Source organism: Adiantum capillus-veneris, chromosome 21 (genome assembly GCF_014529385.1).
Source record: "Adiantum capillus-veneris isolate H3 chromosome 21, ASM1452938v2, whole genome shotgun sequence".
Lineage (NCBI taxonomy): Eukaryota > Viridiplantae > Streptophyta > Polypodiopsida > Polypodiales > Pteridaceae > Adiantum > Adiantum capillus-veneris.
The window spans coordinates 93,846,920-93,919,008 of record NC_140951.1 but is presented as its reverse complement, the minus strand read 5'-3'; the positions used below and the strand labels follow the sequence as shown (position 1 = coordinate 93,919,008).

General features: G+C 41.9%; 1 protein-coding gene across 2 annotated transcripts; it reads right to left on the bottom strand.

Moving 5' to 3' along the window:
- Window positions 1–23,029: 23,029 nt before the first annotated feature.
- On the bottom strand, window positions 23,030–43,352 carry LOC147431374 (uncharacterized). 2 transcript variants are annotated; one of them, XM_086493981.1, is made up of 4 exons: window positions 43,115–43,352; window positions 41,210–41,324; window positions 24,535–25,293; window positions 23,030–23,884 (listed from the first exon to the last, which is right to left on the bottom strand). In XM_086493981.1, exons 3-4 carry the CDS (start codon window positions 25,249–25,251, stop codon window positions 23,483–23,485), a joined length of 1,119 nt encoding a protein of 372 aa, XP_086350107.1. In that variant the 5' UTR covers window positions 25,252–25,293; window positions 41,210–41,324; window positions 43,115–43,352; the 3' UTR covers window positions 23,030–23,482. The 2 variants fall into 2 exon arrangements, with proteins under 2 accessions (XP_086350107.1, XP_086350106.1); XM_086493980.1 differs by lacking the exon at window positions 41,210–41,324 and having other exon boundaries at window positions 43,115–43,351.
- Between the last annotated feature and the right edge of the window lie 28,737 nt (window positions 43,353–72,089).

The following is a 72,089-nucleotide window of genomic DNA, read 5'->3' as shown; positions in this document are numbered from 1 at the left end:
TGTATATACTAGTTGTAGGCTAGCCTTCTTGCCACTTATCGGCACACAGCCTTTAGTGGGAGAATGTTAAGTAAAGGCGGTGTGCCTCACCGTCCTTTGCCTGTGTCTGTCAACCAGTGTTTGGCCACCCACATTTATCTCCTTATTCTTTATACATACAAATAATAAGGAGCTCTCACTCATTCTCCCACTGTGCTCATACAATGAGATTTGAGAGCTCCACCCCACATTCATGTGTCGTGCTCTCTCTCTCCCTCTCTCCCTCTCTCCTCTCTCCATCTTTGTTGCACACACGCACGCCTTCCATCCATTCCTTCACACTTTTTTGTGGTCTTGTTTACAAAGTTGACCTTGTGCGGAATGGAAAATATGTTCTCCACGATGCCACTCTCCCAGAGGGCATCCTTTAGGAGTTGAAAAATAGGTTTGTAGGCTTTGGTATTGATCCCACCTTCATCACAGCTTGTCACACCTCATCTTCACTAACCACATTTTCCAATTTGTGCATAAGTTCCTTGGTGGCTACATCCCTAATGTGCTTCCCCCCAAGTGATTGTAAGATAGAAATCACATCATAGGAATTGAGACAACTAGTGAAAAGGTTGACTTGATCATCTTGGCTTGCTCCACCGCATGCCTCCTCTTGGAGAAGTTTCTAGAAACCAACAAGATAGATATTAGCGATGGATAGTGTGAATTATAAATGTATAGTGCAAGTGAAGAAAAAATCACCTTGTGACTATCACTTGTTGTTTGTGTGTTCCACCCGTATGTGCAAGTGTTTCAATGGATGAAAACGTATGCTTGCATTCCCTTGTACCAAAGGGTGTTTCTTTAAAATATGTGATGGTGTTGGGACGTTTCATAATATGGGCATCCTTTTCCTGCATTTGTTGTTGGAGAGTTTTAGCCTCCCTCTCCAAAGAGGTAATAATTTCTTGTAATGCCATTGTTTTGAGCTAAGAGCTTGACATTCGTACATCCTTGAATACAAAGAAGCACATGCACCCATAGACAACCACTTGCAATAGCCTAACAAGCCTTCTTCTCCGCTCCCAAGATATTGAAGAAACGTCAAAAGGCTAATAAAAGATGGATGGAAATGTCTTATAGGATTTTAAGGGTACAAATGGCCATCCACCCAAATGTCGACATTCGTCTCACTAGCGGTGTAATGTTTTTGTTGATGATCTCTACTCACCCTCACATGTGGCCTTCGGTGCAAACTCTGTGGGCAAGCAAATATGTACGCTTTTGGTGTACGAAGTACGTGGTGGCGGAGGCACACAATTTGTAATGTCCGTGAGTACCGTGGTACCTGATGCATGAGGAAGCAAAGAATGAAAAGAGAGAGGGGGAAAGGGAGATGGGAGGAGAGAAGGGGGCAAGGTGGGAGAGGGAGAGAGAGAAGAGGAGGAAGAGAGAAGGGGTCAGGGAGGGAGAGAAGAGGGAGAGAGGAGAGAGGAGAGGGAGGGAGGAGGGAGGAGGAGGAGAGAACAAAGGTTTTTCTTTTTAGGGGGAGGGGAGATTTTTGAAAATTTGGACTTTTAGAGCTTGTAGGTCAAAAAAAACTTCAAAAAATGGTTTTTTTTATATGCATATGTGTTGGGGGGGGTTTTAAGTCAAAATTAAGTAAAAATGACTTGTTTGAAAAAAGTCAACTTTTGGCCCTTAGTTATGCACGTTTTTGCTGATGTGGCCTTTACTCCCTTCACTTTCAAAAGCTTGAGAGAGAAAGTAACCTCCTAAGTCCACATCCTACATGTGCCTAAAAAAAAGGCTAGAAAAGCCTATTCAAAACTAGCTTCCTAAATGCCCTTGTCCCCTTAACCCTACACAACATTAGCTTTAATCCCTAAAAATTAAGATTCCTTACAAGGCCCATGCAAAGTCCATATTTTTGCTAATGGGACATTTTTTATGTCCTCTTAGGTTACCAACCTAGTGTTAATGTCGTCAACCAATTTCCAATTGCAACAGCTGGCATTCCAAAAATCTTTAAGTGTAGAGGATCCTTTCTTCTTGAGCTTTATGGATGTCTCCACCTAACCTTGTTCTAGAGAAAAAATTTCCATCCTTGGGCCCCATGGTGACCAATGAAGAGACGAGATTTTATAGTATCAAATGATTTTGTCCAAGTGAAGGATGGAAGCTGCTTCACAACATCGGTTTACCAATTTCCCTATGAAGCCTCCCATGACCAAGCTTGCCCCTTGAGGAGGAAGTAGTTTGTTTTTCACGCTCAGGTGAGACCAGTAGCCTCTTTTGGACTTCACCTTGGCTTCAAGAACCATTTCTCTTGCCATGATGGCCCAATTCTCATTTGATCCGACCAGCTTGCAAAAGAGTTTTGTGCACAGTGCCTTGCTAATTATGTGGATGATCAGGTCCAAGGCTCCCAAGCCCCCCTATACTATGGGCTTATCAAAATCCCCTTGCCATGGAGCTAGGCAACATTACAAACCTCCCATCCACAGCAAGATTGTCAAGTTCAAAAACGGTTTCTCTACATGTTTGGTTGCCAAAGGACTTCACACCCTCAAAGCATCATTACTTGCAAACTGCACAACAACACCGTGCTGCAGGTCACACCAATGTGGACCTTTGGGTGCATGGTTGCCTCTACCCTAATGATCCATCCATCAATGTGTACCCAATATTCAATAGCCTTGCTTCATTCTTGCAATATGTAGGTACAGGGGAGCAAGGTCTTCTTGGATACTACAATCAATTGTCGACTATTGGAGCTGATAGTGCACAATGGTCTTTGCATCAATGTCAACTTATTTCCCATACCACTAGTGGATTCCGCAATAGAAAAATAAGGGTTATAGCTATAAGGTACATTTTGCTACGCTCCAATCTGTTTTTTTGTGGTAATGTGTCTGTCCATTCTTGTAGGAATTTTGTAAATATGTTTTTGTTCATTCTTGTAGTAATTTTATCCAAGAGCTGTGTGGTGGCCACAGCCAAGATCATCACATCCATTTGTTAAGTTTGTGCCTCAAGAAATCGAATGTCGTAGACCTTTTACGAGCACCAAATGCAGAACATTTAAACAATGTTGTCACAAAGGAGGTGATGCAAAATTTTTCAAATCTTGTGAGCAATGTTGATGTACAGAAGGCTTGTGATGAAGTTGGAATTAGTACTAAGGGTTACATTGCCTTATATGGTCTCCTTAAGGATGCTTTAAGGGAAAGAGGAATTACTGACAATGTTTTTCCTATACCACTTAAGGTCAATCTTGCTAAGAAGGCTTCAAACAAAGACATGTACTTTTGAATAGGAGGCTATTTGCACATAGAGGAGATAATGCCTTCATCCATCTTTACCAAGCGGTCCAAAGGAGTTAAGGAATGTAGCAATGCAAGCGTGGGTGCAAACAGGGTGAACAAGGGATTTCCTTACTCAATGTCAAATAATATTTTTGTTGATTTGAGAAGGCTTCAAATGGCAATGATACATTTTTATGGTGTACCACCTAATGGTGAGGCTATAGTAATGCACTCTTTTTTTTTCAATTATGGTTTTCCTTTATGTTATTTTGGACATTTTTCAGTGCTAGGCTCAAAGTTGGTGTTTGTGCTCAAGCTAGACGAGTGTCAGATTGTGAACAAAGATTAGAAAGGATAAGTATTAGTCTCATGAACAAGGCATTATTTCATACGAAACGTACAGCAATGAACAAGGATTGTGCACCGTCTTTTAGTGTGCAGTCAGAGAGAGAAATTTGGTGGCTTGGTGCTATTGAGGTTCCCAAGGAGACCCATGGAGTGCTTGCTTGGATTTTTAAACACATTCCATGGATAACAGATGTCATTAAGGCACAGCTAGCTGAGGAAAAAATCCAAGTAGATGGCATAGGGGAGTTTGAAGTTGATTGGCACTTAGGTGGCGATTTGAAAACAATCAAGTGCATTCTAGGGTGCAAACAAGGGGCAGGATCTCTGTATCCTTGTCCATTTTGCATTAAGGGCTATAAGGGGAATGCACGTAAGATCGCAATGGTCGACAAAATAGAGCAAGATGACAATTTACACGTGTGTGGAAGCATTCGGTTCTGCGACGTCCTATGTTGGAGGAGCCCAATTGTGCCGCAAAAGACAATGAATGGAACCCTATAATTAACTTCCCTCTCAAAAATGCGCATTTTTGCACACTTCATGCTTTTATGTGCATCTTTGATCATTTATTAAAGCTTCATATTGATTATTCCTTTACAATGAAGCGTGCGGAGAGGTCGTTTGATGCTATCTCAAAAGTGGAAGGGCTCTTAAATTCAATAGGTTGTCATGAGATCAACACCTCCATTGTTGCACAGAAGAACAATGCAAGCGCTCAGGAAGTGGCCCAACCAGTGTCCATGAGTGGACTAAAGGCAAGAAATTTTTTGAAGAGGGTTCGGTCCAAGGAAAGGGGTGCTGCTTTCGGAACATCAACATTTGAAGGTGGATGGGAGTTGTGGAAGGATCTCTGCAAGTATACAACGGGCAATGATAGCAATGCAAGCATTGTGCTTAGCCGACAACATGTTTAGGTGGTATTCGACAAGATGATGAAGATACTACGACTTGCAAGCACAACCAGTGAGCAACGACAAGAATTCCAAAATTTGGTGGTGGAGCTCAAAAAGGCAGTCCTCATTGCATGGGGTGAATCGAACATTACACCTTCAAATAGTTTATTCCTAGCCATCTTGATTGCTGGTAGCAGGATTCATTAAGTAGATCTTTGATATGTCTTTTATCACCTTCTTTTTTCCCCTTTCTCAATTATTTGAGTTGAAGACTTGCTGGGTAGCTCTCTCTCTCTCTCTCTCTCTCTCTCTCTCTCTCTCTCTCTCTCTCTCTCTCTCTCTCTCTCTCTCTCTCTCTCTCTCTCTCTCTTGTAATGAGCACATGGCGTGCTTTTAGCCGACTAGTTGCGAATGATTCATCTTTCACATGACTTCTAATATCTCCTTGCTCATCAACCAATGACAATGTCCCAAATTTCTACCAACTTGCTACCTACTGTTGCACCATGCTATCAAACCCTTGGCTTGCTCGTAAGCACGCTTCTCATGACTCACAATTGGTTGGAGCAAGATCTTAGATAGGTTTTGGTTGGTGACACACTTTGAGTTCATTTTTGGAGGGTTGCGACGTTGCCAAGGAAAGGCTCTCTCTCTCTCTCTCTCTCTCTCTCTCTCTCTCTCTCTCTCTCTCTCTCTCTCTCTCTCTCTCTCTCTCTCACACACACACACACACACACACACACACACACACACAGTCACTCACTCACACATAGACACACATGATGACAGTGATAGAGACACACACAGAGTGTGCATGCATAACACACACACACATGTAAGCTACCAGGTGCACACTTTTAACTACTACAGTTTGCACATTGTTGAAAAAGGCTGGATTCACATGTTCTATGGGGTCTCTCTCTCTCTCTCTCTCTCTCTCTCTCTCTCTCTCTCTCTCTCTCTCTCTCTCTCTCTCTCTCTCTCTCTCTCTCTCACACACACACACACACACACACACACACACACACAAACAATGGTTAACAATAGCTTGTTAGGCACACAATTTTGACTATTGTATGTTGTTGGGAAGGATGGAGCTGCTTAGAATCTGGTCTGTTTCATGCATATGAAGGCTCTTTGATGTGTCTATGGCAAAGGAGGACGACCCAGTAAGGACTCCACGTCTCTTTTTTGTCGCTCATCCAATGGGCCATGCAAATCAGCCACAAGGTGACGCATGAAGGCCTTCTCCTTCCTCTAATTTTTCAAGCTCCATTATAAAAATTATAGATAATGGAATATTGAATAATAGCAAAAGACTATTGTGGACTCGAGTGCTTGAGAAAAACCTAGGTTTAGTATAATCTCACCTATATTTAATGCACCTTGGAGGCCCCTGCCATGTGACATAGGAAAGGGCTTGGAGGGGGTGGAGGTCAAGGCAAAGAAAGAAAGAGAGTGGATTGGGAACCAAGAAAAGAGGACCCCTCTATGTGTGTATGTGTGTGTGTCCATAGGATGGGCCATACACTTGTACGATTTAATTTGAAGGTTAGGACATCCACAACAATTGGAGAAAAATACCTAGATTTATTATAATGCCACCAACAAATTTTGAGATTTACCTCTAATTTTGAAATTATATTTTTTTAACAACACTCACTCAAGAGAGTGAGTTGTAGTGAATTAGAAACATAAAAAATACAACATCACATGCTCCAAAAGAGCCATGGGGCTCATGGGAAATTTGCGACAGGGTGATGGCTTCTTCTCTTGCTAGGTGGGGCTTCGCTAGGAGAAAAAGACTCTGTTTGAGGGATTGGGGTTGTAATAAAATCTAATATCTAACCAACCCAAATGATTTTCTCATATTAAATTGATCATTTAATGTGGGAGAATAAACGAGAACAAGGGTTAGAATATAGACATGTGCTTATAGATCTATCTCACCATGGGGCCAATGGTAAAGGGGTCCAAAATATAGATGGTCTTTCAAAGAGGAAGGCTAGCCAATGGAGCTTAAAAGACCTTAGGGTTAGCTTCATTGAAGACCTCCAAAGGTTAGTGTTAAAAGTCCTTTGACCCTAGGTAAGCTAGGGTTGAGCTTGAGGTGCTTGTCGTGCTTGCTGACTAAGATGCTTGAGGTGCTTGTTGTGCTTTTTGACTCGAGAGCTTGTGGTGCTTGTGAGAACACCACCCAAGATTGAGGTGCTTTGTCATGATTTTTGACTAAGGTGCTTGAGGGTAAGGTGTGCAAAAGTCAAATCCCATCCCTACAAGAGAGGGGGCAAGCCCTAAATCTAGGGGGATGAGAGAGAACACACACACACTCACACAAGGCAAGCTTGGTACAAAGAAAGCATATAGGACACTTGTAAAGTTCCTCCTCATGTTGCCCTCATGGTGTGCCTAAAGCCTATTGGTTCGCCTCCCAAGGAGTCCAGTGATAGTTTAGAAGATTTAATTAATTGTTTTTGCATTTATCAAGTCCTCTCTCTCAAAGGGGAAAGGGGGACACTTGTCCCAAGACTACCCTTGTTGCTTGTAATGCATCCTGCATGTGATTGGCTAGTCTTGCAGGGGTCCAATGAGCTTCAAGCTTGAGCTACAAGGGGGGGTCGACCAAAGCAAGAAGGGGGCTAGCTTGGGAGGTATACTCTCCCACACACACTCGCACACTCTCATTGTGTGAAGTGCAAAGTGCAAGAGCTCCATCTCCTTCTCCAAGCAAGTAGAGAACACCAACACTCTTGGCTATGGAATGCAAATCCAACCAAGAGCCATGATTCAATGCTTAAGCTTTCCATCTTCATTACTATGCTATTATGTATGCTAGCAAAAAGAGTGATGATAAATGAGGAACTATTTCTTTCTCGTATGGAGTGTTTCTTCTGCCTCTTCCCTACCCTCATTCCCCGCGCTAGCTCTCTCCACCTTTGAAGGTGTTTGAGGCCTTGTGATTAAGGCTTGGGATAGTTAATGATTTCTACAAGTTTATGTTATGCTTGTGATGTGAAGCTTTCCGTCTTCATTGCATTACCTAGGTCACAAGGAAAACAAAGATTGTATTTTACCAAGTCTGTCTTAATGAGAAAATCTATAATACAAATGCCTATTGGAGGGGGGACCGTGGAGGGGGGACCGGCTCCACATAAATCCGGTCCTCAACTGTTGTTATGTTCTCTAAACTCTCTCTCTTGCAAAAATATTGTTCATTCCAAGTTAACTAAATACTATGTTATATTGCTACCATCAATTAAGTTCACCCTCTATGCTCACAAAATATTCTCACAATAGTGCTTTCTTTAATTTCCTACTTTCGCTACTCTCAAAGTTCATAGGCCATTTACATTACAAGGGTAGCCTCGGGGGAAGGCCCTTGCAATTCTACCCATGTTCATCAGCACACTTCATATCCCCCCCCCATCTTTGGCTTTTTGGGAGTGGCCACACTCCCTATCCCTCCCTTAGAGGGAAGTTTAGAGGTTTGTGGACCGATGGCATCGGATTGGTTGGAGAAGGACCAGTGGCAGACACCCGAGCTTCTCCCTAGTGGCATGGCCCAACGTGGCTTGGGAGGATGGTATGCTAGACTTGTGGTTGGTGCTTGACTTGCCAAAAACAATCTATTCTGATTTGGTGCGATGGTGCTTTTCCTTATGGTGATGGAGAACTGTGGGCTTCGTCCTCATGCGGCTTAGTCTTTTGGGCTTCTAGTTTCAAATGCTTTCTTGGAGGAGGGCGAGCTAGTGGTAGCAACTAGTATTCTCGTGGTGGTTGGGGGATTTTGTCCAGGTTTCCTCTGCTCTTGGACGTTGTTGTTGTTTCTCTCTGGTAGCATTGGTGTGGTGGATCCCCTATTAGCCATGAACCTATGGTTTCTTTATGTTTTGTTTTTGGTTTTGGTCTGCATCTTGAGGGAAACCTTGGTTTAGAGTGGCAGCTTGAGTTGGGTTGGTGGCATCCTTGTGATGGTCAATCTGGGTTCATGGTGGTTGATCTTTGTATGGCTTGTGTCTCTGTTAGTATTGTGTGTGATTCTAGTCTCTGTTGGGATTGTGTGGGATCCCTAGCTCGTGTTGAGCAAGGATGTTACTATAAATTTTTTGGTTTTAATATAATCACCCACCTATGTTACCATACATATGTGGTAAGTCCAACGAGCTCTCCAACTTGCCCTAAACAATGGGTTGCTGCTCTACTGTCTTGAAATAGGCTTTAGATGACAATAGTCTCTATCTTGTAGCTTCAAAGGAGGAGCATTCTAGAGTGGGTGAACGTGCATATTGAGGCGATGGCAAAATTGGGCATGGCAATCACGAGGTTCCTATGAGCAAGCTTTAAAAAATTTAAAAACATGAAAGAGAAAACATGAACATAAGGCTCTTTCATTCATATTCTTCACGCTTGGCATACATGAGATGTTTGAGATTATGGCCTTGGAGGTGTGTTGCCTCTTTTGACCTTGATCTTGAATTTTCAAACATTCAAGGGGATTCTTGTGCCTTCCAAGTTGAGGTACCCCATCTTTGGAAATAGAAAGGCTGAAATGAATGGCAAATGTGGTTTATTGTTGAACACACAAAAAGTGTCTAATTAGCTATGGATGTGGTCTATTGAAATACATTGACGACAAGGTATGCCCAAAAAGTTAGGTCTATGAGGCAGTTGACATCAATGAATGGATAGTGAGGGTGTCTTTCTTGAGAGCAAGGACATCCTCTTCTTGACTCTACTGAGTGTTGAGTGCTTCTACCAACTTGCATAGGGTAAATAAGCTCTAGGTTGTTCATCATATGAAAAGTTAGGGCCCATATCTAAATGCATATCTACCAACTTGCATAGGGTAAATAAGCTCTAGGTTGTTCATCATATGAAAAGTTAGGGCCCATATCTAAATACATTCGCCTATGCTTGCACCTTGAAAACATGCAATTAAGAGGGGTGAACAATGAACATATGCATAGCAAGTTGTTTATGAGCTTCTTGTTAGGAATGTGGTATATTGACAAGGGCACAAAGAGGGATATTTTTAGCCTATATGCAAAGTGAGGATTTCCCTCTAGATGATCTCTTCTGTGGCATGTCACCTCTTGAAGTGCACCTATTGCACAATATGTTCCAACAGGGACATGCAAAAAATTATTTCCTCTGATGCAATGTGAAGGTGTCTTCCAGCATGCAATGACTTGTGCTTTGTGTGGAACTCTAATAGCCATCAAGGTACTGAAAGCCAATGACTAGAAGCTATCAAGGCTCCTGCCATTAAAAGTTATTCCTCCATTAAGATTGCTTTTTCAAAATGCCAAAAAACACAAAAAGCTAAAAATAATGTAAAAAGCAACAAGAAAAAAAAACTTCTAAAATTGAACCAAGGGTTTCCCTTGTCCATCAGAACAAGAAAGTGGATTCACTTTTCATTAAACAGCACCAAAAATCACAAAAAGCTATAAATAGTGTGAAACCCATCTGAAAAGCATATTTTTACAAATTTGAATCATAGCATTCTTGGAACTTGTAGATTAAGGATCCACAAAAAGCATGAAAAAACTATTTCTTTTAAAAACATTTTTTTTCCAAAACTAAACCAAACATCCGTCTGACCTACTGGAACATGAAAACAACCTTGCTTTTCATTTTAAAACTTTAAAACACTACTAAACAAGCATTCTGAACTAAAATGTCCGAAGTGGATATTGAAATCTATTTTTCTTATTTTTAAAAGAGACCTAAAAATTGGAGATCTTACATTTGCACAAATAACTCCCTTTTGTTCCTCAAAGCCTGTCCCCAGATGGTTAGAGAGGCTCTAGAGATTGTGCAAACGTTCATTTTGGCCTCATGGTCAAAATGAAATGTAGAAAAATCAAGATTGATTTCTTTGTCAGAAAATGACTCTTTCAATCCATAAGGGTGCACTAGAGAGGTCGTGTCAAAAGGTAAGATGTTTAGACACCTTGGTCACGCTCCATTGGGGGTTGGGGTTACACATAAGCAAAGATTCCAACGAGTCTTGGACAAGGTCAAGAGCAAGATATGAAGATGGGAGTATGTGATGCTCCCCTTTCAAAGCAGGGTGAAGGTGATTAATCTGTTTATGATCCCATACATAGCCTTCACTAGCCCAATTCTCAAGATAGCTAAGTGCCATTGGAAGGAGTTCCTGAAATTAGTTAAACGATTGCTACACCAAAGATGCGACGCCTTGGCAATGGGCATGGTGGGAATCTATTATGTGAGAGTTGTGGAGCAAGGAGGTTTGGGGATTATCAACCATGTTACCCATGCAAAGGCCCAATGTTCCGAATTTCTTACATCAATCTCTAAGGACCATGCATGGGCTAGGATGAAGGGTCATGCTTGGGAAGGCTAAACTCTTCTTATGGTGGTTAGTGCAAAGGCCTAGAGATGCACAACAAGCTCGTCACCCCTTTGTGGTCCAACCTTGAACTGGGAGGAATAACGGGGGGCTAGTACAAAAGTGTAATAGAACATTAGAGGCATTGGAATGGGGACAGTTAACTAGATACTTCCAAAATTCCATCACTCATTGGTCCTCTTGGCTCTCTAAATCCAGTAATAAACCATTGAACCCTCTTTGGAGGCAAACTGCTAGAAAGATGAATAACAAAGGTCTAAGCCATCTAGCCCATTTCTAGGATTGTAAGAACAAGAAATGGAAAGATATTGATCAATCGACTTCTCAATTCAATCTTAGTGGGATAAAAAATTTGTTGATAATCAAAGTTAGTGAAGAATATTTGGACCCCACAATGGCCCATGGAAATGAAGTTCTTGCTAAATGATATGAAAGGTTTTACTGAGGGCTCTATAGACAAGGGTGAAAATTCACGCCAGAGGGAATCGTCCCAGATAGATGTAGTGGCTACAAAAATGTCTTGTGAGGATCTTCCCTACCTCTTCAAACATTGTCCGGCTATCAGTGGCCTAGCAGGAAAAATATGCAAGTGGGTCCAAAGGACATGAAGGATAGGTTTATTCAAGAATGACCTACTCCTTGGAGGGATGAGGGTGAAAATCCAAGCACTCCTAGTTTGCACGCAAGTTGTCAAGTTTTGTTATTTTTAGAAAATTTGGAAGGCCAAGAACCGTAGGGTGTTTTGAGAAGGCACTAGTAACTACTAGCTTAACTGAAATAGTACTTGAGAGCAAGAAAATTATTGTCTCCATTGGTAAAACAAAGACCCTGGATGAATGGCATTGGGCCATCAGTGCAATGTTGACAGGATAGAACCAACCTGTAAAGGGATGGTTGGTTGCCTCTTTGAGAAGCCCAATTGCTATCAAATGTAATCCGCTTTCCTTCAAGGCTCATTATTACAAGATTGAGGTTCCTTTGTACATTATTTTGGTGAATACAATGCATACACTCACTATTGTGAATTTGTGTGTGTGTGTGTGGGGGGGGGGGGGGGGGGGGGGATTGAGGAGTTTAGGTCATTGGGGAATGCTCTTGATATTCAATTTAGGGATTCCCTCATTGTGGATAGTTTCTCTACCGCAATCTCTTTTCATGCAACAGATTTTCATGTATATTTTCCAAAGATCCATGGGAGATAATATATTGGTATATAATAAATTCCTTAATGTCAAGGAAAAACTAATGGAGTTTATTATGAAAATAGAGCAAGTCCCATTTGATATATTTTTTATTACTAAAATTTCTTGTTGATTGTTGCATATGTTTTAAATTGCTAGAGGTAATTGTTCTCCCTCTAGCACAATTTCTCTGTGCTTGGAACCTCCTCTTTCAAGCTTAGCGATTGATATTTCATTGATGCTAAATGAAATGTATATATGAGCTATTTGCCTTTTTTGGAGATAGATAGATAGATAGAATGATTTATTATCCATGGAGGTCAGATATGACCTATGGGACCGAGAAACAACACAGTACAAAAGGTTCCGTCTAATGAAGGGGTTCTCAGATACATCTCAGCTAAGGACTGAGGTTCCAGCAAGGGTGAACAAAAAGGGTGAAACAAAAGAGAAGATAGGATAAGCAAACCCTAAAACTTAGCTAAGGAGAGATAGGTGAGGGGGGATCCATTTTGGGAGTTTGAAACTCCTAGATAATGGCTCTACCTCCTCGATAGACTGTCTATTTTTTTGTCGTGCATGCTTCTCGCACCTTTTGTAGCTCTACCTTCTTCTGTTTGAGTTGGGTGGGTGTGAGGTCTCTGCAAACCAAATTTTAGTGTCCTTGAGAAGCCTTGATTTCTCAAGGATTTTGATTTGGTCCCCCTTGGTTTTGAAAGTAAGGATCTCATGGTTAGTGCGATGTTTGTGTGTAAGGGAGGAAATTGTTGCTGGGTCCCACTGTATCATGTGGGTTGTTGCTGGGTCCCACTGTATCATGTGGGTTGTTGATTGGATGCGGGCAAAGAACTCATGGAAATTGAGGTCTCCCTCCCCTTTCCAATCGCTTGGGAGCCCACCAATGTGAACATTGAGGGTGATATCCTCTTTTCGTTGTTGTTTGTGTAGCGTGGATGCCACATGATCTTCTATCTTGTGGAGGATGACCTCTTGCACTTGATTTTTGACCGCCTTTGTGAGGGTGGTCTCTACTTCTTTGTTTGTTTTGTTGAGCTTGGTTTCCAATTGTTCCATTTCTTTCTTCTTGTAGTTCTCCACTGTGGTAAGTCGGCTCTCGATAGCGATGAGCCTTTGTTTTAGTTCATCATTCTTCTTGCGGAGTCTTTCGACTTCATTTTCAAGGTGGATGGTGTTGTCCATTTTAGGGGGTGTTTCCAATGACCCCAGCAAAGGTGGGCTTGCTTCAAGATGAGGCCCAAGTGGCCATGGTTTCTTTTTGCAGCAGACAGGCATGGCCTTTCTATCAAGGAACTAATTCATGGGATATCCTAAATCTGCTAAGAGATCCTCACAGTAGGTAATCTCTTTTTTTAAAAACCAAAGAAGATCTAGTATGACTACCTTCTTTTGGTGTTGGGAACATTTCTCTTCTTTGCATGGGAAGATATGATTGTTTAAGATCTAGATCTGAATCAGATTCCACCTTGAAAGGATTTTTTGTTTACTTTGATCCAACGGTGAATAAGATTCCAACTTGAGAGGATTTTTTGTTTATTTTATAGCATCGATTGTATCCTATAGACATGGTATTTTTAGGGGTATGACCCAGCTAATGACAAAATCACTCCAACATATGCATCCCGCTTGGGACACTCAATCAAAGCATATTCAAAAATGAAAGTAAACCAAATCAAATGCTTACTATGAGTGGAAAATACATTATACTTACCCGGAGGTCAAGTGCAATTTTCAAACCTGAAAGGTACGTTACCAAAATTCTACCCTCAAAAGGCCTAATGTTTCTTTGACCTATTAAACACTAAATTAGAGATTACTAAAAATAAACCAATATTTAATTGATGACCTTGGGTGTTTCCCTGGCAATCTGAACCCCTTGGTTAGGTTTTGCAAAGAAGGTAGTCGAGACCAGCATAGGCCACTGTGCTACCAGTAATGATTGTAAGCACATAGGAATGTGAATGTATCTACTACCCCTTGGAAAATTAAAAACTTCTTTCCTTAAAAGTACAACTGTGAAGAGGTTAATCAGTGACCATCAACACTTATGGATCTTTCATCCACTTCGCTCTTCATACACATGACCAAGGTCATGTAGGAGAGAGAATATTGGGAAAGTAGTGTACTAGATATTATTTTTTCAACTTGTGACTTTCTCTCTTAACTATTCATTATGATATAGTCAAGGGTTCATGCCCTATTGAAATAGTTATAGGCCTACATGGTAGGTTTTCATTTGGCACATGTTGTTAGTCTCACAAGGTGTGCAAAATGGTCTAGGAACTCATGGAGTTCGTTTTAGCCAATGTGGAGCAATGTTCATGAGGGCCCCTTTCGCTTATGTCGTTGGTGTTTACAATTATCTCCACACCCATCAAGTACCTCGTACTTGATGGGTGTCATATTTCTTGGCATCCCTATATGAGACATATTCTACATGAGGAGCATATAAGTCTCTAGGACTGACATTGGCACATGTTTCTCTACTTATGTGTCGTGAAAGAGTCCCTAGGTGCTAGTCATATCCGTTTATTAGACCATTTTGAGAACACGGTATCAAGAAAAACTTCAGTGAGGGACGAGAAAATGTCAGAAACCAAGCAAGACTTGTTAAGGCTGCAAGTACTATTAAACAATATAACAGATAATTGTTTATGCATATAGCAAGGCTATATTTTGTTATTGAAAATGTTTTATTTTTGGTACCTAGATATGATTAATTTTCACATTCTATTATGGTTCAAATGTTTTAGCAAGGGTCTCAGGTAATTGCACTGAGAAGTATTTAGTTTCCTTTCATGGAGCTATTTATACATTTTTCATGTTTTAGCAAGGCTCTCAGGCACTAGGAAGTATGTAGTTTCCTTTCATGGAGCTATTTCTACATTTTATTCCCTCATTTTTCATGTGTACTATGAGCATAGCATTCACCATAAGCATTGTCAACTATAATCATGAAGATGCAGATTCGGATAAGTTTTTGCTAAATGCACGCACACTAGGTGTTATGGGCCCTAGTGTTTAGCAAAGGTATATTTGGAGTGGCATGCAAATTCATGAAATTGATAGCATTTTGCACCAAAAGTGCACTATCTCTATGAGAGATTTATTGTGGGTCTATCAGCCACCATACAAGGCGATGGCTCGGTATGGGTGCTTGTAGATAAGTTGTCTAAACTTTGTAAAGTTTATTCATCTCACTATTCAATCGCTTATATAGATTACTCAGCATTATTGGGAGTAATTGTGACCCACATTTACCATTCATTTCTAGAAAACATTTGTTAAATGGTTGGGAGGCAACAACTCAATCTAAATGTTGCCAATTGATTGGGAGGTTAGGGTGGATGGTGGCATGCAGAGGCCATGGCGAAAGACAAAGCGAGCAGTAGAGATTTGATAAGGCAACACTGTGATATTTCTTGATTAAAAAGTTACATATACAGAGTAAACCTTGTCGAATCTCTCTCTCTCTCTCTCTCTCTCTCTCTCTCTCTCTCTCTCTCTCTCTCTCTCTCTCTCTCTCTCTCTCTTTCAATCTTTGCTACTCTCTTTCTCTCTCACCATTGCCTCTGCATGCCACCATCCACCCTAACCTCCCCATCAACTTGTATCAGAGCTTGCGTTTTGATAGGCATTGCATGCGGGGAGCTTCAGGTGTTGCATCTCAAGATGTTGTGGCGTTCCTAGGCGGGTCAGGTGGGTCTTTTGTAGCATACCTAAATGCTATATGCAGTGCCTTAGATATCGTGACACTCTGTGTGCACCAAGCAGCCACCAAGGTTTGCTCAACGTCGCCTCCGTGGAGATGTTCCCACGGGTTGATATCATTGAACCAAACTTGGGCTTGGAACTCAACAACCCCCCCCCCCCCCCCCCCCCCCCCCCCCCCCCCCACCACCACCCCCCTTCAAGCCCAAACCATTGACTATGAGTTCAATCACCTAAAACTGTGAATAGAAGTTCCCCCCCTTGACAACATAGGTGTGTATGTGCACTTCCCTCAAACAACTATTAGTGTGAGACAAACCAGAACTCAAAACCAAACATAAAAGGGCGGTTTCACCAACCACTGATGTGTGGCTAAGTCTATAACACTATCTACGAGAACCATCGGTGCTTCACCATCTTCATCACTTTCACCCATGTTGATCTGTCATTTATTCTTCTTAAAACACTTATCCAAAGGATGATTGGTCTTTCCACAGTGGATGCAAGGATTTTTGCTGAAATAGTCCTTGGTTTGATGATTGTTGCGACCACATACCGCACAAGGTCAAGTGTTGGTAGTAGGTCTGGTTGAAGTTGCAATCCTGGTTGAATTTGCAGTTGAAGTGCAACCATGCGCTACATATGCAATAGGTATAACAGAACTATCACGTTGTACTCATTTCTCTTCTTCCTGCAATGAATGAAAAATACCATCCAAAGAAGGCAACGGATCCTTCTCCTTTAAAATAGTGACAATTTGACAAAATTCTACAGGTAGGCTGTTAAATAAAACAGCTATAAGATCTTCATTTGGCACAGGGGCTTCATCATAAATCAGCTCTGAGTACGGATGCTTTTCAATCTAAGCTGCAATATTCTCGTCATCATGCATAGAAAGTGAATACTTCTCATTCTAAGGCTCATTTTGGAGTATTTGGCTTTAGGACCAAACACTTTCTCTAGTTCCATCCAAGCAGCGTTTGCAAATTGCATGTCATCCAGATAATGAATAAATCATCTTCAAGAGATGTCCGAATAATACCTAATGCTTGCTCGTCCTTGCATTGTTGCTCGGCAGATAGCGTTCTCGTAACAACTGCGGATGTGCTTGCTTCGGCTATTGATAGAGGCTTGACTACGGTCCAAAAATTCTTTCACATCAGATATCCCTTCACTTTGATTTTCCAGGTGTGGAAGCCGGATCCGTTGAATTTATCCACTTTCAATGCCATGCTTGATAAAATTTTTGCTATGATTAGTGTCATTGAAGTTGAAAAATGATGTCGAATACTTGTTGCTCGCTAAAACTATTATCGTCGATAAGTTTCAAACTTGATTCGTCCTTCGAAGAGTCGGCAATAGTTGAAAACGATCAAAAAAATTAGTTTAATAGCCCATTGGCAGCAGCTTAATCTCTGCACAAGCTTTTTAATAAGGTGCAGATTTCAAGCTTTTTAATAAGCTGCAGATTTCACCCTCGCTGGCTTCAAGCCTTGGCAGGCAGCGTTCCAAAATGCTACAAGTGTTGTAGCTAGAATTTTAGAACGCAATGCACTCCGCCTTGGTGTGCAAAAGTTTTCGTAGCGTTTCAAAACGCTTATTGCACTCCTAGGCTTGGCCTGCACCCTGTTGATGGCGCACCCTGTTGCGCCATCAACTGCGATCAAGCTTGTCAAATCTCTCTCTCTCTCTCTCTCTCTCTCTCTCTCTCTCTCTCTCTCTCTCTCTCTCTCTCTCTCTCTCTCTCTCTCTCTCTCTCTCTCTCTCTCTCTCTCTCTCTCTCTCTCTCTCTCTCTCTCTCATTCAATCTCTCATGCTCGTTTTATCTCTCACCATGGCCTCTGCATGCCACCATCCACCCTAACCTCCCCATCAACTGGTATCAGAGCTTGCATTTTGATAGGCGCTGCACGTGGGGAGCTTTAGGTGTTGCATCTCAAGACGTTGTGGCATTCCTAGGTGGGCAAGAGCACCAGGTGGGTCGAGCGGGTCTTCTATAGCATATCAAAATGCTATATGCAGTGCCTTAGAGATTGTGACGCTTTGTGTGCACCAAGTGGCCACCAAGCGTTGCTCAACGTCGCCTCCTGAGACATGTTCCCACGGGCTGATACCACTGAACCAAACTTGGGCGTAGAACTCAACACCAATCATCCAAAGATGGATGGGCAGCTTGCTAGTGTTAATGTAGTGCTAGAGGATGTGTTAAGATCATACATTAGCAAGAAGCAATCAGATTGAAAAGATCACCTCTTTAGTTTGGAGTTTGATTATCATGATGCAAAGCATGTTGTGACTAGGTTTTGTCCCTTCATTTTTATGTCAGGTTCTCAACCTCAATCGCCAGTTACGGTGGGGTTCCTACTAATGATAAATGGCAACAAGTCAAGGACTTAATATATGCTAATGAGGAATGGAAGCAAGCAAAGGACTCAATATATGCAGATGAAATATGTCAGCAAGTCACTTTCATAGAAAGTTGAAAAGAGATGTTCTTACATATTCCAACACCTTCAGAAATTGTGAAAACTAGTTTTTCATTTAGTCACCTCGTCGGTGTGGTAACTCATTTAAAATACTCAAGTGAGTTATAAATAGAGTCTATACATTAGGATATGAGCCGGTTACACAAATGGTTGCAAAGTGTGGAAAATCAATGTGTTCTTCTTGATTTCATTGAACCTCCTATTGAACCATGCATCGGTCAAAGGGACATGGGCCCGTGAGTGGTGCCACTATGGAAAACATTAGTGTTCTCACAAAGATATCACCATTTTTTTAGGATGAAAACACTTCTCCAAGGGGGTATTAATGTCAAGCCAAGGGCCAAAAGCCAAGGGCCAGGATGCACATGTGGTTAAAGGGTCTATATATAGCTAGGGCAAGGGGCCAATATATAGGATGATTGGGTGGTTATGAGCATGTGGTTACCTAGTTCTTATAGGTTATGGGACTTTGTATGCAAGCCTCAAGCAACAAGCACACAAAGATGATATAGACGCCCTTTTTCAAAGGTATAGTGCTTGCATTTGATATTTTGTGTCATAGGTAGGTAAGGGCCCTGATAGTGGGACACATCCTAGTAGAAGGACATTCTTCAGGTAGACATGGATGTTGGATTGCTTATGCAAGCCTCTAGCAACAAGTACAAAGAGCTTATACAATGCCCTTTTCAAGCGTGCAATGCTTGTATTTGATGATTTTTTGTACATGTAGGTAATGGTCTTGATGGTGGGACATGTCCTATTAGAAGGACATTCTTTAAGAATATATAACTATCAGACTGCTTATGCAAGCCCCAAGCAACAAGGACATATAGTTGACAATGGCGTAGTCCTTTGTGTTTGATAATCTTTTGCATTGGTAGGTAAGGGCCCTAATAGTGGGACAGGTCCCATTAGGAGGACATTCTTTGAGTAGACATGTTTGTAGGACTACTTATGCAAGCCTCAAGAAACAAGCACACATGGTCGATACTGACTCCCTTTTTCAAAGATATACTACTTTTGTTTTATGTTTTTTTGCACAAGTATGTAAGGGCCGTGATATTGATGATAGGTCCCAATAGAAGGACATTCTTTAAGTAGACACGATTGTCTGGCTTCTTATGCATGTCTCAAGCAATAAGCACATAGAGTTGATACATACGTCCTTTTTCAAAGTTGAAGTGCTTGTCTTTGATGATTTTTTATACAAGTCTAATGTGTCACATGTGCTTAAAGGCCCTGAACTACCACTAGCATGGGTTGCATCCACTTTTTAAATAAAGATACCCTTAAAAAAAGGGGGATGCTTATTACGGGGGTGAGCTTTTGTGAGAGTCATGGAAAGGTAAGAGGAAATCAAAGAAAAGCTTGCTTGGTAGCTTGCTCCAAAACCTCACCCGATTACCATCCCTCCAAAGGAGGTGGCTTTTCAATGATGTCCTCCACGGCCTCTAGTGGTGCTATTATTTTCCCTCAAAAGCATTCACATTATTGGAATTCTCTACCTTGATGTATCTAGTGCGCTTCGGATCTATGTAAATGTTTCCTTGTTTGTTGGTCCGCATTTCTTTTTCAAATATTACGTCATGGTTATCTATGCTCCCCGCATACTCTTGATTAGGGTCTAGATATATATGAGCTCCATGCCCACAATGACAATGATTTTTTATACACTCTAGTATTTATGTGCTCAATTTGAAGCACTTTTGGTTTGCCAAAATTCTAGTTTTTTGAGTATCACACACTCTAACTCTAGTTTCCATGTTCAAACTTGATTTGATTATCCTTATCAAACTTCACAAGCACACTCTACTTGGCATGTACATACACAAAATGCAAAGTTTTGACCTAATGTTAAGAATCACGGTTCATAACTTTTGCTTAGCTTTGGCTCAAATTTGTGTCACTTGTTTTTCATTGCTTTATAATCCCACTAGTCACCTCAAATGTCGATTTGGTTGTTGTTTTGTTCAGTTTTCAAGTACTTCCAACAATAGTGCATTTTTCTGCCCAATTTGTGGCTTTGGGTCCCATTTTGTGGTCCAAAATGTACTCCAACTTCATACACACTATAGACAAACAATGCATACAACTAGCTTGCAATACCAAAATATATTGTTATACACAACTGATAATAATTGTTGCAATTTTGGAGTTTTGAGATTCTGTTTGTGGAAAAGTGTCCAGGATGACTTGATGTTGTCTCTAGAAGGATTTAAGTGATGAGATTTACTTACTCTTCTCTTTGAAAAGTTGAACATGGCACAAGATGGGGGGGGGGGGGGGGGGGGGGGGGAGAACATAAATCAATCCTCAGTTGAATGAATATCCAAAACTCACAGACAAGCATACAACGTTGGTTCAAATCAAACCTACATACACTAAAGAGGTTCTTAGTAAGTATCCAAATCACTCCAACAAAGCCAGCAAAACAAATCACTAACTATATGCTAAAATAAAAAGAAAAGTCAATTACTCTAAAGTGATCTAGAGGAAGCTTTGTATAATGAATTTAAGTATGTGGTTCTCTCTAATCTAAGTTGTCTTGTCCTTTGCAACATTGCAAAACATTATGGGTTCGCCAACCTACCTCTATCTTAGTAGAGTATTAGTGAGAACCTCGAACGTATTTGTCAATCCAAAGAATGTAATTGATCCGACTAGTGCGTGGAGGAGGCTACACGAGATTGTCTCAAGTCCTTGAAAAACCGAGTCACAGCTTTCTCAAATCAAATCCAATTTCAAATGAGCATTAATCCCCAAAAATTAATCTTCTAGCAATCATAAGACAAATATGTGCGATTCACTAAGCTAAAGTGCTCCAATCGGAACCAAACTTACCACAAAGGTAGACAAGACTTAATAAAACCTATGTCTGGTTTCAAATCCACGATAGATGGTTGGATTAAAAGACGATTCTTAATCATTTTAGCAAATTGGTTTTTAAGAATGATGTACTCAATAACTCTGTAATGGGGAGCTCTATTCTCTCATGTGCTTAATACTCAAAATAGACTCATAAAACACATGATAGGAACAAAAATAGCAAGAAGAGGGACATGCCCAAATCTTGAAAATACCACGAAACTTATGTTGTATCCTAGAGCTTTAACTTGGAAGCACAATGCCATTCTCAGAATGGAAAACAAACTTCATGCAAAGAAGCTACAAGCAATTAAAGTAAGAGGGTAGAAAAAAATAAACCATTTGCGTCCTCAATTCATTATCCAGAAATATTACATCAATTTTACAAAATGTAGTCTTTATATTTGTGCCAAAAGGTCCCACTAGTCATACTTGACCTTCGATGGCGATAGTTCTCTCTCTCTCTCTCTCTCTCTCTCTCTCTCTCTCTCTCTCTCTCTCTCTCATAATATGTCTTGAGTTCAACTCTCCTCGTCATCCTTATCCCTTCCAAATATTAGCCATGTTACATGGTCGGGCAACAGCCGCAATATGCATCACCATGGCCACCTAATTGATGCTCCAGGTGTTGGGAACGACGGAGAGAACTCGTAGCAACCAGCTAGGAACTTCCTCCTCAGGAGACCCACCCCAAGAGGAGGATACTTGAGCCCCAAGAGGAGGATGCACTCGAGTGTCCAAGGGCAAGAGACCTAGCAACGTGAACACCAAGTGAGCACAAGGTGTCCCTCTAGGGTTTGACCCAACGGAGGATTTGAACTCACAACCCGTAGGTTGACAGGCCAAAGCCTTACCGTTAGACCAACCCTTTGAGGACATGTCGGATAGCCCTTTAAGGTCTCTTGGGATAGTTTCCGACGACATTTAAATCCTCTTCTTCTTCTACTACTACTCTCTCAAACTAAGAGTAGGACAATATCCAAGATGCCTCTTTGTTCTTCTAACTTCCTCTCCTTCTCTACCCTCTATTTGGCTAGAATTGTGTCTAATCTGTGGTAGACTAAAACTTGTTTTGCTTAATGAGGCAAAACAATGGAGAGCTATAATGCATTCAATCTTTATGTATGTTTCTGTAGGGGAAAAGGCCATTAGGAAAAAGTGGGTACATAAGCTGGGCAAGGCTTGTTGCAAAAAGTAATGCTCACAAAAGGGGCACTGCCCTCGCCTAGTCAAAGAGCATTCTGTGGATTGAGAAATGCACCATGTGCTCGAGAAAATTCTTGCAGGGCCTCGGGCCTAGAGGCACTCTGTTGCAATGGATTCAGGAGGGTTTATGCTACCGAAGGCCAACCTAAAGGACAGCTAACTTGGCATATGTTTCAGATAAGTTTCCTAGGCCAACAGATTGGCGGTTGAGATACGAGTCGAGTTCAAGGTTCCATTGAGGCCTATGGAGCCCGTCGCATATTGTCACCACATCTTTCTCATCATCTTTGAGATTTGTTCACATTGTATTGTATATACTTCATGGACTCTTGATATCGAGTGAGTTGGCACATTCTTAGAGAATCTTCCAATATCCACAAAGCATTGCATTGTATATAATTCATGGACTTACGATATCGAGTGAGTTGGCGCATTGTTTGAGAATCTTCCAATATCCACAAAGCATTGTATTGTATATAATTCATGGACTCTTGATATCGAGTGAGTTGGCACATTGTTGGAGAATCTTCCAATATCCACAAAGCACTTACATGCATTGTTTTATAGATGAGACCCATAATGTTGACTTCAACGCCAATCAGAACTCACATGGTAAGCCTGAAGAATTCCCTTAAAGCCATGCTGCTCCTTGCAAAGCGAGATAAAAGGCTTTAAAAATAGTAGTAAAATTCCAGTCAGAAGCAGCAACATGTACCATACGGCAATCAATGAACTGTTACAGAGCATTAAGCCATTTACATCGCATATAAAAATTCAAGCCAGAGACAAATATTACACTTGGTGGCCCTTGAGAGGTAATATTTAGGACTGTCTACCATGGCATTTGAACAGAGTTGATAAACAAAAATAACTATCTCCCACCACAAAATTACTGTGGCAAGGTAATCAAATCAAAGCACCTAGGTGTGCAGCAGCAAAAGCCCACTATCCCATCAAAATAAAGGCTTGAACCCTTGGATGGAGCATCTGCACGAATGCTGCCAATTTTTTGCAGTAGATATCATTGGATACAACATAATGACTGGATCAGTCCCTTCAGCAACATAATGACTGGATCGGTCCCACACAAACTTACGACCTCATCTAAACCCTGTCCTCATGGCCTCACGTAGATCCTGTCCTTGCCAGCAGGATTGGGGACTGGAATAACTCGAACTGTGATCTCTTGACCCACAGAAAAAAGCCGCTCCAGCAGCGGAATCCCACCAGAGCACCCTAGGTGTGATGCAGCCAAAAGCCCCTCTCTCCCATTGGGTAGCGTCACAATGTAGCCAAGGTGAATGATTTCTTTGATGACTGCTTGCACTGTGCCGGGGTGACCCTTCTGGTATATCGTTGTGTAATCAAGCTGAAAAGTCCTCTGCTCTTCTTCAAGCTCTTGTTGGCGCCTCTGCATCATAGCCTCCCTTCTATATTGCTTCATACGCATCTTCGCCTCAAGATTGTATGGCCGTCTCCTCACAGTAGAGGTCATCTGATAGGGATCAGAATATGTGTCCTGAAACTCAGTACAACAGACAGAATCAGCAACATGAGCAAGATCCCACCTGGATGGTCACGAGCCTCTTAGCAAATGTCATATGATTATATGGCCTGCTAAAACATAACGTAAGTATCTCATCTTGACCCACATATGAAAATGAGAGGCATTTTAGAGAGTAACAGAAGTATAAGTTCATTTCTTAGTATCTAGTGTAGGCTCTTCATATATCCTCATCTTGCTAGCTTCTGGCAAATGAAACCTCATTCTCTGTAAGCACTAGAATATACACTAGACAAAAAGTTCAACCGAACCAAACAACCCAATGATGATGCACAACGAACATGACAACCTTACAGCCAAAAGAGTAATTGTCACAGTAAACACGACCTAAGAAAACTTTACAAGGTGAGCAAGTCCCAACTGTGCACAATAGCCATCAAAGAAGATAACTGAGCAAAACAATCAGTATAAGAGAACAAAAAGTGCAAATAAGTACCCAACACGCACAAGAAAAAGCGATGCTCAAAAATGACAGTCATAGTTTTTGCAATCCTTGTCCCACTACACATCATAAAGTGAACCTGAAAATAAGCAGCTATGCAAAAGAACCAGAAAGAGTTGTGAGCAAGATTTCCACTAAAGAGTAAAGGACATTGTTAACTTACACTGAAGGTCCTTGTAGGCTGGGGTGGCGGCGACGGCGGCGGTGGGGGCTGCTGTTGCTGCAGTGGCTGCTGCGGTCCTCCTTGGTTATATTGTGGCGGTGGGGGCTGCTGCTGCCGTATCCCTTGGTTATATTGTGGCGGTGGGGGTGGCTGCTGTGGTATCCCTTGGTTGTATTGTGGGGGTGGGGGTGGGGGTGGCTGCTGTGGTATCCCTTGGTTGTATTGTGGGGGTGGGGGTGGGGGCGGATGCTGAGGTATCCCTTGGTTATATTGTGGTGGTGGGGGCGGCTGCTGCGGTATCCCTTGGTTGTATTGTGGCGATGGGGGTGACTGCTGTGGTATCCCTTGGTTGTATTGTGGAGGTGGGGGCGGTTGCTGCCATATCCCTTGGTTATATTGTGGAGGTGGGGGCGGCTGCTGCTGTATCCCTTGGTTATATTGTGGCGGCCCAGGCTGCTGCTGCAGCGGCTGCTGTGATGTCCCTTGGTTATATTGTGGTGGTGGAAAACGCTGCTGAGGTCGTGGCTGCTGTGGTATCCCTTGGTCATATTGTACAGAGCCAGACTCGTTATTGAACATTGTACAAAATGTTCTACCCTTCTTTTGCACATTATGCAGCATTGTCTGTTGAGGTGGCCACTTCTTGGAACTTGCATCAAAAGTAAGCTTCATACTCTCACTAGCAAGAGAAGAACAAGTAAGAGATGAAGGCAACATCTTGAATGTGAAGGTCTCCAGATTGTCCACTCTTCCAATGGCCTACATTAAAAATAGCCTCCTTGAGATACCAGTGCAAAAAACTCTCTCCAAACTTCAACAATGGCCAGCAAAGCCTGCTCACTAAATCAGACGCAGAGCAGATATTCGTACGGCATTTTTTTTTAAGCTTCATAAGGTGAGAAAGGTTTGTATTTACAAACGACAAGGGCTACGATGCTTGCACAAACACAATTCAAATTGTGATTAAATATCAGCCCTCCAGGAAATAAGAAAAAAACCTCGTACACATAAACTGGAGACAGGACATAGGTAAAATGAACGAGAGAAACCTTGCTCAAATGAAGTGCATCAATTTAATACAAAACTCAACCATATAGGACATAAAAAAGGGACTTGAAACAGAAGTACAAACTGTACACATTTTCCCCTACAGAATCAATTAAATTCAACATCACATAAATGAGACAAAAGAGAGATTTAAAATCCCTAACATAAACTGTAAACTAAAATCACATCTACAACATAAAGAATTTGCAGTGAAGCATTACACAATAGACCAACACAATCTTCACAATTTGGCTCAATGCGACATTGCTTCACTACTTGTCCAACAAAAGATCATCACAGTATCATGCATAGCTTGACAAAAGCTATGACATTCATACTCACTTCATTAAATACCAAGGGGGGAAGCAGATTTGAGTGTGTTCCTAATAAGAACTTCCTTCATGAAACCAATCACCTGTCACACTCCAGAGGTCTGACTGATAGAACTCTCATGCGAAAAATGCTCTCAAGTTTCCTTTTTTATACGACACGGTGTCAACTCTACATAGGAGGCAAAATATAATTGACCACCGTCTAGAAACCTATACATATAAGCGTTGTTGCTGGAAGTCCTTGATGTGTCCTCTTCACACAATACTGTCCCTTCTAAGATGACTAAAGTAGTGGAATATTTTTCTATTGAAAAGAAAAGTTCAAAATAAGAGAGAAATGTCATCTTGCTCAACCAAGAGTGAAGTTTTTGGGGCATATGATCTCAGAGAATGGGATTGAAGCGGATCCTGACAAAGTGAAGGCTTTGGTGCTCCTCCCATCACCTAAAGATACAAAGAAACTTTCTACTTTTATTCAAAAGGTGAAGTATATGGCAAGGTTCATTCTTTGTCCTCTCAACTTCTTTATCCTCTACAACAAGTAGCAACTCGGTACAGAATTGGATCCTCGTCATTTCACGTAAAGCCTGAAACCGGCCTGATTGCTACTTATTGTCAACCTCTTACCAATACAGAACAACAGTTACATATTTAGAACGACTTTTCTTGTACTAGGAGGTGGCGCTGAGGTTCTGTCGACCGTTGGTGCACGCGTCGGCTCCTCTGGTCTATCAGTGCATTTGGGACAACTAGAATGATTATGCCATGTTTGAAAGCATCCAAAGCATCGGCCTTCTTGTGGTAAGGTGTCTCGTTGTTGAGGCGTCAAACGAGGCCTTTGCAGTTGATTTTCACGAGACTCCGAGGATTTGTTCGTTGTTGCCGAGAGTTGTGGTTAGTGGCCAGAGATTCTTCTGTGGTAAACTCTAGCTTTCCCTACATCAGTTTGTAGCCGACCGCGGCATGGTCCATAAGTTCTTGCATGGTGGAGACTTGCTTGGATAGACAATATTCCTGCAATGGTGATGGTAGTCCAATGGTGTATCGCTCGCATTGGGCCTCCAAGGGAACAGATCTAAAGAAGGACACCGGAAGGTACACGTCGAGAAACCTTTGGTTATATTCGTCCATGGTTTCGGTGGCAAGCATTTTCGAGTTGCCCCACTCTGCCAAAATTCGGACTTCAAACATAGAAGTCATGTAACTACGTGCAAAAACTGTCTTGAAAGCTTGCCATGTCCTTGAAGCATGCGGTTGTGTTGCGATTGAACTCCACCATTGCATAGCATTATCTTTAAGAAATCCCACTGCTCAAGAAATCTTGGATTCTTCTGTATAGTTCCCTAAAGCATAGATGTTGTCGAATTGCTGTAGGAACTACAATGCTTTCTTGCGATCTCACCCCAAAAAAAGTGAAAAATTTGACTGTCACACCGCCATCTTTGAAATCTTTGGGTTGGTTAGGCGCATATCCCGGATATGGATAATAAGGGTATCCATATGTGGGCTCCAACCATTGTAGCCTAGTGGCGGTGGTGGTGGTGGAGGTGGGGTAATGGCGGTGGCAAAGGCGGTTGCACTGGATTAGGGTCAAATGGCTGTACCATATTCCTGAAAACTCCCCTGACAGAAAAGACGACTGAGAAGTTTGCCAGTTGGAAGCTCTTGTACTTTCTAATGCCGGAGGAGGAGGTACCACTTGGGGCATCAAAGGGGGTAACATGTAGTTCAAAAATTATTGAAAACTTTGCAGCATCGAAAGATTCTGCTGAGGATGCCGCGAAAGAATGTCGTGGAGTTTGTTGTGCAGAAACTGCAAATATTTTGTTAAGTCCGTGAATTCCAAGTCTTGGGTTCTTCATGGCTTATGCCCTGTAAGACAAAGCGATGAAGACGGGAGCACGCCCGATGCGCGATGAAGTAAGGGTGGGAGTGGCTAATAAGTCCGGGGTCAAAGCACGAAGATACCTCAAATAAAATTCCAATACCTCTATCTGCTCTTTTGTAGGACCGGTATGCTTTTAGAAAAGCACACCTGAAGCTATGATACCACTATCACAAGACGGACACCACGTGCCAATAGAAAAGAACAGACTGAACAGACTTTTAGCACTTCAATAAAAACAAAACTGAGAGAGAGAGAGAGAGAGAGACGACACGCGACACGGAGTGGCGGAATTCCACCCCAGAGAGTATTGGCCCCAAACCTTGGCAGCCCTTTCGGTATTTCTTTATATTGCATCAACTCAATACAAGCTAGTACTCCAGACTCTGCACCTTCTCCATGAAGCATGCCCGAGAATGAGCCCATGGCCTCATATTTAAAAGCCCTAGGCCCCAAAAGCAGTTTACATAAAAAGCCTTCAAAACTCAAAAGCTTTTGGTCCAAAAGTAATGCCAAAAGCTGCCAACGCGTTCTGCGGAATTCAGTACAACTGCCACGTCAGTAGTAAGCGCAAAACACGAAGCATCCCTATAGTTGCCACGTCATCAAGTTTTGTGTGTGTGTGGGTTTTGCTTTATTTTAATCCTTTGTCACTTGGGGCCCCATCGGACGGGGTCCCCATAAGTTGGTACGACTTAGTCCTTTTTTACTTGTTCTTCTTAGGGTCTAGGCCTCTTGGCCGACATCTGTAAGTTGGCTCCATTCTTTAGGGCTTTGACACGTCAGCAGTTTGACATCTCCCCTTCTTGAAAGAGAGTAATCGTCCGCGATTACAGCATATCTGCAAAACAACTCAAGTTACCTCAATAATTTCCAAGGGTCATTCCGAGGGACAATCAGTTTGCTCTTTTTGTTAAGGAGTTAGCTTCTCCTTTTGGTTCTTTTGATGAAGGAGTTGGCTTCTCCTTTCGTCCAGATCGAAACTCTTGATATTCCGGCGTAGTAAAATTAGCCATCACACCCAGACCGCACTGATCTTCCACGGGTGTCTTGATGCACTAAAATTACATACCCAGGCAATCTCATCCAATTAGGAATATTCAATGGTTGGCACATCACAATGCAACACAAATGCTCACATAAAGCCGCCGATGAACACTCCTCCCACATAACCTAAAAAGGTCCGGGCCAGGAGATATAGAGGCCTGTTACAACCAAACCAGACCGCAGCCTGCGTCGTTTGGAGGTGCTGAGAGTAACCATTGCTCAAGCTTCTTAATACTCCCCCCGCATAACCATCCAGCCGAGAGTAACAACAACAATATTTTTCAAGCATACAGCCAAACGCTCCCCAAACATCCCGTCTGCGTCGTTCAGAGGAACAATAGCAAAATAACATCTCATTACTCCACTCGGCAGTAAAATCACCAACCATTGAAACCAGTATTAAAACCACAACATTTCAAATCGGCACCAAGACAAGTTCAAAAAAAATACCATCGATTTCAAAATAATTTTCAAACAATACTTTCTAGCTATAAAGAAAAAACAAATAGAGAGTTCACTCGAGGTTTTGTTCGAACAATCGAACTTTGAGAGGACGACTGGCTTGTCCTTCTGCATCATGGTGATGGTTCGGTTCCGAACCTGGAGAGTCGCATCATTCTTGTCGTGGCAAGGTATGCCTAAGAGAACGTCGCAATTGCCCAACTTCATGATGTGGAAATCAGCTTTTCCATGATAATCTTGAATAGTCACTGAAAGAGCATCAATGAGCGGTACCACTTTCTGAGTTTGCCCCGTGGCTAGCTCAGCTTCAATTCCTCCACCCACTGCATCATAATCAAAGTGCATCTGCTTTAAGAATTCTGGATGGATGAAGTTCTCTGTAGCTCCGGGGTCAAAGAAAATAAGGACTTTAAAGCCATTGACTTTGCCATATGCTCGACACAATTCATTTGTACTCTCTAGGTGTATACCATAAATATCGAGAACTAGTCCAATAGCGGGTCTAGTTCTCTTAGCAAGAGATGGCGTTGGGGATCTGTCGATCGTTGGTGCGGGCGTCGGCTCCTCTGGTCTCTCAGTGCATTTGGGACAACTAGAATGATTATGCCATGTTTGAAAGCATCCAAAGCATCGGCCTTCTTGTAGTAAGGTGTCTCGTTGTTGAGGCGTCAAACGAGCCTTTGCAGTTGATTTTCACGAGACTCCAAGGATTTGTTCGTTGTTGCCGAGAGTTGTGGTTAGTGACCGGAGATTCTTCTGTGGTAAACTCTAGCTTTCCCTTCATCAGTTTGTAGCAGATCGCAGCATGGTCCATGAGTTCTTGCATGGTGGAGATTTGCTTGGATAGACAATATTCACGCAATGGTGATGGTAGTCCAATGGTGTATCGCTCCCATTGGGCCTCCAAGGAAACAGATCTAAAGAAGGACACCGAAAGGTACACGTCGAGAAACCTTTGGTTATATTAGTCCATGGTTTCGGTGGCAAGCATTTTCAAGTTGCCCCACTCTGCCAAAATCTGGACTTCAAACATAGAGGTCATATAACTACGTCCAAAAACTGTCTTGAAAGCTTGCCACGTCCTTGGAGCATGCGGTTGTGTCGCGATTGAACTCCACCATTGCATAGCATTATCTTTAAGAAATCCCGCTTCTCGAGAAATCTTGGATTCTTCAATATAGTTCCCTAAAGCATAGATGTTGTCGAATTGCTGTAGGAACTGCAATGCTTTTTGTGATCTTTCACCCCGGAAAAAGTAAAAAATTTGACTGTCGTGCCGCCATCTTTGAAATCTTTGGGTTGGTTAGGCGCATATCCCGAGTATGTATAATAAGAGTATCCATATGGGCTCCAACCATTGTAGCCTGGTGGCGGTGGTGGTGGTGGAGGTAGGGGCAATGGCGGTGGCAAAGGCGGTTGCACTAGATCAGGGTCAGATGGCTGCACCATATTCCTGTAAACTCCCCTGATTGGAAAAGATGGTTGAGAAGTTTGCCAGTTGGAAGCTCTTGTACTTTCTGATGCCGGAGGAGGAGGTACTACCTGGGGCATCAGAGGGGGTAACATTTAGTTCAAAAATTGTTGAAAACTTTGGAGCATCAAAGGATTCTGTTGAGGATGCCGCGAAAGAATGTCGTGGAGTTCGTTGAGCAGAAACTGCAAATATTCTGTTGAATCCATGAATTCCAAGTCTTGGGTTCTTTATGACTTATGCCCTGTAAGGCAGACCGATGAAGACGGGAGTGCGCCCGATGTGCGATGAAGTAAGGGTGGGAGTGGCTAATAAGTCCAAGGTTGGAGCACGAAGATACCTCAAATAAAATTCCAATAGCTCTGCTCTTTTGTAGGACCGGTATGCTTTTAGAAAAGCACACCGTATGCTCTGATACCACTGTCACAAGACGAGCACCACGTGCCAATAGAAAAGAACAGACTGAACAAACTTTTAGCACTTCAATAAAAACAGATCTGAGAGAGAGAGAGAGACGACACGAGACACAAAGTGGCGGAATTCCACCCCAGAGAGTATTGGCCCCAAGCCTTGGCACCCCTTTCGGTATTTCTTTATATTGCATCAACTCAATACAAGCCAGTACTCCAGACTCTGCACCTTCTCCAGGAAGCATGCTTGAGAATGAGCCCATGGCCTCATATTTGAAGGCCCTAGGCCCCAAAAGCAGTTTACATGAAAGCCTTCAAAACTCAAAAGCTTCTCATCCACAAGTAATGCCAAAAAGCTGTCAACGCGTTTTGCGGAATTCCGTACAATTGCCACGTCAACAGTCAGCACAAAACGCGGTCTCAAGTTTTGTGTGTGTGTGGGTCCTGCTTTATTTTAATCCTTTATGTCACTTGGGGCCCCATCGGACGGGGTCCTCATAAGTTGGTAGGAGTTCTTCCTTTTTTACTTATTCTTTATAGGGTTTAGGCCTCTCGGCCGGCATTTGTAAGTTGGCTCCATCTTTAGGGCCTTGACATGTCAACAGTTTGTGACATAGCAAGCCTGTGGGCATCAAACAGAAACTTGTAAAACGAGATACAACTAGGCACATGGCAAAACGAAAAATCTCTCCTATAGAGAAAAAAGTACCCTAGCAAGCTAAATGGAGAGAGGATGGCAGTAGCCTCTAAAAGATTGGCACTTTGACCAAAAACCCATTCAGCAACTGTAAATCAAGAACCAAAGCCACCAGCATTGAAGATGACCATGAGCAGCCACGAGAAGCTCGGTGTCGGGCAAAGCCCGTCAACTAGTAAAACCTAACAGCAAAAGGTAATGGAGGAACAAAAGGGAGAGAGCAGTTGGGGACGAAGGTGAGAGTGAAGAGGCAACTGACATCAACAAGAGACTTCAACAGGATGGCACAAGGTGGGTGTCACAAACTGTTGACATGTCAAGCCACTCAAGAACGGAGCCAACCTTCAAATCCCGGCAAAGGGGACCAAAACCCTAAGAAGAAGAAGAAGCAAAAGAAGAAGAAGTTTTACAGACTTACAAAGTCTTGACGAGTGGCCTATTTTTAAAGAAGAGTTCCCACCAACTTACGATACCCCGTCCAATGGGGCCCAAGTGACATAAAGGCATTAAAAATAAAGCAAAACGCACTCAGAAGACTTTGCACAACAAAATATGATGACATGGCACCTATACGGACGTTCAGCAATTCGCGGTGATTTTTAGGAAAATCCCTAAATTCTAGGAAAGTGTTTTTTTGGGGTCAGCTTTTTATATCTGATGCTTGCAAAGGAGGTGCTCCCTTGCTATTGTACTTTGCAAATCAGCAATAATAAAGAAATACCAAAAGGGGCGTCAGCGTTTGGGGCCACTGCTCTCTTGGGTTGGAACTTCGCTACTCCCCATCTCATGCCATGCTCTCTCTCTCTCTCTTTTAGTTTGATTGTTATTGAAGTGCTAAAGACTGAACAAAGTCTGTTCAGTCTCTTCTTTTCTATTGGCACGTGGTGCCTGTCTTGTTACAGTGGGTAACAAAGCACTACACGGAAGTAGACAAGAAGCTTTCATCCAGAAGAGCAAGCGGTCCACTTGCTGAAGGTGGCTCCTAAAGACCATAGCTGAAGAGGGAACTCGAGGGAGACAGTAAAAATGGCTCTGAAAACTGCGTCCAAGTAAAAACCGTCCGAAGAGTCCTGGGAGAGCGAGGAGAGAGAAAACAAACAAACAAAAAGAAAACAAAAGCAACAGAAAGGAAAAACAAGACAATAAACTCAAAGGACATGCATCCCCACACACACACACACACACACACACACCTGAAAGCAAGTCCTCAGAGGGCAACGAGGCACGAAACACACACAGACACACACACACAATGAAATATACAATCAAGAACAACCAAGAAACAAGGAAAGAAGAGAAAAGAAAGAAACAAAAAAGGAGCCAAAAAAAAACAAACCCAAAACAAGCAGGGCACCAATGAAGCAGCTGGACCAACAAAGGGAGAAACGCCTGAACAACTGCCAAGGAGTTTGCAACACCAAGAGGAGGATGGTTGGAGTGGGAGGCGAGGTTGCGCAAGCAACCTTCTCTAGGCAAAGACAGCGGTCCTCACAACTTGATGTTGATGGATAATAGGTGGCACCTCCGAAAGCGGGAATGTGGCGTAAGAGCAGATGGATTCTGTAAACCTAAAGCGACCACATAGTTAAAAGTACAGTAGTTGCTTAAGGTAGAAAGTTGTTCGTCACAGTGGAAAATCAATCCACTCCGTCCAAGGCCCACCACATGGAGGTTGCTCTCTCTCTCTCTCTCTCTCTCTCTCTCTCTCTCTCTCTCTCTCTCTCTCTCTCTCTCTCTCTCTCTCTCTCTCTCTCTCTCTCTCTCTCTCTCTCTCTCTCTCTCTCTCTCGTATTGTATCTACTTGAGTTACACAAACACAGAGATAGTTTACTGAGGAGTTTTGGGGAGAGACAATACTAGAGATAGATTACGAAAATCTTCACAACAAACACTGGACAAATAGAGAAGCAGCCACCACTCCAAAGCTTAGCTCATAATCACACCCGCGGTACTCTCATTAACTGAGTATTGGATCGAGCATAGTAGCAGGAAACGGGTGGCACGGGGCCCTCCCGTTCCCGAAACACGTTCCCAAGCCGAGCACCTCATCGGAACAAATACAAGAAAGGAACGTCGTTCCATTCCCAAGCATAACCGGAACGCGACCCGGAACGGCAAGTGGAACGCGGAACGACAACATCTGGAACGCCCAAGTTGGAAAACATCGCTATTTGGGACAAGTCTTTTGAACTTTTTTGGGGGGATATCCTTCCCAATCTCTCTTATATAATATATAAAGAAGGGCTTTAAACTCTCTCTCTCTCTCTCTCTCTCAAGCTCTCAACCTCACCCTCTCCCTCAAGGCTTCAAAGTTCAAGCCTCAAGGCTCAAAGCCTCAAGCTCCATCAATCCCTCAAAATCTCCCTCCCTGTTCCTTGGGCATCAAGGCTCCAAGCCTTCATTGAATTTCAAGCCTCAAGGCTCAAGCTCCATCTCTCCCTCAAGGCTCACTCTCGAGTCTTAGGCTCCATCTAGCATCCCTCCCTCGTGTAAGCCTTCAGCATTATTGAAAAGCATGTCTAAATAGGATTCTACTTGGAGTAATGGGTGTGTGGCTCTCTACTAACATATCGGTAGAATCTAGCTTTATTCAAGCATATTTTAGGTTTACCGTTCCCGTTCCACTGCCTCGCAGGCACCCCATTCTGAAAATGTTCCAGAGCCCCCCGTTCCCGTTCCATGTAACTTTGGGATCAAGACGCCCACAACTAAGAAGAGGAGCTTCACAACATCGACGCAAACTACAGAAGAGGATTCGAGCCATATCTCAACATCCAAAGTACAAATCAGGATGGATTCATCACCCATTATATTACTCTCTTGTATTGGGCACCCATTGTATCAGTCCACCCAGTTCCACCTAGTAGCACCTCTAGATTCATTTTCGTATCTCTTTTTTTGTATCAGATTCACCAATTTGTAACAATTACTCCATTTTATCTAGCTTTCATTCATATGCTCTTGTAGCATATTCTAATAACCCTTACCATAAGAAAATGGCTAAATACCATCATTTTTTTTTGTTCCTATAGGCAGCTCGTTACCCGCACAGTATCAACATCATAAGAAAATCATTGGATAGAATACTTCAAACTTCCATTCCAAAAACATCCACTAAAGCATCTTGATGTCCATCATAACCACTACTATATAGACATCATCCCTTTTCATATGCACATGTAGACTCACATAGCAACCCTCTTGCTCATCCCATACAAAATCATAGAGCATAGCATCATCTTCATTTTTTCATTCTCTTATAGCATATTCTAATTACCCTTATCATAAGAAAAAGGCTAAATATCATCATTTTTTTGTTCCTAAAAGAAAATATCATTCAAGCAGCTCGTTACCCGCATATCATAAGAAAAATCATTGGATAGATTTTCAAACTTCCATTCCAAAAACATCCACTAAAGTATGTTGATGTCCTCATAACCACTACTATGTAAACATCATCCCTTTTCATATGCACATGTGGACTCACATAGCAACCCTCTTGCTCATCGCATACAAAGTCATAGAGCATAGCATCATCTTCATTTGGAACCATCCAAAAAAGGCACCGGAATCTCCATATGATTAGATTTTTCAATGGGCTTATGCTCTTTATTTCTATGCATAGAAACATCACAAAAGCCATTTACCTCGTTTGAAGTGCTTGGAAAAAGGCTACTCATCAAACAAGCCATAAGTTCATCAATCATCATAGTATCATGCATAACCATAGGTGAAACCGGCCCGTAGGGCGGTAGACGTTGGCTTTCACCCGAAATTCTTTACTTTATACACACACACAGCACTTTGCAAAGAAAACCTGCGACGGGAATTAACACTTAAATACACACACGGCTCGGAAGCTAGAATGCTCCGAGCAGACGCCGACAACCTGTAGGCCCCAAAATTGGCGTCCCTTTCGGTATTTCTTTATTCTTTAGGAGGGTAAATTACAAGGTAAGGTCCTGGGAATCCTTCACGTGTATCCACCTAGATACCATTTGATTTGGCCAAATTTCGACAGCATAACAGCCCCAAAACTTGCGCGAAACCAATTCCCCTGCTGGAACTCGCTTGCACTGTCGTATACCCTCTGATTCCTATCCAAAAACAGTAAATTCAGCACGTTGTATTTACTGGTTTTTGCCATGTTTTCAGCCCCAAACAATCCCCTAACTGTCCTTTGCCAAACAATCCCCTAACTGTCCTTTGCCAGTGGGACACAATTCCCAATGATCCTGGCGTCCGTACGGCTGAAAAACAGTGAATTTACAGCGCATACACAGCGCTGATTTTGCACCTGTACGGTGAGGTTATGACCCTCACCAGTGCCTGCTTTGGAGCAGCAGTTAGCTACCCCTGTTCCTACTCAAGGAGGCTCTTGCCTCAGCACAAAAGCATGAACCCACACAACTGTACATCAGTCAAATGAGTAGCCCTCTTGTGGGGCATCACATAACTGCACGTAGGGGAGAGAGAGAGAGAGCAATGTGTAGTGTGCAGGGCATCACTCCTAGCACCACACTGTACATGAGAGGGAAAGGAAGCACTCCATAGCTCTTAACCTGTGACAGGTTCTCAATGAAGCATCCTCCCAGCATAAAACGAGTGCCCTCTCTTCTGCCCTTGACCTGTAATGCATCTGGGAACAAATAGATGCAAAAAGAAGAAGATTTCCATGGCTACCAAAACCTGCGTATCGCTGAAAACGCAACAAAACAGCCCTGTAAACACGCATCTGATGCCTTCCAATGCTGAAAATGAGCTCCTTGGACCTAGGCAAAGTCATGGGAAGCACAAAAATGGAGAGAAATGGTTGAAAATCCAAGTTAACAGCCTCCAAAACTGCTCCAGAAAGTCAGTTACGAGTTCTGTTCTCCCAAACTTGGTAAATTGACCACAAAGTGCCACTTGGCACTCATACATGCAATTTCCCCGCATTGGGTTTCCTGCTTAAAAATCTCTCAACTTGTGCATCAGTTGACTTTGCAGCAGAGTACTAAAATGTTCCCTTGGTCATACCGAAGGTAATGACGCGAACACATTTCACGGCCCAAAATAGCAGTTCCCTAAATTTTAGGAGATGCTTCCGTTGGGCTCCCGCTGGTCTTCTGACCATCTATCCTCATTGGGACCGCATCCAAAAGTGCAATATGGCCCAACTGTCGGATACTTTCTGTTGGTGATCCCACCTTGACTTTATGCCTTTATTGAGTTCACTTCCTAGTATCCACCAACTTGCCAAGTGCGACGAGGGGACCTGTATGATCTTGCTCTGAGCCTAGACATCCTCTTACCATACGGATTCCAGTGCCGACCAACTTCCCGTCTGCGGGTGAAACTACCGTTCACATTGGCCATACAATGTCCGACCATTTGCAACTTCAAAAAGAGGGTCTCAAAAATTAAACAAAAATCATTGGAAAGAAACCAACAACTAAGGTTAGCAGTTGCCACGTCCTCGTGACATACCCCCCTCTTGAAATCGCAAACGTCCTCGATTGCATACCATAAATACATGCCACTGATGATCTTGTGTTGTTAGCACTCTTTTATCATCACATGTATCCGCAAGAAAGACTGTCAAAACATGTGTACAAATGACTTAATGAGGCCTTCATACTTTTGTCAAACTGTACACTCCTGTTGCATTGAATCCATGAGTACATTTGATATGCTAGCTCTATCATTACCCCTCCTTTGCAAACATTGGATTGGGGCATACGTAGGCTGTAACCCAAAGGCCTTAAGGTAAAGCTGCAATACATTTGGTGACTCTGACAGATCATGCTCTTCCATCCACTTTGCATCCATAGGTGGATAGTTCTTGAACTTCACCATAACATCTTGCAACCTGTCCCTTAACTTTTACGTATGCAAAAGGCTCTTGCATCTGCAAACGAGCATAATTCCACCAACACTGTGGCGTACTACCCACGACCAAGCAAGCTCAAATTTCAAGATGATTTACCAATGCGTCATAGAATCCAAGCGATCGCCTCAGAGAATCGGCAAGCAGCATGTCACCTGGCAGACCCACATCACTCCCGCAGAAGATCAAGTGGCCAATCTACCACCGTGAGACCTCTCCCTATCTCATCTTGGTTCATACTTGCAAACCCTAAAACGTAGCAGAAAATCAGCCCTAATTTGACAACTTTTTGGCAGGGCGAACATGCGGAATTTCTTGTCTGTCTTGTAAAGAGGAACCCTCTTCCATAATGCGCTTCCCTTTGTCAGCCATAGTGTAATCCCGTATTCCTGCACTGTGTGTCTTTACCCTGAACAATCCAGGCTTACTCTTTGAGGAAAAAGTGATTGATATCCCGGCAATGGAACCATGAAACCGGCCCGTAGGGCGGTAGGCGTTGGCTTTCACCCGAAATTCTTTACTTTATACACACACACAGCACTTTGCAAAGAAAACCTGCGACGCGAATTAACACTTAAATACACACACGGCTCGGAAGCTAGAGTGCTCCGAGCAGACGCCGACAACCTGTAGGCCCCAAAATTGGCGTCCCTTTCGGTATTTCTTTATTCTTTAGGACGGTAAATTACAAGGTAAGGTCCTGGGAATCCTTCACGTGTATCCACCTAGATACCATTTGATTTGGCCAAATTTCGGCAACATAACAACCCCAAAACTTGCGCGAAACCAATTCCCCTGCTGGAACTCGCAGGCACTGTCGTATACCCTCTGATTCCTATCCAAAAACAGTAAATTCAGCACGCTGTATTTACTGGTTTTTGCCATGTTTTCAGCCCCAAACAATCCCCTAACTGTCCTTTGCCAGTGGGGCACGATTCCCAATGATCCTAGCGTCCGTACGACTGAAAAACAGTGAATTTACAGCGCATACACAGCGCTGATTTTGCACCTGTACGGTGAGGTTATGACCCTCACCAGTGCCTGTTTTGGAGCAGTAGTTAGCTACCCCTGTTCCTGCTCAAGGAGGCTCTTGCCTCAGCACAAAAGCATGAACCCACACAACTGTACATCAGTCAAATGAGTAGCCCTCTTGTGGGGCATCACATAACTGCACGTAGGGGAGAGAGAGAGAGCAGTGTGTAGTGTGCAGGGCATCACTCCTAGCACCACACTGTACATGAGGGAAAGGAAGCACTCCATAGCTCTTAACCTGTGACAGGTTCTCAATGAAGCATCCTCCCAGCATAAAACGAGCGCCCTCTCTTCTGCCCTTGACCTGTAATGCATCTGTGAACAAATAGATGCAAAAAGAAGAAGATTTCCATGGCTACCAAAACCTGCGTATCGCTGACAACGCAACAAAACAGCCCTGTAAACACGCATCTGATGCCTTCCAATGCTAAAAATGAGCTCCTTGGACCTAGGCAAAGTCATGGGAAGCTCAAAAATGGAGAGAAATGGCTGAAAATCCAAGTTAACAGCCTCCAAAACTGCTCCAGAAAGTCAGTTACGAGTTCTGTTCTCCCAAACTTGGTAAATTGACCACAAAGTGCCACTTGGCACTCATACATGCAATTTCCCCGCATTGGGTTTCTTGCTTAAAAATCTCTCAACTTGTGCATCAGTTGACTTTGCAGCAGAGTACTAAAATGTTCCCTTGGTCATACCGAAGGTAATGACGCGAACACATTTCACGGCCCAAAATAGCAGTTCCCTAAATTTTAGGAGATGCTTCCGTTGGGCTCCCGCTCGTCTTCTGACCATCTATCCTCATTGGGACCGCATCCAAAAGTGCAATGTGGCCCAACTGTCGGATACTTTCTGTTGGTGATCCCACCTTGACTTTATGCCTTTATTGAGTTCACTTCCTAGTATCCACCAACTTGCCAAGTGCGACGGGCGGGACCTGTATGATCTTGCTCTGAGCCTAGACATCCTCTTACCATACGGATTCCAGTGCCGACCAACTTCCCGTCTGCGGGTGAAACTACCGTTCACATTGGCCATACAATGTCCGACCATTTGCAACTTCAAAAAGAGGGTCTCAAAAATTAAACAAAAATCATTGGAAAGAAACCAACAACTAAGGTTAGCAGTTGCCACGTCCTCGTGACAATAGGATCCTTGTCAACCTTAGAACCATGAAAATCAATAATTTAAAGCTCAATACAAAATTCCATAGGAGTATTTTCCGTGCAACCATCTACGACATGATTGCCATCCACATGCATCTCATCAAATGGCCCATATAATGAGACAAAGTGTTCGTCCATAACAATGTTATTATCATTAGATTTTCTAATTCCATGAAGATCATTAAAATCACACCTGAAGTCACCTGGTTTTCTGCCTCCTAGCACTCCACCTAGTTTGCTACCTTTACTCGGCACAAATGAGCAATAGCAAGCTACTGGCAAGCATTATGCGTAGAGGACAACAACCCAAATGCGCTTCACGCAATATGCACATAGACCAAAACAACGTCCATAAACTTAAGGTTGTCAGCAGAAATCATCCACATCAACGTTAGCGCATAGCTTTGCCGGACATGTGATAAAGTTAAAGCCATGCCAACGGTGATAACGCTTACGGCAAGTCACAATAGGAAGGTGCATGATACAGCAGAGAGAGAGAGAGAGAGAGAGAGAGAGAGAGAGAGAACCGGACTCTGCCGTCCTGATCTTACAAAGCCTACGTTTGCTGCCCTAGTCCTCGTGCTTCCCCAACGTTCGACCTGCTAAAGTCATCACCGTGAAGCCTTTGGTTTGCTACCGTATATTAATTGAACAATTGTTGATTTGCACGTAACCTTAAGCGAATATTGATCAATATATGTGTAATTTGACCTAGCTCTTCTAGTGCGCACACAACAAGCCGTTCGTTCAAAAAATGCAGATGTGGCACACGAGGGCCCACCACACCCTTGTCCTCAGTGAGTGGCTGTTTGTATCGGAATGAAGCCCCCCCTTACCATGATGATGTGAACGTGTAGACGTTCAACTAGCGGAAAGAGCACAAAATGAAGCGCAAGCTTGCAAAAGTTGCATGCATGTCTACAAAAGTTGCGCACTATTGAGATGGATGGCTGTGAATCGTTAGTCGGCCTGCAAGAAATACGTCTCCACCAACGTTGCTCTATCATTGTCATCCATGTGCACAAGCAGGAGTTCGTTGAGGCTGCGTTCATTGACCGCCGGTTGAGCTCCAACGAACGTGTCCATGTGCACACTACATCTGCAAGACAACAAGAAGTACTCCTTTGTGTTCTCAGCCCTTGTGTACAAGCCTTGCTACTTTTGTCTTTGTTTATCGGCTGCAACCCACTCTGCAATAACTTTTCATCTTACTTGGCTATTGCCCACCTACCTCTAGGTTTGTGCTTGGACATCCAATACCTTTGTTTGAATTCAATGGCCTCGACCACTCCTCGTATGGTAGCGGAAACTGCTTAGAGGACTTCCCACTCTCGCTTCAGCCAAGCCATGAGCGAACCTTGCAAGCAACGCAGCCCTACATCACCCGAGAGACTCACTATTAGTAATAGGGGAATGTCACTTGCATACATCCAAATTAGAGAAACCCCCTTATGTACGATGTCTTACATACTAGCCTACCCCCTACATACGAACAAGATATGGACATTCTCGCAATGAGCCATCCCCTCTCGTACGGATTTCGTACGGAATGTAATGACCCACTATTTTATGCATACTAGTAACAATACAATTTTAGAAGCACATGCTTTTTGCAAAAATACATGTTGAATTGCAAATGAACGTAAGTATAGATTGTAGTGTGTGTTCATTTGAGAGAACAAACCACCATGAAAAGCAACAAATGTAATGAATACTACATAAAAATAAACCAATCGATTCAATGTAATTTGTCAAAAAACAGACAACATTTTCCCTGTAAATTGATACAAATCTCAATCTCAAAACAAATGATACTAGCCACCTACTCAGTAGGTTTCCCACATGGGATTTAAGGCGCACATATGAAATGGATTGTTTTCTAAATAACAAATAATGGCATGCTCATAAACAACCATGGAAAACTTCACTTATCAAATCAAAACACATTACTGAACAACCCATTAAAAGATTAAACTTTTTAAACAGAAACATTGCACTTTAGAGCACTTGTTGCATCAACCTTAAATAATAGATCTTATGTCTAATATCAATTATTGGATAAACCATGATACGTTTCTTATACATAAGTCTTTCTATGCAAGTACACATGTCTAGGTATTGAGCACAATACAAAGTCACGTATGCTTCAAAGAGTAGTCATCCCTCATCGTTGCCACTTGCATCTAACAGGCAAGTGGTGACACTGTCATTGGGAGCAAGGGGCAATTAGATATGGTGTGGTAATGAAGGGCACGCCAATTGGTTGTGTGGAATGAGAGTGGCATGGGCGGGTCAAGAGCAAGGGCAATATGCTGATGTAATCTAGCATTGAAGCAAGCCATCAAGCATGGAAACAGGCTGTGGACACAACGGCGGCATGCATGGCCAACAACTGGTATCCACAGCGAGCAAGGTGGTTGTAGATTGGAAGCCTTGGACCATTACTAGCAACAAAGGCAAGACAAAGGATGCACGTCCTAATAGATGACGCAAAGGGTCCCAATGCCAACCGCAGGAGAGACAAAGGATTTGCCCACTGCAAGGACCCTAGGGGGAAAAGGCTTTGCCCATAGCGAGGAGACCTAATTAGGTTTGACTCAAAGTTTTCATGAGTCGAAGAATCCTTCTGGCTTTTTAGGATTTTAAGTTTTTGACTCAATAGGCCTTGGGTGTACTAAAGATCTCTCTCTCTCTCTCTCTCTCTCTCTCTCTCTCTCTCTCTCAAACTTAAAATCCACCTATACCAAAGGTATACTGACTAACAGAGCCATTGGGCTTGGGAGAGCCAGACGCTTACGTCTACGAGGACCACCATGACATTGATGGACCTCCGTCATAGGATCAAAACTATTCTGGCACAACATGAGAGTCGTTCAATACAACTATTAACAAAGACGGACATTAACGATGCTCTTCAAAGACTGGTGCAGTACATCTTCAGATAGCTTCCAAAGTCTAACATCCTCGAACACTTAGCTTTTATTTTACTTCATTTTCTTTTATACCCAAACATTGTATTAACTCCACTAGGATTGTATCAATTTGGTGTCACAGGTCATTTTGACCTTAGAAGACATTCAACATACATTTCATCTCTCTCTCTCTCTCTCTCTCTCTCTCTCTCTCTCTCTCTCTCTCTCTCTCTCTCTCTCTCTACCTACCAACCTTGAATAAACTGTTGAAAATATGAGATTGCAGACGAACGGGCCCTCTGGTACACCTGCGGCTGCAGCCCACACCTTGACCTTGGCCGGTAAAGCCCCGTAGAGCAACCGTACGTCAGCAGAGTTGTGCGCGCAGCTGAGGGACGGATTAGGAGCTGAGGGCTTACGAAGCAACAGAAGAAGCTAGGGCCAAGGCTAGAAGGATGCAATTTTCCAGACCGATGAAAATAAGGGCAAACTCGAAATTCTTTGGTCAAAATTTTGTAGATCAATCTTCTTCACACACAAATACATTATTGGTAGCTTCGTTACTTAGAATCTTTGCAGATTCCTCACTTTCCTCAAGGCAACCTGGGATAAAAGGTGATTTGAGCATTGGGATTTGATCACACAACAGGGAGACCCTTTGGAAGACTCTCACGCTAACCATCTGACCAATTCCCTCACGTTGTTCGAAGTGTCAACTTCTACAAATAGCAAAAATAATTTTCTCAGTTCATGTTGTTGTCGAAGGCCCATGCTGTTATTGCTTGCTCATCATCTTGCTTACTGACGTCACATGGCGCCTACCAGTGCTCATTGTCTTCCTGCTGGCCACCATTGCGCGCGTATGGTCCGTCGCATCTCAAGTGATTCGCATGCTAATTTCTTTCTTAAAAATCGTAGGGACATACTTATGTAAATTTCCCGCTTTTCTTAAAGCCAAGCTCTCTCTTGAATAATAGGTCTTGAGTTCAACTCCCCTCATCAGATAGATCTTTAAGGTCTCTTGGGATAGTTTCCTACGACGTTAAAATTCTCTTCTTCTTCTTCTTCTTCTTCTTCTCTACCCTATCCCATACTTGCCCTAACCAGTGTCAGAAAAAAAAATCGGGATCTAGTGTATTTTAATCGGGTTGAATTTTGAGCTTGGCTTTAAGAAAACTGGGATATTTACATAAGTTTTAGTGTAATTACTGGCAAAAGCTTCAAATTTTGACCAAAAATTTTGGGATAATTTCAAGTTTACCCTTATTTTCACTGGTTAGAAAAATTGTATTTTTCTAGCCTTGTTTGCACGGGGAATTGTGCGTGTGGCAATGTCAGAAAAAACCCGGGGTCTATTGTATTTTAACCGATTGAAATTGTAAAATCCTGGTTAGATTCTGAGTTTGGCTTTAAGAAAACCGAGAAATTTACATAATTTTAGTGTAATTACCAGGAAAAGCTTCAAATTTTGAAGAAAAAACCGGGAGAATTTCAAGTTAGCCCTTATTTTCATCAGTTAGGAAAATTGTATGTTTCTAGCCTAAATCGCGCGAGCGCCGATTGCGACCTTCGAAGCTTGGTACAATGGTGTCTGAAAAAACAAATTCTCCAGGTATCGGGAAAACTCAAAGGACGCACGATCTAGGAAAATCCTACCCAAGGTGCCAACTTTCTATATAGAAAACAAGTGGAAACTCCTTGTATTCTTCTAACGACCTTTTGAAGTTCATCTCTTGCTATTTCTACTTTAGTTAGTGCCAACGCCAGACTTTCCTTACTCATTGTGGCGTTCATCTCTTGCCACCATTTTCATACTCCGAATTGATTCTCCTCAAATCTTCATGCAAGACAACAACTTTGGCATTTGCTAGTTCCTCTGCTTGAGTTGTTGACCAGGCATGCTCCTCGACAGTTGCTCATTCAACCCAAAGGTGCCAAAATCCAAGTTGGAAAATGCAAAAGGTTTGGATTACAGCTCTCCAGGGAGGAGGGAAAATATTGCCCCCAATTAGATACACATGTGAAAGTTTTACATCAGTCAAAGTTACACAGGTGGAGCGTAGCATACTGGGGAATAAAGAGCCCTAACTTGCCTCTATGGAAGCACTGTGCACAGGATTGGCAACAGCAGATCATGCCATGAAAGTACTCATTGATGTGCACACACACACACGCGCGCACGCGCCTACTAATGAATCCTAAAGCAACGGCTGATGTGAGTCCAGGTACCTCCTCAATGATAACTTCCAATCCCACTACCACTTCATTAACTCACAACATGCTACTCAAAGCACTCATTGTTTGTGAAGCCCTTTTCCAATAAGGCAAGTAGGTGGAAATTAATGTCTCTCTCTCTCTCTCTCTCTCTCTCTCTCTCTCTCTCTCTCTCTCTCTCTCTCTCTCTCTCTCTCTCTATTGAAGAGAGTAGGAGTTGAAGTGCAAAAGTGGGACAGGGATCTATTATCTTGGTTGAAAAGGACTTAGTTCGAGGTACACCATTGGGAACTATAGTCTTAATAATGGAGTCTCTCGGGGCTTGCCTTTGGCTTAACCATTATTGAGCTTCTAGCAAGCTCAGGAGGAACCATAATCAATCGAGCAATGTTAGACCCTCTCCACTAGTCTTTGCAATTAATAGTGTCTAAACCACGGCTGTGGCTGCTTGAGAACTAATTTTCAAAGGTAAAGAATAGTAGCGACTAAGGTTTTTGAGGGTACCAAAGCACAAAGTAATTTATACATAAGTTTAATTAGCATGGCTGACAATAATCTAGAGAGTTGAATGAATACTGACAACTTTGATTTTGCACATGAAGGTGCTAATGATGATGCCCTGATGTTTGTTAGTTATCTTGTTACTAGGTTGCAACAAGCTATGGACAACCCTGCTTTGCAAGCCGTTACTCAACAACTTCGTGCTTATGGGATTTTCCTTCCTCTCCAAGAGGAGAGAAAGCTTAGGAGGCCTCTTGATGAGACTTCCCGAAGAAGAATCTCTCCCATAAGAGAGGAGGAATCCAAAGAACGAGAAAGAAGCAAATCACTAAGATGTGGTTCCTCGAAGATGGCAGTCTAGACAGTCGCCAACTCCTCCCAAGAGGAAATAGTCAGCCCATAGTCCTTCTCCTCGTCACTCCGAAAGGGAAGAGAGGAAACAAAGGAAGAAAGAGGTCACTCTCTTCTCCTCTTCCGATGAAAGTAATAGCTATTCTCCTAGAGAATACAAGAGGAGAGGACATCGCAAATCCTACCCTGCATGGAGAAGGTCCCAAAATCTCAAGAAGTTCAAAGAGGGAGGAAAGAGTATCTCTTTTCTCACCTATGATGGCACCTTTGGTGCTATCGACAAAGTATTGGCCTTCATCCAGCAATTTCATGCGTCCTTTGGAGACAAGAGCTTCAGAGAGTCCTCCAAGCTACTTCATGTAGCTATGCACTTCCAGAAATTTACTCATCAATGGTGGGCTAGCATTCGTGGAAACGGCGAAGCCCCAAAGACATGGAAAACTCTACGAGTTTCCATCATGAAGCAATTCCTTGCAAGCGATGCAAAGGAGAAAGTGCTTACCGAATGGCAGAGTTTGAAGCTGCTCTCCAACGAGTCTATCCACAAATATGTGGATAAGTTTTGGGATTTACATCTCAAGGCTACCGTCTTTCAAAAGATCGACTTTGCCGAGCAAAAGCAACAATTCTGTGTGGGATTACCTGAAGAAATGGCTGAGTATGTCAACTCCCAATGGCCTAGTTCTATCATTGAAGTAATCCAGCACACTATGGTTGCTTCACGCATCAATTTCCAACAAGGGGCTAAAAGAAATTCCAAGCCCAAGGAAAACAAAGATCGAAATGATGCAAAGGGGAAGAACAATGCCCAAAACTCTTCCCAAGGCCAACAAAAACCATCGGTCCAAGGAGAAGGGAGTTTAAAAAGGTAAAAATAAACTCTCTCTCTCTCCTGAAGAGCTAGAAGCTTTTTGTAAGGACCACAATGCTTTAAGTGTGGGGAGCAAGGACATGGCTATCGTTCTTGCCCCAAAAAAAATGCCCGCAATGAGACTCCTAGAGCTTCCACGATTGAAGATCCAAAACAGGATGCTCATTTGCAAAGGATTACCTCTTTCCTATACTTGGGGAAAGATAAGAGGGCATGATGCCTTCATCATGTTTGACCCTGGCTCTACTCACAATTTTCATATCCACGGAGTTGGCCACCAAGTTAGGCATTCAAGCTCATGAGATGGGAGATGTTGTTGTAGCCGATGGAGCCTTCAAGGGGCAAGAAGCCGCAGTTACTCCCTTGATTGGGAAATTGAGGCTTCATGTCCAGGTTTATGTTGACAAAGAAGATTGCTTCATCTCTCCCCTCAAGCATGAAGATGTCATCCTAGGGGCACCATGGTTTGACCGTATGACTGTTAATGTAAAGTTCCCTGAAAGAAGGTTGTATTTCAAGTATAGGAAAAAGAACATGTACATAGATGCTAATGAGCCTGGTCCTACCATACCCCTTGTAAATTCTCCTGCTTTTGACAAATCAATGAAAAGCTCAATTTCTGCATACATGATTTTTGTCAAACAATCCATAAAAGATCCTAATGTTTTATCAAATGAAAATGGTGGGAATCAAGAAGAGTTAGACTTGTCTAATTTTCTAAATGGATTCCAAGATGTTTTTATTGATGATATCCCTATGGACTTACGTCCAAAACGAGGGGATCATGACCATTGAATTGAGCTCCTACGAGGAAGCTCACTGCGTAACAAGCCTCCTTGTCGAGTTCCTCAAGCTGAACAAGAGCAGATCATGAGGCAAGTACAATAATTGGTGAAACAAAGGGATGGTGGGGCCTAGCTCCTCTTGTTCTCCAGTCGTTTAAGTGCAAAAGAAAGATGGTACATACCATGTGTGGACTATCGAGCGCTAAACCATATCATTATCAAAAACAAATTTCTCGAACCATGGGTAGAAGCTCTGTTTGATAAGCTACAAGGTTCGACCTACTTCAGTAGGATTGACCTTAAAAGTGGCTATCATCAAATAAGGATATTGAATGAAGATATCGTAAAGACCGCGTTTTGTACAAAGTTTGGTCTTTATGAATATCTTATCATGCCCTTTTGGTTTGACAAATGCTCCAGCCATGTTCAATCGTTTAATGAAGAAAATTTTTAGACCCCATCGCAAATTCACTGGAGTGTTCTTTGATGATATCATCATCTACTCCAAGTCCTTGAGGAGCACAAGCAACATCTCCATGTAAATTTTCAAGCTTTGAGGGAGAACAAGATTTTTATCAAAAGAAGAGAGAATTTTTCCTTCAAGAGATTCAATACTTAGGTCATATTATCTCTCAAGATGGTATCCGTATGGATCCATCAAAGTTGGAGGTAATAAAAGCATGGCCTACTCCAAGAATATACATGTGCTACAAATCTTTAATGGTATGTGTGCATACTATAGATGTTTCATAGCAAAATTCTCTCAAATAGCAGGACCATTACATGACTTAACAAAAAAGAGCGTTAAGTACTCATGGACTACTAAAGAGAAAAATGCTTTCGATAAGCTCAAAGAGAAGCTTACCACCCAACCAGCCCTTATGCTTCCGGATCTCTCAAAACCATTTGAGGTCCAATGTGACGCTTGTGGTGATTGCCTTGGAGCATTCTTGCTTCAAGAAGGGCATGCCATAGAATACAAGAGCCGAAGGCTCAATGCCAATGAACGGGTCTTGGGCATATACGAGAAAGAGCTTTTGGCTATTTTACATGCCCTAGACACATGGAAGCACTATCTATTGGGGCTCCATTTATTTTGCGAACGGACCACCAAAGTCTCAAGTACTCCATGATACAAACCAAGATTTCCGACAAACAAATGAGGTGGGCAAATTTTCTTTCACATTTTTATTTTCATATTGCTCACATTGCTAATAAGCACAATCACATGGCTGATGCACTTTCACGACGACCAAGAGTCAATGCGGCGTCTATAGCAACTCACAATGATCTATCTTCTATGATATATGAGTATGCTATTGACTTTGACTTTAAAGAAATAATGGTTGCCCCTGCATCATAGAAGAAAGAAGAACCATTCACCTTGCAGGATGGTTATCTTCTCTATGGCAATAGGCTATGTGTTACCCACTCTTTTCGTGAGAAAGTCATGTATGAATCCCATGCTCCTCCCTGTGCAGGGCATAGAGGCATTCAACCTACTCTTTGAGGAGTAGAGACGTACTTCTATTGGCCTACCATGAAAGTAGACATACAAGAGTAAGTTTCAAAATGTGTGGTATGCCAAAAGAACAAGTATGATAGAGGGAAGCAACCTTGATTACTCCAGCCATTACCAATCCCTAATTCACCATGGGAGAGTATATCCATGGATTTTATCTTTGGATTACCCAAGTCTATCCATGGAAATACGGGAATATGAGACAATAGTAGAAATTTTCAAACAGCATGGATTGCCAACATCCATCATGTCAGATAGAGATCCTATAATGACCATTAATTTTTGGAAAGGTCTCTTTGAAAATCTAGTACAAGATTGAATTTCTCTCCGGCCTATCACCCACAAACGAATGGCCAAAGTGAGATAGCCAATCTTACGATTCTCGATCTACAAAATACTTATGTTACAGAAGTAGATCAATGCTCACAATGGGAGAAATACTTACCCCTTGTAGAGTATGCGTACAATAATATTGTCCATACTACTATGGGAAAGGCACCTTTTGAGATCATAGAGGGAAGACCTAAAAGTCCCTTGCTACTTAAAGTACATGGGAAGATCTTCATTGCCAATGAGTATAGTCGTGACCTACAAGAATCTTTCCAAAAGATTAAGGAGGCTATATCCATCTCTCAACAAAGGCAAAAAGCTGTTGCTGACAAGCAAAGAAGGGGCCTTAACGTTCAAAGAAAATGATTGGGTCTTACTTGAGTTTCCCAAGACTTGGTTGAGGCAAACGACGGGCAAAACTCCTACGAGCCATCAAAAGTATTATGCTAAACTAGCAAAAAGATACTATGGCCCTTTTCAAATCTTGAAGCCAATCAATGACATGGCTTATCAACTCAAGTTACCCAACCATTGGCTCATACACAATGCTATTCATGTGAGCCTACTTAAGCCCTACAAAGGAGAGCCACCAACAGAACCAATTATTGAAGACCCCCCAGAAATCAAAGACCAAGAAGAGGTGCTACAACCCAAAGCTATTCTTCGGCATGAGGACAAGGTACTACGACATGGTAAGATTATCTGATGGTATCTTATTAAGTTAAAAAATTATCCTTTTGAATATGCCAGATGGATGCAAGGAATATAGCTTAAGGATAGTATGAACCTTGTCAATGCTTACAATGCTACATTAGAGTAAGCAAATGTACATGTTTCTTTAAATGATCAATGTTTTTGTCCTTATAAGACTAATTCTCTCTCTTTCAAAAGTATTGTTCATGCCAAGTTAATTAAGTTTAAGGGTTGTGTTGCTACCGCTAATTAAGTTCACCTCTATGTTCTCAAAGTAGTCTCATTAAAATGCTCACTATAATTCTCTTAATTCCGCTATTCTCAATGTTCATAGGTCATTTCTATTACATTGGTATCAGAGCTACTATCATAAAATATAATATCTAACCAACCCAAATGATTTTCTCAAATTAAACTGATCATTTAATGTGGGAGAATAAATGAGAACAAGGGTTAGAATATAGACATGTGCTTATAGATCTATCTTAACACAGGGCCAAAGTCAAAGGGTCCAAATGAGAGATGGTATGTCAAAGAGAAATGCTAGAATGGAACTTAAAGACCTTAGGGTTAGCTTCATTAAAGACCTCCAAAGGTTGGTGTTAAAAGTCCTTAGACCTTAGGCAAGCTAGGATTGTGCTTGAGGTGGGAACCCGGCCCAATCTTGAGGTGCTTGTCGTGCTTGCTGACTAAGGTGTTTAAGGTGCTTGAGGTGCTTAATGACTAAGGTGCTTGAAGTACTTAATGACTAAGGTGCTAAGGTGCTCCATGACTAAGGTGCTTGAGGGGCTTAAGGTGTTCCAAAAGTCAGCCAACATCCCTACTCATGGGGGGGGGGAACCCTAATTGTAGGGGCATGAGAGCACACACACCCTCACACAAGTCAAGCCTTGTTTAAAGAAGCAACAAGAACACATGTCAAGTTCCTCTCCATGTTGCCCTCATAAGGTGCCTAAAGCCTACTGGTTGGCCTCTCAAGGGGTCCAATGATAATTTAGCCAATTAAATGAATTGTTTATGCATTTATCAAGTCCTCTCTCTCTCAAAGGGGAAAGGGGGACACTTGCCCTAAGGCTAGCATGGTTGCTTGATATGCACTATGCATGTGATTGGCTAAGCTTGCAGGGGTCCAATCAAATTGAAGCTTGAGCTACAATGAGGGGTCGACCAAGGAAGCTAGGGGTTTGCTTGCAAGGTATACTCTCTCCCACACACACACACTCTCATTGTGTGACGTGCCAAGTGCAAGAACTCCATCTCCTTCTCCAAGCTTGTTGAGAAGTTGAGAGCCTACTCCAACACTCTTGGCTACGGAATGAAAATCCAACCAAGAGCCATGCTTCAATGCTTAAGATTGCCATCTTCTTCACCATCATTATTATGCTATTATGCTATGCTATGCAAGAAGAGTGATGATAAGCGAGCATTAGGTGAAATTTGGACTCACAAAAGGGCCCCTTAAGGAGTTTGACTTTACCTCTCTCTACCAAAACGGGCGCATGGATAAATTTTTGCAAACAAACTCAAAAGTTGGCGGAGGTTTGATAGTTAGAATATCCTCTTCAAGCTCTATCTATTGATATATAGCATGCCATGAGATTCCTCATATTTTAGAAGATTCTTTTTTTGATTCACTTAGATTCTTTTTTTAATTCACCTTTGATGTGACAACTCTGTCAGAATCTAAGTGAATCAAAAAAAGAATCTTCTAAAATATGAGGAATCTCATGGCGTGCTATATATCAATAGATAGAGCTCGAAGAGGAGATTCTAATTGTCAAACCTCCGCCAAGTTTGGAGTTTGTTTGCAACAATTTATCCATGCGTCCGTTTCAGTAGAGAGAGGTAAAGTCAAACTCCTTAAAAAGCCCCTTTGAAAGTCCAAATTTCACCTAATGGAACTATCTCTTTCTCGTATGTTACTTATTCTTCCTCTTCCCTACCTTGATTCCTTGCTAGCTCTCTCCAGATTTGAAGGTGCTTGAGGCCTTGAGACTGAGGCTGAGACTGAGGCCGGGGATGGTTAATGCTTTTACAAAGTTTATGTTATGCTCGTGATGCATGAAGCTTTCCATCTTCATTGCATCACCTAGGTCACAAGGAACACAAAGATTGTATTGTACCAAGTCTCTCTTTATGGGAGAATCCATAATACAAAAGCCTATTGGAGGGGGACCGGCTCCACATGAATCCGGTCCTTATCACTGTTGTCATGTTCTCTAATTCTCTCTCTTGAAAAAGTATTATTCATGGCAAGTTAATTAAGTATAAGGGTTGTGTTGCTACCGCTAATTAAGTTCACCCTCTATGTTCTCAAAAGTAGTCTCATTAAAATGCTCACTATAATTCTCTTATTACCGCTATTCTCAATGTTCATAGGTCATTTCCATTATACAATGCATACCTTGTCCAACTTGAATAGCAAGGTTGAGGCCTAGCCTAGCAAATGTTGGATCCACAACCTAGGAGTCAAGGTCCTGCACGGAAAGCCAGCCTAAAGCAAAAATCACATGGGTATCATCCACCTTGGCTATAGATGCCTTCACAAGATCATTGGCAAAAGACAAAGGGTTGGCCAGAAGCTTGCTTGTATCGTAGATATCATAGGCATAGAAAATCATGTTTCCAAAGAAGGCTTGCCATAGGCAGGGTTTTTTTGGGAGCAAGGATGGGCTTGCACCCTTGGCCATGAGGTAAAACCATTGACCTTGCCATGATGGAGAAGGAAAAGAGAGAGATAGGAGGGGAAGATTTTGACACCAAAATAAAGAGATGGAGATGTTCACATACATACACATAATAGTACACAAAGAAAGGAAAGAGGGAGACAAACTCTTACACAAATAGATGGCACAGAGAAGCTCCATAGCCCAAGACATAGGTTAAAAGAGGGGTGTGAAGTCCCCAACCCCGAGAAGATTGGGGCGACTTGATAGATGGCCTTCCTTTATTCTCCTTTTCTGTTGATGACACCCTACTCCGTTTTCACAAAGTAGAGATACGAGCAACAGAAGAAGTCCTCTATCCATCGTTTACATGGTTATAAGGGTCATACGCCACAAGCCAGGTCGATAAATCTAGGATTTTAATGAATCTGTTTCCTAATATAAAGATGAAATCTCATTGACATATTTAGAATCCATAAAAAACGCCTTTTTTCTCACGTTTAAGAGGCACGAACGCCATCCATAAACCATAAATATGATATGAGACTTAGTCTAAACTAAACTAAATAGTAATCTTGTGTCACGTAGATTTGGTACATCTTGACTCTTGGCACAATGAGTCTTTAATTTCACTTCTCTTAATAAGAGGGAGTGGAGAGTTTCTCGACTAATCGAGACCACCCATCCTTGAATGGCAACCTAAGTCAGCCCCCACTTTCCACCCCACACTTACACTTTTTACCACACTATTTTACATATACAAACAGTATTCCTTAATGAATTCCAAACACAAGTTCTTTTATACAGCCCTTCAAACAATACTAAAACAATTCAAACAAGGCCTAATGAAGACGCCAACAGAGCCTTTGCAAAGCATTTATTAGCTAACCGTGAATTGTGTAACCTTCCCATTTCGCTAACCGTCAGGCATCTTGCTAACCGTCAGGTATCTTGCTAACCGTCAGGCATCCCGCTATCTGCGAGACAGCTCGCTAACTGTGAGGAACAAAAGAGAGCCGATAACCTCAGCGCAATCTCCGCTAACTGCGGAATCATCTCGCTACCCGCAAGGAACAAAAGATATTCTTTCAACAATTCTCCTCTTTAAATGGTTCTTCAAACATGGTCAACCAATTCTTCATATCAATCAAAATCCACTTATCAAACAATAATAATTTGTTAAGCGTAACAATTCAACAAACAGTGACAATTTATCAAACAGTTCTTTCACTAATCTATAAAAACATATGCTTGTTTCTTGTGATAGAATCACGTTTCTTGGACAGTTTAAGGGGTTCCCTATGCTTAGCTTCCCAAGTCAACATGAATAACAATGCAGAATTATAAATTTGTCTTACCGGATTAGCGACATGTTCGATTACCTCCCGTGTTTGAGGTTGGACGGCTTTGACTTCTTCCGCGACCAATACATCCGCTTCAACAACATTTGGAATAGATGATATCTTCTTTTGCACCTTCCTTGGAGGTGGAGCGACATGAGCGTCCTTCGAGCTTCAAGTCACTCGCTTCCGGGCCATCGTATCGATGTAGAGAAGAGAAAAAGAGAGAAGACAAGTCCAGAAATTCAAGGCGACACGATGATGGTAGAGAAAGACTTCGAGATGGAGATGGCTTGAAGGTAAGAGCTCGAGGGAGAGAGGTTGAGGGAGAGAAGGTAACTCCGACGTGAAGGCAAGAGAGCTTCCGCTTCTCAGAGTGTGTGTCTGTGTCTTGAAAGTGAGGGAAGAGGGGTCTTTATATAGGCTCTCAAGGCCAGCTAAAAATAGAGGGATAAGTTGACGTATGTTCGTGGCTCCCCAAGATTTTGATTTTTTTTTTCTTGCGGACACGGATTCCGATGCATGATTTCGATTCTTCAATTTTAGAAAAAGCTTGAGCTCCAAGACTAGAACTCTAAACTTAACTCCCTCCTCTTTCTTTCCTAAAAATACTCCTCCTTTCCTAAAATTGCTTTTTCTTTCCCAAGAGTGAACTCTTATCTATAGATACAATCTTGAGGCTTAAGTTTCCCATCAACCTATAGTTTTCAAGTGAATAAAGACCATAAATAATAGTTCTAAGGTCCGATTTTCAATCCGATCGTTCCGTTTGAACACATTATAACTTAACAAAATGCGAACCTTAAATATTTGCAAAGTGCACAAAATACTTTTATTGAAAAATTTTGGGTGCATTACAATCTCCCCAACTTAGGGATTTGAGATGTTCTCATCTCGAGGAAAAGTGAGGTTACTCCTACTCTAATCACTAGCGACCATCGTTATGTTTAAAAAGGTGATGTCCTTAATCTGCTTCACTTGCTACTACTGTTGCTCCATTAGCCAATCGTGGACAAGAGTTCTGATAATGTCCCAGCTCTCCACATTCAAAGCATTGAACGTTCAAGCGTCGAGAATCTTGCGCAGTAGTGGCATAAACGCTTTGTGGTTGTCTATCGTTGAATTTTTTATTCTGTTCGATTCTTCTTGTAATCTCTTGTTCCTTCATCAAAGGTTTAGCTCTTAGTAAAGCATCTTGTACAGTGGTAGGTTTGAGGGCTTCCAATTGCGAGCTAATTGGTTCTCTTAAAACCTTGACAAAAGCGAGCTACCTGCTGCTCTATGGTCATTGATGGTGGGTAACGTCTAAGCCTTACAAACTTTGAATAGTACTCTTCCAAGGATAAATTGTATTGTTTCAAGCTGATCATTCATCTTTATTGCTTCATGGACAGGAGATAAATATCTTTCCTTCACCGCTTGTTGATTTACCACCAACTCTGAGAGTTCTCCAACACTCCCATGTCACGACAATGTTGTTTCCACCATAATTTCGATTCCCCTGAGAGACGAAACATCCCTAACATCGCTTGATTTTCATGTGTGGTCCTTGCAGTAGAGAAGTAATCATCCATAGCTTCAATCCATACTTCTACATCTTTCTCAATGTCATCACCCTCTCCTTTAAAAGAAGATGGTTGTATTTGTTTGAGCAACAACTTCTTCTCCTGAATCTTCGTATAATAGCATCTTATGAGGGTTTTCAAACGTAGAAGTGATTTGAGGATTCCCCTGAGTGTACATCAATGTTTATAATAACTCAAATCAATAGGGTACTTTTCAAACTTAGACTTATCCAGTCTACTAAAAGCTCAATCGTGTGACTTAATCAATCCTTACTTATCCGATTCATTAAAACTCAATCACATGACCTAACCAATCTTGACTTAACCAGTCCATCAAAACTTAGTCGTATGACTTAACCAGTCATGACTTATCCAATCTGTCAAAACTCAATCGTATGACTTAACCAGTCATGATTATCTCAATCATATGACTTAACTAGTCATGGCTCATTCAATTCACACAAAAAAACTCACTTACATGACTTAACCAGTCAAACAATTTCTTTGTAGAAAACGACTCAATCTTTTAATCATAAAGTCATCAAAATGTCATATAGGGGTCTACAAAAGATCTCTCCATGAGCAACATAATAGAGGTTTCAACCATAACTATGCTACACGTCAATCGGCATAACGTAATATCTCTGCGAGTTCGGTAATGGGTATAGAAAACCATAGGAAGCTTGAAGTAGTCAATTTAATCTCTTTAACCTAGGCTCTGATACCAATTGTGAGGTCCCCAACCCCGAGAAGATTGGGGCGACTTGATAGATGGCCTTCCTTATTCTCCTTTTCTGCTGACGACACCATACTCCGTTTCCACAAAGTAGAGATACCAGCAAATAGAAGAGAGGAAGTCCTCTATCCATTATTTACGTGGTTATAAGGGTCATACGCCACAAGCCAGGTCGATAAATCTAGGATTCTAATGAAGTTGTTTCCTAACATAAAGATGAAATCTCATTGACATATTTAGAATCCATAAACAACGCCTTTTTCCCCACGTTTAAAAGGCACGACTGCCATCCATAAACCATAAATATGATATGAGACTTAGTCCAAACTAAACTAAATAGTAATCTTGTGTCACGTAGATTTGGGACATCTCTACTCTTGGCACAATGAGTCTTTGATTTCACTTCTCTTAATAAGTGGGAGTGGAGAGTTTCTCGACTAATCGAAACCACCCATCCTTGACTGGCAACCTGAGGCAGCCCCCACTTTCCACCCCACACTCACACTTTTTACCACACTATTTTACATATACAAACAGTGTTCCTTAATTAATTTCAAACAGAGGTTCTTTTAAACAGTCCTTCAAACAATACCAAAACAATTCAAGGCCTAATGAAGACAAACCTATTATTCAACTAAAATAACTTTTCCAATTTCTCATGAGTTGCTGCTACCCGCGAACTTTCTGTGTCTAACCAACAAAGCCTTTGCAAAGGATTTATTCGCTAACCACGAATTGCGCAACCATCCCATCCCGCTACCCGCGAGACATCCCGCTAACCGCCATGCATCTTGCTAACCGCCATGCATCCCACTACCCGCGAGGCATCTCGCTAACCGCGAGGAACAAAAGAGAGCCGATAACCTCAACGCAATCTTCGCTAACCGCGGAATCATCTCGCTACCCGCGAGGAACAAAAGATATTCTTTCAACAATTCTTCGCTTTAAATGGTTCTTCAAACATGGTCAACCAATTCTTCATATCAATCAAAATCCACTTATCAAACAATAACAATTTGTTAAGTAATAACAATTCAACAAACAGTGACAATTTATCAAACAGTTCTTTCACTAATCTATGAAAATATATGTTTGTTTCTTGTGATAGAATCACGTTTCTTGGACAGTTTAAGGAGTTTCCTATGCTTAGCTTCCCAAGTCAACATGAATAACAATGCAAAATTATAAATTTGTCTTACCGAATTAGCGACATGTTCGATTACCTCCCCTGTTTGAGGTTGGATGCTTCGACTTCTTCCATGACCAATACATCCTCTTTAGCAACATTTGGAGTAGATGATATCTTCTTTTGCACCTTCCTTGGAGGTGGAGCGACATGAGCGTCCTTCGAGCTTCAAGTCACTCGCTTTGGGGCCATCGTATCGATGTAGAGAAGAGGGAAAGAGAGAAGACAAGTCCAGAAATTCAAGGCGACACGATGATGGTAGAGAAAGACTTCGAGATGGAGATGGCTTGAAGGTAAGAGCTTGAGGGCGAGAGGTTGAGGGAGAGAAGATAACTCCGATGTCAAGGCAAGAGAGCTTCTGCTTCTGAGAGTATGTGTCTGTGTCTTGAAAGTGAGAAAAGAGGGGTCTTTATATAGGCTCTCAAGGCCAGCTAAGAATAGAGGGATAAGTTCGCGTAAGTTCGCGGCTCCCCAAGATTTTGATATTTTTTTGCTTGCGGACACGGATTTCGATGCACGATTTCGGTTCTCCAATTTTAGAAAAAGCTTGAGCTCCAAAACAAGAACTCTAAACTTAACTCCCTCCTCTTTCTTTCCTAAAATTGCTCTTTCTTTCCCAAGAGTCAACTCTTATCTCTAGATACAATCTTGAGGATTAAGTTTTCCATCAACCTATAGTTTTCAAGTGAATAAAAACCATAAGTAATAGTTCTAAGGTCCGATTTTCAATCCGATCGTTCCGTTTGAACGCATTATGACTTGACAAAATGCAAACCTTAAATATTTACAAAGTGCTCAAAATACTTTTATTGAAAAATGCTGGGTACATTACAATCTCCCCAACTTAGGGATTTGAGATGTTCTCATCTCGAGGAAAAGTGAGGATACTCCTACTCTAATTACTAGCGACCATCATTATGTTTAAAAAGGTGATGTCCTTAATCTGCGCGCTTCACTTGCTACTACTATTGGTCCATTTGCCAATCGTAGACAAGAGTTCAGATAATGTCCCAACTCTCCACATTCAAAGCCACTTCCAAGCTTAGACTTATTGAGTCTACTAAAAGCTCAATCGTATGACTTAATCAATCCTTACTTATCCGATTCATTAAAACTCAATCACATGACCTAACCAATCTTGACTTAACGAGTCCATCAAAACTTAGTCGTATGACTTACCAGTCATGACTTATCCAATCCGTCAAAACTCAATCGTATGACTTAACCAGTCATGATTATCTCAATCACATGACTTAACTAGTCATGGCTCATTCAATTCACACAAAAAAACTCACTTACATGACTTAACCAATCAAACAATTTCTTTGTAGAAAACAACTCAATCTTCTAATCATAAAGTCATCAAAATGTCATATAGGGGTCTACAAAAGATCTCTCCATGAGCAGCATAATAGAGGTTTCAACCATAACTATGGTACACGTCAATTGGCATAATGTAATATCTCTGCGAGTCCAGTAATGGGTATAGAAAACCATAGGAAGCTTGAAGTAGTCAATTTAATCTCTTTAACCTAAGCTCTGATACCAATTGTGAGGTCCCCGACCCCGAGAAGATTGGAGCAATTTGATAGATGGCCTTTCTTTATTCTCCTTTTATGTTGACGACACCCTACTCCATTTCCACAAAGTAGAGATACCAACAACAGAAGAGAGGAAGTCCTCTATCCATCGTTTACGTGGTTATAAGGGTCATATGCCACAAGCCAAGTCGATAAATCTAGGATTCTAATGAAACTGTTTCCTAACATAAAGATGAAATCTCATTGACATATTTAGAATCAAACAACGCCTTTTTTCCCATTGTTTAAGAGGCACAGTCGCCATCCATAAACCATAAATATGATATGAGACTTAGTCTAAACTAAACTAAATAGTAATCTTGTGTCACGTAGATTTGGGACATCTCGACTCTTGGCACAATGAGTCTTTGATTTCACTACTCTTAATAAAAGGGAGTGGAGAGTTTCTCGACTAATCGAGAATACCCATCCTTGACTGGCAGCCTGAGCCATCCCCCCCTTTCCACCCCACACTCACACTTTTTACCACACTATTTTACATATACAAACAGTGTTCCTTAATTAATTCCAAACAGAGGTTCTTTTATATAGCCCTTCAAACAATACCAAAACAATTTAAACAAGGCCTAAGGAAGACAACCCTATTATTCAACAAAAATAACTTTTCCAATTTCTCATGAGTTGCCGCTACCTGTGGACTTTCTTTGTCTAACCAACAGAGCTTTTGCAAAGGATTTATTCGCTAATCGCGAAGTGTGCAACCTTCCCATCTCGCTAACCGCGAGGCATTCCGCTACACGCGAGGCATCTTTCTAACCGGCAGGCATCCCGCTACCCGCGAGGCATCCCGCTAACCGCTAGGCATCGTGCTAACCGCCAAGCATCCCGCTACCCGCGAGGCATCTCGCTAACCACGAGGAACAAAAGAGAGTTGATAACCTCAAAGCAATCTCCGCTAACAGCGGAATCATCTCGCTACCCGCGAGGAACACAAGATCTTCTTTCAAAAATTCTTCTCTTTAAATGGTTCTTCAAACATGGTCAACCAATTCTTCATATCAATCAGAATCCACTTATCAAACAATAACAATTTGTTAAGCAATAACAATTTAATAAACAGTGACAATTTATCAAAGAGTTCTTTCACTAATCTATGAAAATATATGCTTGTTTCTTGTGATAGAATCACGTTTCTTGGACAGTTTAAGGGGTTCCCTATGATTAGCTTTCCAAGTCAACATGAATAACAATGCAGAATTATAAATTTGTCTTCCCAAATTAGCGACATGTTCGATTACCTCCTGTGTTTGAGGTTGGACGGCTTCGACTTCTTCCGCGACCAATACATCCGCTTCAACAACGTTTAGAGTAGATGATATCTTCTTTTGCACCTTCCTTGGAGGTGGAGCGACATGAGCGTCCTTCGAGCTTCAAGTCACTCGCTTCGGGGCCATCGTATCGATGTAGAGAAGAGGGAAAGAGAGAAGACAATTCCAGAAATTCAAGGCGACATGATGATGGTAGAGAAAGACTTCGAGATGGAGATGGCTTGAAGGTAAGAGCTCAAGGGAGAGAAGGTAACTCTGATGTCAAGGCAAGAGAGCTTCTGCTTCTGAGAGTGTGTGTCTGTGTCTTGAAAGTGAGGGAAGAGGGGTCTTTATATAAGCTCTCAAGGCTAGCTAAGAATAGAGGGATAAGTTCGCGTATGTTCGCGGCTCCCCAAGATTTTGATTTTTTTTTTTTGCTTGATTTTAGAAAAAGCTTGAGCTCCAAAACAAGAACTCTAAACTTAACTCCCTCCTCTTTCTTTCCTAAAAATACTCCTCCTTTCCTAAAATTGCTTTTTCTTTCCCAAGAGTGAACTCTTATCTCTAGATACAATCTTGAGGCTTAAGTTTCCCATCAACCTATAGTTTTCAAGTGAATAAAGACCATAAGTAATAGTTCTAAGGTCCGATTTTCAATCCGATCATTCCGTTTGAACGCATTATGACTTAACAAAATGAGAACCTTAAATATTTGCAAAGTGCACAAAATACTTCTATTGAAAAATGTTTGGTACATTACAAGGGGATGGGAAAATTGAGAGCGTCTCACACAAGAATGGCTTAAAAGATTGTAGTCCCAAAGTCCACGGCACCTCTTCTAAACTTGCCAGCTCAACGTTTTTTATTACTACCAATATATTTTGTTTATTTTCTTTTGAAAATATAATGTTACACCAAGGCTTCTTTCCCATCCCATTAACTTTCAACCCAAATTTATTGTGGAGATGTTCGTTGAGGCAAGTGGCGATAGAGTTTTGTGAATAGCATCCATGGAACCACCCGTTCTTTCATCCTCGTTTCAAAGGAGAGCAGATGATAATGGTCTCCAAAACCGCACTACAAGGAGAGTATAGATTCGATCTCAAGCAATGCTTGAATGAACTTAACAAATGCCTGCCTGACCACTCTGGCAATCGTGTGAGCTTTCATATCAACCTTGAATAGACCCAACCACAAGGGGGCAGCACTCATCTTTGAGAAACAACCCGATTTTCTTGAACTCTCAAAGTAGCAGCCATGCCAATGCACCATCTAGACTCCACAAGCCATCTTCACTTCAGCTACCTTTTTTAAACACCTTGAAGGCATTTCAAAATAGAGCAATCATCAAAAAGTTAAGAACCTTCCCCAAACACTATGGACAGGTATGATCAACCTCAATTGTGCCATAGATCATGATTTAAAACTCATGCTTATGTATGGGTTACCCTGAAGATTTCCATGTTTATCAATATAGTTCGCAAGATTCGTTTTCATTCTTTTAGATTACACATTTTCAAGTGACTTATTCGGTTATAGGCAATTCACTGCATCCAGCCCAAACCATGATCAATCGAATTTGATAAAGAGCCACACCACGCAAAGATTACTTGAGCCTACAATTTGGAGTTCATGCTACTCTTCTCCCTTCACCTTAAGAGGCTACCCCAAACATACATCATCAGATGGGAAAGATATCAACTACATGGTATACTAATTGCATGTCTTTACATATGATTGCTTAGTCAGGTACATCTCTCACTCTCTTTCTAACACTTTTGAGCAAAATTATTTCACATTTTATATTGTTATATAATTTTATCATGTGTTTCCTTCCAAGAGTCTTCTAAGCAATAATTTCCATTACTGTATTATACTATAGTGACTCTATTCCTAGTAACTATGATCACTTACTAGACACTTGGAATTCACTTTGGCATGGATCAATCTTAAAATTTCATGATAATGAAATAAAGGCTCATAGAGATGGAGCACTCATCCATCATAGGCTACTATTTTAAATTTTCCCTTTAGTCACTATGGTTCAAAACTATTTTTTGACATCTGCTAATCAAGACCAAGAAGTCTTCTTTTGAGGTACTTTTGGCAGGTACTATATTTTACTTTGACAATTGAAGCTAATGAACAACTTTATCGATCTCGTTTGAACATGGCCACCAAGTTTAATCATGCCATGCCAAGGATCATCTCAGCACAAGTTCGCCTATCAAATAAACTGTTAACAGTCTATCTAACTTTGAAATTTCTCCAAAGACATCGTAATAAGTAGTCTTGGAAATTTACAAGGATTTTTAGTTTTTTATTTCAAAAGTCTAAGCAGCTTCTTAACGTTACTCATCATTTCATAAAATTCTACACTAATAAAATTTTACACTTAGCCGATTGGTGACGTATATTTGTAGTTTTTAGTCCAACTTCTTTAGTCCCTTGGTGTATCCAACATACCACAACACACACTTTGGAAGTCATACCATACTTTTCCAATATCTTTGGAAGCTATAAGCTATCAAATTAGGGTTGTTTTGGTCACATGGTACATCCAGTGTGTGTCTATGAATATGATTGTTCACATTTGTAGGTTTCTATCTCTTTAGAATAAAAAATTACTGACATTTATTCATTGTAATATTCATTTTGTTATAATTATGGACAATTGTTGTGATAGTTGTGGTTTATCATTCATAATATTGCATGCTATATGTTTTCAGTCTTGATGCTTCTAATCAAGGCACAAAGGCCGCTTTTAATTTTAATGATTAACATATCACAAAGCTAGTCTCTCTCCAATACAAACTTTCTCAAGCATTTTGAGATTCAAAATCAAAAGTGTCAAGATGAGTATCCAAATTTGTGATTTTTTGCACTCTTTATAAAATAGCCAAACATCAAGTAATTGAGTGACTAAGATAAATTTGCATCCTTAATTTATTTACTACTTATGCGCTAACTTAATTCAAGGATAGAAAGATGTGTGTATAATGAAATACACCAATTTCTCCATAATAGCATTTACTTATTTCATGTTAAAATGATCATTTAATATGGGGAGGTACCAGGGGAGTAAAAGCTAGAATATTGGTAAGACTGCCAGACCAGTCTCAGTACGGATCCAAAGGAGGGAAAATAGGGATCCCAAGGGGGACAATCTGCAAAAGAGCAATGTGCATCAATGGAGCTTAAAAGACCTAAGGTTCGGCTCCATAAAGACTTCCATAGGCTAAGGTTCCTAAATTTAATTAACTTGTCCAATGGCCAAAAGTGGGGAAAATTGGATGGTTATGGGAAGACTAAAAGGTCTTCCCACATCCCTAGGAAGGAGGGGGCGAGCCCTAATGGTAGGGGAAGAGAGAGAAACACTCACACACACACACACACACACACACCTAAGCTCCGCCTTTACACAAAGGGAATAATGGACACTTGGCAAGCTCCTAGCCCAGTTGTCCCCAATCTCCCCTCAAATTCTATTGGATGGCCATAAACGTGGACCAATGAGAATTAAACTAGAGTAAAATTAGTCTAATGAATTTAAAAATGCTTGATAAAATAACCAATAGAAATTAAGCTCTCTAGAAGACTATTGGATAGTCTACCAAGGGGTCCAATGAGCATCCGACAACCCAATGGCATGCTTGATTCCTATTGGCCACAAGACTAAAAGGCCCAATGAGAGTTTAAATAAATTATTTTAATTACCTAAAGCTCTCACAAACGGGGAAAGGGGGACACATGTTTCAAGGCTATCAATTATGCTTCTTAATTATTATTGGCTAAGCTTTGCAGGAGCCAATGGGAAGCCAACAAGAGTAATTGGGAGGATGGGTCGACCAAGAGAGAGAGGTTGGCGTTTTAGGCTAACTAATATTTGCTACACACACACACACACACACACACACACACACACACACACACACACACAACTCATGTGTTGAGCAAGAACTCCATCTCCTTCTCCAAGCATTGAGAAGTAGAGGCCTAAACCAACAACTCTTGGCTATGGAATGAAAATCCAACCAAGAGCCAAGCTTCAATGGCATGCTCATCTCCTCTACCATGCTAATTACTAAGCTAAGCTATACTCTTAGAGTGATTATGTGAGGAGAACACTTATTTCTCGTAAGATGCTGCTACAAACGGAGGCGTGGAGTTCCCTACAAAATACCCGAAATAGCATACTACAAACCATAGAACAGACTAATCGACATACCTGGCAACCACATAGACGCATAATCGCGAGATACACGAACAGAGAGAGACAGAGTGCGAGAGAGAGGAAGAGAACATGCACAGGCGCACCTCCGAGAGCGGAGTGCTACGCCTGGCACGGTGAGAGAGAAGAGAGGGGAGGAGAGAAGAATATAAACGAGCACTGGGTGCAATCCCCCCCCATGCAAGAGTGACCCTTTCCCTCTTGCACGTATTTGTTATATAGATTTCTTGAATGATCAAATTGGTTACAAACTGGCCGGCCGGTCATAAATGGCCAAAGCTCATAAAAGAGCACTTGAATAATAAAATGTACATGATATACATATCCATTCGCATAGGCCAAGCTGGGTCTAGTCTTTTCCACATGTCAGCTGCAATAAATAATAAAATATCAATTCTATAACATACCTCTCCGTTGGAAAGCAACTGTCCTCAATTGCGAAGATAAAAATCTGCAAACAATACTTGTCAAAAACAATGATTAGAAATCTGTATCAAATAGTAAAGAAAATCCATAAAATTAAACAACATTGCTTATGCCTGCCATTATCCACATACTACCTATTCTAGTGTCCCATACCACTAGAATAGGAAGTATATGTCATACCCCGATGAATCAGGATATCATTGGTCACACTCATTATCAATCTCATAATGTCAAATCTCATCACATAAACATTGCCATAATAATCACCAGATACCAACCCGACCAGCTGGTCACGATGTCAACACTGAAGCCCATTTTGTATATATAAAAACCATATTCCGGCCTTTACCCCCTCGTCCAGTGGTGTGGCTTCTCTCTGTCGTTGCGGACAGATGCAGTCAATGCTCCCTGCTGCTTCCAAGCGGCACCCGTCCTTGCTCCTCCTGCCATTGTGGCAACTGTTTCTTCTAATAGCAGAGGGCGCATCTCTCGCGATTCTTCTAACGAAATGAATTTTCAAGGATCATAGGGCCACCCTGTTGATACAGTAGCTGAGCATGGGCAGTGTCCGTATCCTCGACAGCGACCCTGACGTCATCAACGCCCTTGCTAATATCAGCCTGCAAGTTGTCGTGTCTATCCAGAATGGCGACATCCCCACACTATCCGGCAGCGTGCAGGCCGCCTCTGTATTTGGACTGTGAGGGGTTGGGTGTGTGGGGTACACGAGGGGTAGAGAGAGAGAGACCCTCGCAGATGATTGCCGTGGCTGCATGGAGATGAGAAGGAGAGAGAAATCTACTTATGTGGGTGTGTGTGTGTGTGTGTGTGGAGGTTTACAAATAGTTTGGAGTGTGCATGCAGCCGAGAGCAGTGAGAAGAGTGGTAGCTGATGGCAGCTTGTGTGTGGGCATCAGTTGACGGCCAGTGAGAGAGGGTAATTTTATGGGGCGATCGTGGAGAGAGAGAGAGTGTTTTGCGGCTGCATCAGCTAAGGATATATTTCAGAGTAAGTTGTGGATCTCTGGTCTGAAGGGTTAAAAGTGGGTCCACTTGGGGTACGCCATGAACGACCATGAAAAACTAAAGGAAGCCGCAGGTCGTCACAGCCATTTGGTGGGTGTGCACAAGTGTGGGTTGCATGGCGGCTTGTGAGAGAGAGTTCTTTGGTTGAGTGAAGCTGCATGCGAGTGAGTGGTGGGTGAGAGCGGGCAGGTGAGTAGTTGTGTGAGTATGAAAGCACCCCACACCAACACCGCAGTTGTGTCCCACTAGCTGGGAGAAGCTGCGTCCTTGTGACGTAGGGCAGCGAGTTGCTGCTCCTTATTGACAGGAAGTCATTTGATGAGAGAGAGAGAGAGAGAGAGAGAGAGAGAGAGAGAGAGAGAGAGAGAGAGAGAGAGAGAGAGAGAGAGAGAGAGAGAGAGAGAGAGAGAGAGAGAGAGAGAGAGAGAATAAGATTGGGTGGTTGGGGTGCCGCTGCATGGGCATCGAGAGGGAGATTGCAAAAGAAAGAAAGAGATAACGAAAGATAAAGAAAAAAAAAGTCCAAGTATGCATGCCAAAGGGGGGGGGGGAAACAGTTGGGGAGATGTGGGCAGCACAGCAGCCAACACTTCGACTTGCCGGCAGTGGTTGAGCCCCTTGATGAGGCACGCACTGACGGCGTTGTAAATGTTGCCTATGTCTGACGGCACTGTCGTGGCTGCCCCTGCTTTGTGATGGGTGAAGCTAGGTGGCACCTGCATACCTGGTCGATGCTTTTCCGTGCCCTTTTGCGCCACCTTCTCTGGAGTATGCCTCCACTGTGTGCTTTCATTAAAATGAAACATGATTAGGGCATTCAACGATTCCCACAAAAATAACTTGAGGGTTGTTCCCACTAAGCGGAGAGATGGTGGATTAGTCAATCGAGTTTTGGGTCTCCTCCCTTGTACGTCTTCACTCAGACACTCCCCAAGGTCTCTCGGGTTTATTCCTACAACAATCTACCTAAATTTCTTTGTCATCGTCTTCTTCTCGTAGCTCGGAAGAAACTAATCAAACCTCCATTACTTATAACTCGACCATCCTAGGCTTAAAAGTATATAAACAATATGAGAGCTTAATCTCTTTCTTTCCGTACTCAAATTCGAACGCATGCATCATATTAACAAATATTATGCTCTAAACTATGCTAATTTTTTTTTACCTGTATAGATATTCGATTAATCTTTTAAAAATCCAATATTTTTGAACAATTTCAAATACTTATGATGCGAGGAGGTTTGTAATAATCACGTACCTATAATTTTAATCATGAGAAGTTAAGTGTAATTAGCATGACTTATCTTTGTTCACCATAATCTCCATAGTCATCATCGCTGCAAGTCCAAGAGCATAGCCACAGCTCTGATACCACTGCTACAAACGGAGGCGTGGAGTTCCCTACAAAATACCCGAAATAGCATACTACAAACCATAGAACAGACTAATCGACATACCTGGCAACCACATAGACGCATAATCGCGAGATACACGAACAGAGAGAGACAGAGTGCGAGAGAGAGGAAGAGAACATGCACAGGCGCACCTCCGAGAGCGGAGTGCTACGCCTGGCACGGTGAGAGAGAAGAGAGGGGAGGAGAGAAGAATATAAACGAGCACTGGGTGCAATCCCCCCCCATGCAAGAGTGACCCTTTCCCTCTTGCACGTATTTGTTATATAGATTTCTTGAATGATCAAATTGGTTACAAACTGGCCGGCCGGTCATAAATGGCCAAAGCTCATAAAAGAGCACTTGAATAATAAAATGTACATGATATACATATCCATTCGCATAGGCCAAGCTGGGTCTAGTCTTTTCCACCTGTCAGCTGCAATAAATAATAAAATATCAATTCTATAACAGATGCATCTGCTTCCTCTCAATATTTCCTCATTCCATGCTAGCTCTCACCATTTTTAAAGGTGTGTGAGGTCTTGGGACTGCGGCTAGGCCCACTAGGTGTGTTTTCAAGCATAATTTGGTGTATGAAGCTTCCAGCTTCATTTCACCAACAAGTTTTGTCAAGGAGCACAAAGATTGTATTGTACAATAGTCTCCTTTGATGGGAGAAGCTATAATACAAAGACTTTTTGGAGGGGGGGACCGTCTCCATGTAAATCCGGTCCTCAAATGTTGTCAATTGTTCTATTTCTCTCTCTTTTCAAGTATTGTCTATGCCAAACTAGCTAGGTGTAAATTGCTATGCTGCTTTCTCAAACTAAGTACTCTCTCTATGCTCATTAGGAACTTGTTCAACATGAAATGCTCACTATGTTATCTTTTCCGCTACACACAAGTTACTAGTGCATTAAATGTTACATTGGTATCAAAGCTATTGGTTTCTCTTTTCTTGCTCAAGAAGAGAGGTCCTCAAGCTTGCTACAAATGGTTGGTGTAATTAATTGCAAAAGAGTAAGTAGAATAGGGATTTTTCATCCTTGAGGCAAGCTTGATTTATGCAGTTAACCGGGATACCGTCGAGAGCTGTAGTCTTAATAATGGAGTCCTACGGGGCTTGCCTATGGCTTAAACATTATTGAGCTATTAGAAGCTTGACAAGAACCGTTGTTGTCTTGGCGCTATGAAACCCTATCTTCTATTCCTTGCAATTAATAATATTTGAGCTACGAGTATAGATTCTTGAGTGCTTATCTTTGAAGGTAAAGAGGAGTAGCAACTAGGGCTTGAAGTGCCAAGGTATAAGTAAAAATTTACATCTAGAATTTCCTAGTATGGCTGACAAGGGAAGAGAGACTAAAATGAATGTTGATAGCTTTGATTTTGCTAATGAAAGAGCAACTAATGATGCCCCTATTCTTGTAAACTATCTTGTTTCTAAGCTTCAACAAGCCCTGAGCAATCCATCCCTCCAAGGTGAAGTGCCACAAAAATTGCGCACCCATGGTATTCTCTAAACTCCCCATTAACAAGAGAGAGTACCTAGGAAAGCTCCTGGTGAGACTTCCAAAAGAGAACTCTCTCCGATAAGGGAAGAAGAGGAGGATCCGTACGAAGGGCTCAAAAACTTACTACTCGATGAGGCATCTCCCTTCCAAAGAGAACCCAAGTTTCAATGGTAGAGCCCCCACCGAAAGAACAAGACAGAAGAGAGTCTCTTGCCACCTCGATGGAGATGGCTCCTCGAAGATGGCGGGCAAAATGCTCTCCAACACCCCCTAAACTGAGAAGACCATTGCATACTCCTCTTCACCATAATTCAAAGAGGGAGGAGAGGAAATAAGAGAAAGAGGTCACCATCTTCTCCATCTTCCTCATCCTCTTTCCCTTCTGAAGAAAGTGATGGTGCAGAAAAGGAGGAACTAACAAAGAAAAAGGCGAGAAAGAGGTCACCCTCTTCTTCATCCTCCTCATCCTCTTCTTCTTCTGAAGAAAGTGATGATGCAGCTCTTGAACCGCCCAAGATAAGAGGCCATAGGAAATCCTATGCCGCCTGGAAAAGGTTGTCCAAGCTCAAAAGTTCAAAGAGGGAGGAAAGAACATCTCTTTTCTTACCTACGATGGCACCTTTGGTGCTACGAACAAAGTCTTGGCCTTTATCCAAGAATTTGATGCGGCGTTTGGAGATGAGGGATTCACGGAGTCCTCTAAGCTACATCATGGAGCTATGCATTTTCAAAAGTATGACAGGCAATGGTGGTCTAGCCTACAAGCAAACGGTGAAGCTCCACAAACATGGACAGCTTTAAGAGCTTCCATCATGAAACAGTTTTTGGCTAGCGATGCCAAAGACAAAGTACTCACCAAATGGCAAAGCTTGAAGCTCTCTCCCTATGAATCTATTCAAATATGTAGATAAGTTTTGGGACTTACATCTCAAAGCTGCTGTCTACAAAAAGATGGATTTTGGAGAGCAAAAACAACAATTTTGTGTGGGTTTATCTGAGGATATGGCGGAGTATATTAACTCCCAAAGGCCTTGCACCATATATGTGTTCCTACACCATATCATGGTGGCTTCAAGAATCAACTTCCAACAAGGGGCAAGAGAAATCTTAAGCCCATGGAAAACAAGGACCATAGTGAGCCTAAGGGGAAGGACAACATTCAAAAGTCTCCCAAAGGCAACTCCAACCACAACAAAGCCAAGGAGAAGGGAGTTTATAAAGGCAAAAATAAACTCTCTCCTAAAGAACTAGAGCATTATCGAAAAGATCACCGTTGTTTCAAGTGCAAGAGCAAGGGCATTCATATTGTGCTTGCCCCCACAAGAATACACGTAATGAGACTCCTAGAGCTACCTTGGTCAAAATTCAAGAGGAGGATGCTCATCACGAAGGATCTCCTCTATGTCATGATTGGGGAAAGGTAAAAGAACATGATTCTTTCATTCTCTTTGACCCAGGTTCTACTCACAATTTCATATCCACAGAGTTGGCCACCAAGCTAGGCATCCAAGCCAATGAGATGGGATATGTCCTACCTACTGATGGTGCTTTCAAGGGACAAGAAGCCTCAGTCACTCCCTTGATTGGGAAATTGGGCTCCATGTCCAAAGCTATGTGGACAAGGAGGAGTTCTTCATCTCTCCTCTCAAGCATGAGGATGTAATCCTAGGGGCACCATGGTTTGATCGCATGGCTGCCAATGTTAAATTCCCTAAAAGACAAATCTACTTTAGGTACAGGGAAAAAGATATGTACATAGATGCTAAGGAGTTGGGTAGCACCATACCCATTGTACATAAGCAAGCTTTCAATAAGTCAATAAAGAGCTCTATTTTCGTATACATGATTTTTGTTAAAGATTTTCAAAATGAACCTAATGTTTTAGCAAAAAGAAGATATACACAATCAAAAGGAATTAGAGTTATCCAATTTCCTTAAGGGATTCCAAGATGTTTTTATTGACGACATCCCTTGTGAGCTACCTCCCAAACGAGGGGATGACGACCATGCAATTGAACTGCTTCCAGGAAGCTCACCGCCTAATAAACCTCTTATTGAGTTTCTCAAGCTCAACAAGAGGAGATTATGCGGCAAGTGCATGCGTTGGTTGAGAAAGGCATGGTTAGGCCTAACTCATCTCCATTTTGTTCACCAGTGTTATCAGTGCAAAAGAAAGATGACACACATCATATGTGTGTTGACTATAGAGCACTAAATAGGATCACTATCAAGAATAGTTTTCCTGTTCCATGGGTAGAATACCTATTTGATAAGCTACAGTGGTCGACCTACCTCAGTAGGATTGACCTAAAAAGTGGCTACCATCAAATAAGGATAGATGATCAAGACATTGTAAAGACCGCATTGGTCTTTACGAGTACATTGTGATGCCTTTTGGCTTGACCGATACACCAGCCACATTTAACCGTCTGATGGAGAATCTATTCAGGCCTCACTGAAGCTTTACTGGAATGTTCTTTGATGATATAATCATCTACTCTAATTCATTAGACGAACACAAGCAGCACCTCCAAGTAATATTTCAAGTTTTACGAGAGAATAACCTTTATAATAATCTAAAGAAAAGTAATTTTTTCTTACAAGAGATTAAATATTTAGGTCACATTATCTCTCAAGATGGTATCCAAATGGATCCATCAAAGTTAGAGGTAATAAAAGGATGGCCTAATCCAAGGAATTTGCATGAACTAAGAAGCTTTATAGGTATGTGTGCATACTATAGATGCTTCATAGAAAAGTTCTCACAAATCACAGGACCATTACATGACCTAACAAAGAAAAACGTTAGGTATATAGGGTCCACCAAGGAGAACGATGCTTTCAAAAAGCTTAAAAAAAAGCTTATCTCTCAACTTGTGCTTACACTGCCAGATCTCTCAAAGCCATGAGGTCCAATGCGACGCTTGTGGTGGTGATTGCCTTGGAGCTATTTTTCTCCAAGAAGGGCACGCCATCCCCTATGAAAGTTGAAGGCTCGACCCTGTTGAGCAAGCTCTAGGTATATATGA

What these genes read in the sequence shown, in the direction of transcription:
- LOC147431374 (XM_086493981.1), bottom strand. Translation starts at nt 25,251, where the DNA reads ATGTTGCCTTCATCTCTTACTTGTTCTTCTCTTGCTAGTGAGAGTATG. An exon ending in AGCCTACAAGGACCTTCAGT is followed by an intron (nt 23,885 to 24,534) that starts GTAAGTTAACAA and finishes ACTGAGTTTCAG; the next exon opens with GACACATATTCTGATCCCTA.